Source organism: Macrobrachium rosenbergii, chromosome 48 (assembly GCF_040412425.1).
Source record: "Macrobrachium rosenbergii isolate ZJJX-2024 chromosome 48, ASM4041242v1, whole genome shotgun sequence".
In the NCBI taxonomy this organism is placed as follows: Eukaryota; Metazoa; Arthropoda; class Malacostraca; order Decapoda; family Palaemonidae; genus Macrobrachium; species Macrobrachium rosenbergii.
The window spans coordinates 11,017,236-11,089,324 of record NC_089788.1 but is presented as its reverse complement, the minus strand read 5'-3'; the positions used below and the strand labels follow the sequence as shown (position 1 = coordinate 11,089,324).

General features: G+C 37.2%; 1 protein-coding gene and 2 non-coding genes across 7 annotated transcripts; all 3 read left to right on the top strand.

Annotated features, from left to right (window-relative positions):
- The first annotated feature begins 13,677 nt into the window (after window positions 1–13,677).
- LOC136831254 (prostatic acid phosphatase-like) lies at window positions 13,678–60,243 on the top strand. Of its 5 annotated transcripts, none has more exons than XM_067091323.1 (9): window positions 13,678–13,860; window positions 24,411–24,509; window positions 26,899–27,138; window positions 27,517–27,702; window positions 30,612–30,732; window positions 30,984–31,189; window positions 34,838–35,027; window positions 45,955–46,107; window positions 53,953–60,243. In XM_067091323.1, exons 1-8 carry the CDS (start codon window positions 13,738–13,740, stop codon window positions 46,062–46,064), a joined length of 1,275 nt encoding a protein of 424 aa, XP_066947424.1. In that variant the 5' UTR covers window positions 13,678–13,737; the 3' UTR covers window positions 46,065–46,107; window positions 53,953–60,243. The 5 variants fall into 5 exon arrangements, 4 of the variants coding, with proteins under 4 accessions (XP_066947424.1, XP_066947425.1, XP_066947423.1 ...); XR_010850811.1 differs by lacking the exon at window positions 45,955–46,107 and adding an exon at window positions 47,139–47,331 and having other exon boundaries at window positions 13,679–13,860; XM_067091324.1 differs by lacking the exons at window positions 45,955–46,107; window positions 53,953–60,243 and adding an exon at window positions 35,568–35,602 and having other exon boundaries at window positions 13,679–13,860.
- On the top strand, window positions 38,505–38,610 carry LOC136831839 (U6 spliceosomal RNA). Its single transcript, XR_010850982.1, has one exon. It is a non-coding gene; the product is annotated as a U6 spliceosomal RNA (small nuclear RNA).
- LOC136831836 (5S ribosomal RNA) lies at window positions 40,110–40,227 on the top strand. Its single transcript, XR_010850979.1, has one exon. It is a non-coding gene; the product is annotated as a 5S ribosomal RNA (ribosomal RNA).
- Window positions 60,244–72,089: the final 11,846 nt, after the last annotated feature.

Here is a 72,089-nt window from a genome sequence, read left to right as displayed (position 1 = left end):
CCTAACAATTGATTCATGGTGCAACTGCGAGGTTTTCCTCCTGTTACACCTTTCAAACCTTTTACTGTCAATTTCTGTTTCAGCACTGAGTGATCTCATGGGTCCCAGTGCTTGACCTTTGGCCAAAATTCTATAGTCAATTCTATACATTCATATCAAATCTCAGGGTGACCTCTGGAGTCCGTTGAGTAGGCTATCTTGACCTTATCTCAATGATGACGTAATGAAAGGTCACGCTTTAGTTTATCTCCTAAGTTCGTTTTCAGTCGCCCCTGACTCGAATACCAGAGATTCCCTGACCTTTTATGACCTTTCAGTGGCTTGTCCCTGCCTTGCGCAAGCCTTTTGTGACTCGTAAAGATCAAGCTGACGTGAAGTGGCTTGTCACTAACTAGATATTATTATCATTGTTTTTGCCAGCCAGGCTGCAACCACAGTCTGAGAAGTAGGTTGCTGTTAACACTAGAACTCCTGTAAGGAAACCTCGTAGTGGGTAGTACCTTCAGTCCACCTCACGGGGTGCGCTATTGGCATTACTGAAGGTTCTTTGCAGCGTCCCTTCGGCCCCTAGCTGCAACTCTTTTCGTTCCTTTTACTGTACCTTCATTCATATTATCTTTCTTCCATCTTGCTGTCCATCCTCTTATAACAGTTATTTCATAGTGCAACAGCAAGGTTTTCCTCCTGTTGCAACTTTCAGGCTTACCTACTCTCAGTTTCCTTTCCAGCGCTGAATGACCTCATAGGTCCCAGTGCTTGGCCTTTGGCCTGAGCTTTATATTCAATTCAGTTCAATTCTATAGGGAAAGCAACTCAGCGCGGAAAAGGAATTAGAGAATAATTAACTATCTAAGGGAGATAAAGAAAAGACACTACAATAAAACTAATAACATAAAACAAGAAATGAGCAAGGATTATGTAAATATTAAGGGGAATAAGAAGAAAGAGCAATTGAAACAAAACAAATAACATGTCAAATGAGGAGAAAATAGCAAGAATTATGTAAGTAACCAATTTTCATGTCACCGGGTATGTTCTATGGCGTAGTACAGATAGCAGTGGTCCGCCATTTGATGCAGAGTTTAGCACTGTCTTAACATTTACGTATCTTAGGCATATACCGATTTTTTAGCTTTCTGTAATCTGTCAGCACTTTTTCTGTCCGCCCTTGGATCTTAAAAACCACTGAGGCTAGAGGGCTGCAAATTGGTACGTTGATCATCCATCCTCCAGTCATCAAACATACCAAATTGCAGCCCTCCAGCCGCAGTAGTTTTTATTTCACTTAAGGTTAAAGTTAGCCATAATGGAGCGTCTGGCAACGATATAGGACATCCCCTACAGGACCGTGGTTAAAGTTTCATGGGCCACGGCACATACAGCATTATACCGAGACCACCGAAAGATAGCTCTATTTTGGGTGGCCTTGATTATACGCTGTAGCGGCTGTACAGAAAACTCGATTGCGCCGAAGAAACTTCGGCGCATCTTTACTTGTTTAACTTATTCACAAAAATAACGAATTTTCCCAGCAAAGGAAAATGTCGATGCTTGGATACTAAATATTTCAGTATAATCTCAGTTCGACCGAATTATAAGATTCTGGGTTAGGGAACCGTGGGCGGTAACTTGATACAGTTTCTTCAGCTGACATCTCAATTAAAGGATTAGCTCGCAATATCAGAGAAACTGAGTAAGAGGCAGTGTGGAGGAAATCAGCAGAAATTCACCTACACATACACATGCACAGATACACAGACAGTGTGTCTATGAATTTATATATATATATATATATATATATATATATATATATATATATATATATATATATATATATATATATATATATATATATATATATATATGTATGTATGTATGTATGCATATATATACATAAATTTATATATATATATATATATATATATATATATATATATATATATATATATATATATATATATGGGTGTGTGTAAGGCTAAATACCAGAAGGAAAAATAACTAAAAAGTCATAGTCTCAACAGGTTTCTTCAACTTAGATATCTTTTAAAAACTATTATTTTTTATAGCACACAGTAAACAAAGTTTAGACAATTCATACTAACAAGAGAAAGCAGTACAGACGAACATACAAAAATTGAAACAACAGCTAACACCTGGAGAGGGTGGGCGGAGCCCATGTGACAGAGACTGAATGGACTATCTACAGGTCTTGTGCTTGAGGCCACCTGACCTGGACTATATCTTAATGAAAGACGTCAAAATAAACAGACTTATCGTTTTGTTGTTGCTGAGACCAGATCAACTCGTTCTTTGGAATCTGTAACGTTTACATATTTCTTCTGAGATTGATGGATCAAGTTTATTTATTCAGTGCGCATGCTTTGATATGGTCAGGAGCGTTCTTTAAAGGTGCTTTTTCCACTCTTATCGCTCTTAAAATGCCACATTAATAATACAGTTTTTAGGCAAATGGGGAATACCATTAAATTTATCACAGCAATATGTCGTAACAAATTTTTCGTGTTATACGTTTCTCTAATGTTGTTACCATAATAATTCTCTTTTACCGTTTTCAAAGCATCGTTCAAAAATAGGTTGTCTGAGTATGTAGCATTTGCCCCCGAACACATGAGCTGATCACGCTTAAAGCGGGATAGTGAGGATTGCAGTTGAGAAAATAGCTGCTTGTGCCTCAATCTTTTTTTTTATCCAATGCATACTCGCAAGTAAGTTTTCCTCATTTATAATAATCCTGAGAATATCTCACAGTTGGACATAATATACGTAGGACACTAAATTTTTAGGATTGATGATCATTAATAAATGTATATGCATCGTTTCAACACTTTTTTTTTCTGAACACACGCAGTTGTCTGTCGTCTGCTACAAAACTCATACTGGGGCAATGTGCCTAGCTAACGTAGATTCTAAACCTGACCAGAATAGGTGCAATCATCATACTTAATTTCCTTAGATGCCTCAGTGTTTGAAAGTATATAAATGTCGCTCGTAAAATGTCATATTTATATATCCACATGCTACAAACTCAGTACTCTGTTATCATGGTGGAGACGGACTGATTTCGATTCGACGGGAACAGTTGTGTACAACAGAGTCGAAATCAATTCTCGTTTCGCTTGAGGGCTGAATGTATCAGGTCTACTGCTAATCAAGTTTCACCCCAAAAATCCATAAGCTCAAATCCACAACAATTTGCAACATGGACCTTGATGTATGATAAACCTGCTTGAATATATCAAATAAATTTGCTATATTTTATACTGCTGGTCAGTTGTTCATTGAAGTCAAACAACGTTGGGTATGGTAAGTGCTTTGGTGGATGGCCACTAAAAATGCTAGACTCATTCGGCACAACAGCCCCCCCCCCCAACATCCACGGGCAGGGCGTGGGGCTAACAACCTCACTCGATAAGTATGCGCTCAAAATCTGATGGGCGACGCCTTCTAGTGCCACCTCCTGTAAGAACCAGATGTCGCAAATGTATGAAAAATCATTGTATAGCCAAGTATTTTGGAGAAACAGGCCTTATCTAAATACGAAGAACTACTCTTAACAGCCATTCGAGTGTAGATGGTTCATAATTTTATTTATACAATTAAACTTATTCGGGTAGAATAGGATATAGAATTTCTGGCAAAGACTAGCGCTGGACCTATGAGGTCATTTAGTGCTGAAATGGAAATTAACAGTAAAAAGATTTGGAAGGTGTGACAGGAGGGAGACCTTGCAATTGTACTATTAAAAAACCGTTAGCAGAGGGTGGAAAGTAAGATGGAAGAAAGAGAATGTGAACGAAGTTAGAGTAAAAGGAATGAAAGGGGTTTCCGCTAGAGGCCGAAGGGACACTGCAAAGAACCTTGAGTAATGCCTACAGTGCCCCGCGTGAGGTGCACTGACGGCACTACCCTCCTACGGGGACTTGAACCTCTTGATTTCTAAGCACTAGGGAGCTAGAGCGGGGCAGATCTTCTTCATTCGGAAGGGCGGGACGGCAGAGCAACTCTCTCGGGAGCACCGGCATAATTACCTCTTGTTTCAGGTGTGCTACTCTTGGTTGCCAACACTGACACCTGTGAGGGAAGAGAGAGGACGAGACGCCACTCGGAACTCCCTAAATATTCAAATGACTCAGAATTCAGGATGGCAAGTTTTCCTGCATGTGATGGTATTTTTTTATATACGGTAATTTTATGAAAAGATTATTGGAACGGACAAGCACTTCCTCGAAGATCTTATATACACTATTATTTTTGCTCTTATGTAATGAGCCTATTCACAGGATTTTAAAGTAATTGTTTGCTCAAAGATTTATGAAAATTTCGTTGAAAGAGTTAAACTGTAGCATGTTTTATTTTACTTTTAGATGCTACTAATTCTTGGTTAAATCCTATATTCTCTGGGCTACAAGAAACGCTGATCGTTAATGACTATCTGTTCAGAGGGATGGCAATTAAGTAACAGATCTCTCCCATGTTAACGAGAATAGAAAGGCTTTTTAGCAGGCTTCCACGAACGCTGGATTTACCGACCACACCTTATTCACTTCACCTGTTCGGGTTAATGAGGCAGACGTTGAAACAGATTTGGCATATTACTGTACATTTTAATGCAGTTACATCGCAATGGATATAAAGCAGGTGTGTATATTGTACTGATTATTCGTGGTTTAAATTATTTCAGTACTAAAGAGAAGCTTAACTGAATGTGAGGGATCCTTACTTCCAATGTAGCGATAGAAAATATTTGGTTGTGTGTTTTTTTATATTTACGTCATTATGGCAACTAGAATTTTTTTTTATTCGACTGTTTTCTTTGATACTGTAAGAGAGTTACCATTCCCAAGTTCTTTTTACGTCCGACGCATTTCACTGAAGCTACCGGACATCATAATTTCTCCATATTTCTTGCACTTGGATCTTACGGCTTTGTAGTGACAAGCGTTTCCGAAAAAGCGCGAAGAATTCGAGAAGTTAAGAGGGCATTGTGGCTATTACAATTAAATACGTATCAGGTAAAAAATGACCAGTAGATTCTACATGTCTATTAAAACTGGCGTCACAACACCTAGGTTATTGACACCGTCAGTAAAGGCAAGTTAACCCTTTGCTGTACATGTGTACGCGCTTAGCACACATCGTCAGCCCACCTAGATTACACTTGTAGCATTCACACAGGTTGGCAAATAGCAATCAGAGTTGCCCATCAATCACAGGTGAGGATTAAAGGGTGTAAAAGAAACAGAAAAGGGTTACTCATTTTAAGTTGAATCCTGCGTTTCTCGTTATGGAAATCTCCCACCTGTATGGCGTTTTTGCAGTCGATAATTAATATGGCGCAGTTCCCGATGAAATTACTCCTGTCTGTTAAGCTAACAGAATTATTTATCATCAGCGCGTGACTCACCAAGCCATAGAGTATTTCATCAGAGATGATTATCGCCGAATCCCACAAGGCTGAATAATATATTGATCACGTAACTCAAGTTGAAGTAATTTCTCCTGGGGCCAAATAATGATGATTATTTTTTTAGTTCATCGAAGCATAAAGATAGCAGTGTTCTTTGAATGTATATTATTCATATATAATATATTATTCATATATAACTCTTATTAAATACTGACTGTAGCGTCTGTTACTTTAAGAAAGCATTTCTCTAACTTCCTATATCTTTTCTCATGCACAAGGTTGAATCTTTAAGAACAAAAATCTCCTTCGTTTTAACGTGCTTTTTCCCATTTTTATACGGGGTAAACACGATGCCTTCTTTTTGAAGGACTTTGATAACAAGTAAAAAATGCAATCGAGTTTTCTGTACAGCATATAATCAAGGCCACCGAAAATAGATCTATCTTTCGGTGGTCTCGGTGTAACGCTATATGAGCCGCGGCCCATGAAACTCCCAGCCGGCCGTGGTGGCCTGTCCTATATCGTTGCCAGAAGCACGATTATGGCTAACTTTAACCTTAAATAAAATGAAAACAACTGATGCGAGAGGGCTGCAATTTGGTATGTTTGATGATTGGAGGGTGGATGATCAACGTACCAATTTGCAGCCCTCTAGCCTTAGTAGTTTTTAAGATGTGAGGGCGGACAGAAAAAGTGTGAAGAGAAAAAGTGCTGACAGAAGTGTGGACAGACAGACAAAGCCGGAACAATTGTTTTCTTTTACAGAAAACTAAAATGATTTCGCTGTTTCTCCACTTATTGTCTTCTCCCTATAGCTGTTTCATATGCATTGATAAATGTTTATGTATGGCTGTTTACACTCGGGAGTTGATTTAGTCATACGGCAATACACATATAAATGGTAAAGCATGTGAATGAGTTATTGCAGTAAATTATTTTGTAACATGAGGTAAATCATTAGTAGGACAAATGAGTGTCTTTGTCGAATGACCAGTTAGGGTCTAAACCTCACCTTAGGGGGAGAATTTCTCAATTTATTTTCTTCGGGATTCCACGACTTTCAGTGGAAAGCGTATCCGAACTAATAGAAAATGGAGAAGTTAAGAGGTCGTAGGTGTTGAAATACACGTAATTGGTGAATGTGACCGTTGGACTATAAATATGTATTTATCAAAGTTCGTCCGCGCTTATCTGTTCGGGGGTTCGTGGAGAATTGTTCTATAGTTATCCTTGTTTTATCTTGTTTGTGTGCGTGTGTGTGTGTGTGCGCGCGCATGTGTGCGTGTTTACGAGTGGCCTGACTTGCTCTGCTAAATAACTTTTACTTCCTTAAATTTAAAGTAAAGTGGGGCACAGGTTACTATTACATTGGTCTTCTGTAAAATTCTTTAACATTTCCTAGTCTCTTTTAAGCCTTATTTTGATTTATTGTCGCTGGTTTTGTTATCTTGTTATACTTCCTTGAAATTAATATAAAAAAAGACGCAGGTGACTAGGCTATATCTCGCCTTTTTAAAACTCGTGGGGTTGAGACGATATGAAAGATAAGATGAAGAGATAATTTCCGCTGATGATCTACTTTCACGGTGGTAGTTTAAACTATTTTATTTAAATCTGCCCAAAAACGCTGTGTTCAAGTGGTTTAGAGAGATAGGAAATCATTTTTCCTTTATCTGTCTGTTTCTCTCTCAAAAGAAAAAAAAAAAATCTTGCGTGGTCGTACTTTATATTCTACCGCTTGTCTAATCTGTCGTGATTTATCTCATTTCACAACTGCTTCTACGCATTTATGTCATTTTCTCAGTAATGAAAACGAATGAGGGAAAAACCAAATCTTGTATTCACAATAAAACACAATTTGATATTGTTTCATTGTTTCATTTGCACCCGAGTCAAAACAGTGTCTGTCGTCACCGACTATAAACAAAAAAGTTACGTACCGTCCTTCAAGATAAGATTGATTTTAAAGTCCAAACTCAGCAGCAATCAATCTAGTCAAATATATTTATCATTTAGATTAGGAATAAGCATGTTGATCTCTTTAGATGTGAGGACGGAGGGTTAGGCTCTGCAATAATACATATAAAAAATTCTTTAGAAGAAGAAGAAGAAGAAGAAGAAGTTACAGTAGTAGTAGTTGTTGTATATACCGGCTCAAGAATAAAATTCCTGGTTTCTGGTTCATGGTTCCACGTTGCCCTCTCAGCAACTCTTTGCCTGTGAGTACGCTTCTCTTGTAGGTGTAAAGTAGCTGCAGAGTTCGTAGTACTAGCGGTAGAAACATTCCTTTGTACCGGCTCAAGAATGAAATTCCTGGTTTCTAGTTCACGGTTCCAAGTCGCCCTCTCAAAAGCTCTTTGGCTGTGGGTTCGTGTAGGTAGAAAGGGCTGTAGTCTGCAGAGTTCGTAGTACTAGTGGCAGAGACACTCCCTTGTACAGTCTCAAGAATGAAATTCCCGGTTTCTGGTTCACGGTTCCACGTTGCTCTCTCAGAAGCTCTTTGACTGTGGGTGCACTTTCCGCGTAGGTGCAAAGCGCTGCAGTCTGCATTGTTCATCATCATCAGTTACCTCCTGCACAGACAGACGTCATCATCTGATTATACTTATCCCTTGTCTCTTACGACTGTCTTATGCATTGTGCCACATTTTTTTTTTCCAGTAACCCCAGCTGTATGGTGTTGCTTCTCATTTTCTTTTCAATTTTCTACAGCAAAACAAAATGATGCCGGGGAGCGTCAAAAACCTCTCTGCATAACACCGACGACCTATCTTCATTTCTACTTCTGTATTCTTTTTAACATCCAATGAACTGAATCTTGGCTTCATAGCCATGATAACTTCTTTCGTATTTAGTTCTTCATCGTACCTCCTTCTTCTATTTTCATTTACAATCTTAAACTTTGTCATTCCTCCTTGCTTTTCTTCTTTTGCTTTAAATCACTTAATATTTTAGTTTTGTCTCCTTGAGACCTTGCTGTCTATAATTTCTCGCCTTTTATACCTGAATTTCGTATTATTTGACGTTCTAAAAGACTTTTTCTCCCCTACATCATTCTTATTGCTTCCTTAATTTGATCTTCCACTCTCTCCCTAAAAAAATATTATTATGAGTTATCGCATTAAGAAAAAGCACCGTCTTCCTACCCTCAGTGTTATCTACTGACCATAATCTTGTCTTTTTAATTACCTTATGTCGTAGGCCTTTCAATTCTTTAATTCCTCTTTTTTTTATCATCTACTAAAGCCTCAGTATTTGCGAATATTGTGGGTACTACACCTTCTCATATATGCCTAAGCGTTATCTGTGTTTCCTTTAGCAAAACTTCTAAACTTCTTTATGTTGTCAGTACTTCCAGTTGAGGGCAGTTCCCTTCAGTAAAGTTCTTAAACTTCTTTATGAGGGCAGTTTCCTTCAGTAAAGCACCTACATTTCTTTACGATTTCAGTACTTGCTGTTTTAACCCTCCCTTCAGCTGTCTTATATATTTTTTTACTGCTTATTTCCTGCAACTGATACTGTAGCCCTTTGCGTCACGCAACGTTGGAGACGATGATGACGATGATTACTGATACTGCCAACTTCCGTGGATTGGTGCTAAAAGTATTTTTTCTATAAAACTCCCAACTATCGATTGCTCGTAGCTCCCCTTACCCCTTTGTTCTTGCTTCTGGGAAACCTTGTACCATGCACACATACCAAGACTTCTATTCTTATACTCCTTATCACTATCACCGTTTCCTGCTTATGGTATTAACTTTGTCTCTTACAGCTAAGGCGGTTTTCCCGCAATTTCTTTCTGTCTAGCTTCCTTTGTTTTCCAAATCGTGCTGTTAATCATCGTATAACGTTTCTCATTTAATCTGTAAATTAACAGGGCGTCCCTTCTTATTTTTTTTTTACTCATTCTTTAATACGTTTTCAGACATAACTTACCGAAACATTAGCATCCGTGTTCATACCATATGTAAATGGGAGGCCGAAGTACCTGCATTTAGCGACATAAGACGGTCTCTCGACAATTTTGCCTCTATCCTCCATACGGTGGCCGGCGATAAAGTCACAATTTTGGCTAGGAAAAAAAGCCACAGGGAAAAAAGGTCACATTAATTTATGCTGGCCGGTAATAAAGCCACAAGGGGAAAATTCACAATATTACTTGGGGGTCATTATCTTGATGATATTCACAGTCTTTTGTTTATGTTTATGCGGAAATCGCCAACGGGCTTGTACTAAACACGCCGCAAGGGCGGACACATACCGGGTTAAAACCCTTGGGGGTCACTATCTGGGAAAGGTTATTGTGACTTTTTTCTCTGACTTTTTTCCTGTGACTTTTTTTTTGTACCTGGATTCCTCCACACCCGAAGAGGCTAATCTTGTCAGTGATCTTGCCCTTAGTCTTTATTAATTGATATCATCCTTAAGCATTGTTAAATGATCTTGTGCCCTTAATCTTTATTAAATGATCTTGTGTCCTTAAGCTTTATTACACGATCTTGTCCTTAATCTTTATTAACTTATCTTGTCGTTAACCTTTATTACATGATCTTGCCCTTAATCTTTGTTAATTGATCTTGTCATTCCTTTATTACATGACCTTGTCCTTAAATTTTATTAAATGATCTTGTTCTTAATTGTTATTAAATGATTTTGTCCTTGATCTTTATTAGTTGATCTTGTAATTAACCTTATTACATGAGCTTGTCCTTAATCTTTATTAAATGATCTTGTCCTTAATCTTTATTAAATGATCTTGTCCTTAATCGTTATTAAATGATCTTGTCCTTAATCTTTATTAAATGATCTTGTCCTTAATCTTTATTAAATGACCTTGTCCTTAATCTTTATTAAATGATCTCGTCCTTAATCTTTATTAATTTAGCCTCTTTGAAAATCTTACCGACTTTGAAATGGATATAGAAGGAGTAGTTAGGGATAACCTTTGCAATGGCTCCTTATTTATTTTTATTTCTAATCATTGTCATAAAATATTAAAATTCTCGCTTTTTTTTAAGTCTCAGTAATTGTCATCCTTATCCAGCGCTTTCAGACAGAAAGACGTGCTTGTTCCTAATGGAGACATCCATGTGTACACATTGTAAGGTGCGATATTTTGTTGTAGAAATGTTTACAGTAGATAACGTGGCTTTGAGTAACTGATTTTCCATTACTACTACTACTACTACTACTACTACTACTACTACTACTACTACTACTACTACTACTACTACTACTACTAATAATAATAATAATAATAATAATAAAAATATACTTTATGCCGATTAAAACACATTTCTTACCGAAGCTTACACACTGACATTCAACCAAGAGCGCATTTTTCAAGATGAAATATCAGGTTCTGAAGAAAATGACATTTCCTTTTGACTTTTAGAAATTGATTGGAATTCGAATGACTCATAGGAGTGGTATCTATTATTTATTTTTTGTCTGCTTATTTATCTAGTTTGAAAACTGTGTACGTATTTGGAAATACCTTCTTGCCCTTTTTTTCAGACTCCTATAAGCTTTCCACCTTTCAGAGGCAGGTTTCTTACACAGTTCCAAATTCTCAATTTCTTATTGATGTTGACGCTTCAAATTACTCTGAGCTAGAGAAATATCTTCTTGCTTCTTTTTTCCCGACTCCTATAACCCAGTCTTCAAGAGGCATAGATCTCTCTCTCTCTCTCTCTCTCTCTCTCTCTCTCTCTCTCTCTCTCTCTCTCTCTCTCTCTCTCTCTCTCTTTCTCTCTCTCCTCGTTTCAGGCCTGATACAGAAAAGGCCATTAAGTTTCCCGTTCCACTGGACTTTGCTCTAAAGATATACATTATTGTTATTATTCAGAAGATGATACCTATTCATATGGAACAAGCCCACAGGGGCCATTGACTTGAAATTCAAGCTTCCATTGGGAAGGGCAGCGTTCTTACTTGATTTAAAAAAAAATAAATAAATAAAAAACTGGCATTTACACTCCTACCCACTGGGAACTCCATGGATCACTCTTAAGGAGATTTTCCCCCTATGCCCTAAGGTAGGCTATTAAAGAATTCTCTAAGGAGTGTCGGTGGCTAAAAATTTTCCCGGAAAATAATCACGCCCTTGCAGGCGTCATCTTTGGACCTTGGGTGTCATGAAGCGTTTGTAAAGTGAAAGCTAGATATTTTTATAGCTTGGCAACAAGTATGGGCACTATTATGTGGCGTGAGGTAATCAGAAACGAATCAGAGGTGAAGTGAGCGGAATCTATACATTTTTTCGATACTGACTGCTGAGATGAATTGTAAAAGACGAAGTGCTGCTTGTATATACCGGCAGATATCTATTCCTAAATGTGAGTGTTTTATAAAATAAAGGCATGGTTACGAAAGATTTTGTTAATTGAAGGGAGAATGATGTAGAACAATATAAGGACATAGCAGGTAATATGAAAGGCTTTGTATGAAATATGAATAAGAAAATGGGAATGTGAGAACCAAAATTTCACAGTGATATTAGGATATTAGTTTTAACTGCATGACGAAAATATTAGCCATCTAAACCAATCGGTTTATTCAGACTCTCAATAAGAGCATAGAAAAGGTAAGAAGTAGAGACAGAAAGAAGAAAACGTATGAAAACGGTTAACAAAGAGGAAAGACTGAAGAATAGTGTGTCGAGACCAGGTGGCTTGTGAATGAAGAGGCTGATGAAAAGCTTTAAGAACCACAAGATACTTTGAAGCATAAAAAAAAAACGAAATCTAATATACTTGAAATCAGCATTGTTAGAATGGAACCAGAATGAATTTTAGATATTCAATAAACAATATTGCTATTGCGAGAGAGAAAGCAGGCAAGAAAGGTTACATGGGTGCAATATGGCAAAGGGTTGCTGACGCATCCTTGAAAGTAAATGAAGAGGCTTTGAAGATATAACACCCTAATTCATAGTAGAATCCAGAGAAATAGTTTAACAGTAAATATTTCTTGATAGTTTCACAACTGGTTAGGCCTGCTCTCTTACTGTCATCTACTATACATACATATATATATATATATATATATATATATATATATATATATATATATATATATATATATATATATATATATATACATATACACATACATATATACTGTATATGTATAACTGAGTCACGAAAATATGGAACGTGATGAATATATAAATAAAGATAAAATCCACGAAGAAACGGAAACACTGGAGTGCTGCCAGCGTTTCCGTTTCCTTCAAATGGATTTTATCTTTATATATATATATATATATATATATATATATATATATATATATATATATATATATATATATATATGTATGTATATACTGTATATATATACATTACGTGCCAACACGTCAAATTGTCAACAAGAAGTGGAGACCATTTTAATTCTAGCCGCGTAGAGTTGAATCAAAAGGAGCGTGACCTTAGAAGTATTAGCAAATTACAGAGAAAGCAACCATTCTGAATTAAACACGCATGCAAGTCTCTCGAGGTTCGTAATGACGTTTGTTAGCTGCTTACATTGACCTCGACTGAAGGGGCCTTCCGGGTCTGGAAAGAAAAATAACGCAGTTTCATTTTGAGGATTTGAGCAACTTCAGTCGAGATTGTAGGTCGTGAAGAATGATTTTCATTAAATAGATTTGAATGTCTTTATTTAACACTTAAAAGTCTGCTGTTTGTGTGTAACCGAGGTTTTAGTTATAATATACGATGCTAATCTTGCATTGTATACTGTATTATTAAAAAAAGAGTGCATGAAATTATTTTTTTTTCTATGTATCGTCACCCTTTCATGTTAAACTGCTGACGTGTATTTCAAGCGAGAAAAATAAAATATTTTCAGGATTTCCACGGTTGATCTCTACATGGTCTCATTTGTTTCTAATTATCGTCAAGGCCACGATGAATACCTGTGGTAAATCAATAAAGCTAGGGTAGCAATGCATTACATTATCCTATTACAACTGTTTTTGTAAATGAGCTATGGTCGTTTCCTGAAAAAAACTAGTTTGGGACGACGGTGTACGATAATTACTTCTTGACGAAGGAAAACTTAAAAATAAAATAGTAATTGGGATACATTTTCTTGACTATTTTGTAAATGTTTTGAGGAGATTGTACAAAGAAGTAAAATTATAACGATAAGAAAATTCTTGCAAAGTTTTCTTAAAATTTCCTTGACACTGGACCTAATTGCGGTTGTCAAGCGTACGATAATCTCCACGAGCTCTCGAAGGCTTTGCAGTGTTTACATTTTGGTCTCAGCAGGTTTGGTATTCCCTCAAATGTCGGTTGACCAAGATGTTCCCGTCTCGTTCCTTCTGTATAGAGATTAACTTCTGCCTGTGTTTGTGTGTCATTGCGTTTATCCGTCCAGCAGCAGTTGGTGCCGAGTACAATGGAACTTTGGAATTAGTACAACTGGTGAGATAACGATTATGTAAGGAAAAGTCGTCCTGTAAAGTGTAGGACACCGCTTTCCTTGTCCTTCGCTCGGAAGAGGGACAGGTCTTGCAATATGGTCTATTAATAGTTCACTGTTAATTTAGTTAATTTGGCAGGTAATTGGTGCCAGTCCATATAGGCAAGGCATACTTAATTTGCTGATCAAAACTGGGCCAGTCCAACATTTCGCAGATAATGTCAACCGCAGGATAGCTGCAGCTTGCGATGATAGTCCAGGCTAGGCTATTCGTGGGTGTTAAATTTAATTAGTTTACTGCAAATTATTTATCACTTATGAAAAGTTTGTCTTACCCTAGGGTATGTTAGCCTGTTAGGTAAAACTTAATACTACTACCTTGCCACTCTGGTTTGATTAAGTACCAGCACCCAAGGGATGAACGTAAAAACATGGATAGAAGACTGTAAATATCATAAACATAAACAGAAGACATACACAACATCATAAATAAAAGGTGGTAAATATTCCAGTTGGTGACTGGCTGGAACTAGGCTGGGTATTATTTTACTAATGGACATTGCTTTCAACGTAAAATATAGGTTTTTCTGTTGTATTATGATGTGATTTGAATGAATTTGAGGTTTATTTCCATCACAAATGAATACATTTACCGGGGAAGGATAAGTATTCATTTGTGATGGAAATAAACCTCAAAATCATTCAAATCACATCGTAATACAACAGAAAAACTTATGTTTTATGTTGAAAGCAATTAATGTCCATAAGTAAAATAATACCCTAGGCTGCAGTAGTCGTCTTCAGATTTACCTGTTATTACTTTCAGAAGTTAGCCTATTAGCCTACTATCCAAAGATGTATGCTTAATTTTGTTACTTGGTCAAAAACTGCTAAAGGCCTTAAATAACAACAACACAACACCACGCTTCCTGTACGTTTTCTAAATGACACCAAATAAAAAATCAACTCTGAAAAAAAATGAGCCAGGAAGCTGTTCGTTCCGTTCTGCATTCAAGGATTATTGGGGAAAGGAGACAAGTTATACAATTACTGTGAATACAGAACTGACTTACAAAGTTCATGTTAACATAAAAACTTTAAGATAATTCTCAAGTTTGTTAACAAAAAGGAGTTAAAAATATAACATCTGGAATGTCAATATATTCGTTGAATGTAGCGAACTAAATGGTGGTGTGTTACAGTACAAATTTGGGTGATGTCATGACCATGTAGTACACGCAATTATGTGCGCACACATTCTCAGACATGTCAGAAAGATGCAAAATGATAACTGCCAGGGATCACTCAACTCTCATGCAGATGCAAGCATCTTTTTCATAAACACACCACAAAACTCCCCTCCAACTCTTCCTTTTAGCTTCTTCACTACTTAATACAGAAATGATAAAACCAGCATCACAGAATACAGAAATGATATCACCAGCATGACAGAAGCATCAAACAAAATAATGTAAGAAGGTCATTCTAGAGTAGATGTGGTTCCTTTACCCTTATTCTCATGCAATAAAGATGTACATATTTCTACAAAACTCATGAACATGGAGATACATTATGATTTCACAAGAATAACAAATACAAATAACATAGTTCTCGTGTGTTGGTCACCTGACAGAGGGAAGTTCACATTAAAAACCAAATCAGTAATTTTCAATGATACTAATAGCCGTACAGTAAGAAATATATCATATGGAAGTATGTTAATACACAAAATATTATGAAGAGATTGTTGTGTGGGTAATTTCCCACAATTGCAATGGTGGGATGGATTTATGGCTATCTGGGAATGCTGACGAGTAGTTATACAGTACACATTGCTTTGTTGTGCATGATGTCACTGGCTTGTGCAAGGGGCTAGGGTAAAACTGAAGACTAGCCTGCCGCAGCCTGGTTTCTGCCAGTTGCTGACCAGAATATTTTACTACTTTTTAATGTCTATATCTTTTGTTTGTGTTTATGATATTTACTACATTTTTTGTTTTTTTGTTTTTATGCTCATCCCAAGCAGCTGGTGTCTTTGTACTGATCCAGAGGGGGTGCCTGTAGTATGCTTTGCTCTCACTGGGGCTGAAAGCACCCTTCCTCCCCCTGCACATTAAAGTTTGGTGCTCAAGGCTAGGATAAGTTAATAAAAGATTGGGTTGGGATGCAGCCCTGTTGAAATATGTCTTTCATCTGTTTTTAAGCAAGCAGGAACCCATGAGTATAGTTGGTGCAAGCCTTCTTCACATATCCATATCTGCGTGATTTACACTGCTTAGGGTAAGGCTAAGTTGGCCTTCCCCTCCCCCAGGTCAAGATAAGATCCACTATCTTAGCACAGAAAAGGTTAGGATTGGATATATCCCTGCTGAAATATGGTTTTTTTGGTGCAATTTCTTGCTATTTTGTGAGATTTTTCTATCTTATTTTTTACTTGATACAACTGGAATGAAATATGTGGTAAAAGACTGTACTTTCACATTTTACTATTAGTGATGTGGGAATCCTAGGCCTTGGTTAGACCTATCCTTACCTGATGCCATTCACCTTTCCCAGGGCTCAGGACATTCATGGTTATGCCATAGCCTAGGGTAAGCAGTAGAGATGGTTGAGTTAGGTTTGGCTAGTCTAGAATTCCTAAGGTAAATAGGTAGCAACTGGTAGCCTAAGCAGCTTATCCTAGGTCTAGCTTAACCCAGTGTAGTTAGGCCTAGTCCAGACCTAAAAGTTTCTTAGTTTATAAGGAAGCTTACCATATTATAGGATATTTATCAAGCCATCTTATCATGAGCCATAGAATAGATCTTATGTTAGGATAGGTGTGTTATCATATCTTGTTAAAATTATAGGTTGACATACGTAGGTCTGTCTGTGTGCAACCAGTGTGGATCAGTGCATTTAGATTATGATCTGACTAGTCCTATTGCTGGGTCTTTGTTTAGGCTTGTATAGATTTTGCTATTTGCACTGGCAACCATTATACTTCTGCCATTTTTGAAACTGGGTCTTTGTTTCTTATAGCTTAGGCTACCAGAGCCATCTACAATATATTATGTTTGTTTGTCTAGGCCTATGGGTAGTTGTGTACTTATTGCATCTATAGTCTTCCCAGCATGCTTGGTCAAAGGAGGGTATTGGGAGGGTGAGAGAGCGATGCCAAATGTACTTTCCTCATTGTGCAAATAGGCAACTGAAGACTCCCTTTCAGTTCTTTAATAAAAAAGGCTTTATTTAAGAAACACATCTCATAACTGAGGGCAGTTTTATGTGATAATAATATTGTTAGAAATAGAATATGAAAATACTTTATTAATTTAGACAATGTGACATCACTTTCCTCACGTTCTGCCATATCTGCGCTTACCCTAAGGCGATGGTGAGGAAGAAACAGTTATAGTTTTGGGTCAGTAACCTTGGATTAACCCATTCCTTCAAAGGACCTCTAGGTCAACACGAGGAACAATGGATATTCCCCAAAACAAAGCATCAGCCGGGCGAGCCCTCAAACAAATGAATAAATTAATGAGCCCTTTATAATTCTTACCTTCATAATTCCTAAAGGTAGACCAGTGTAACTTCAAATAATAAAATAAGAAAGCATAGCAAAACTGAGAGAGAGAGAGAGAGAGAGAGAGAGAGAGAGAGAGAGAGAGAGAGAGAGAGAGAGAGAGAGAGACGTGAGATGCAAGAAAAAAAACCAGAGAAACGAAAGAAAAACTGTACTGACTAAAAGAAGCCAATAATTACTGGAAGTGATGTGAAAAAGCACAGCAGTCCAAAATTATGAATTGACATTTAAAGGTGGGAGAGAGTTACCTGGTGATAGCTAATATTTAAATTTCATTTAATTTATGATCATGTATCTTCATTTATGATAATAACGTTTCTAAAAGAAGAGTTAGCGTGAAACTCAGTTGTGTACAAGAGAAACAAAACCAGGAAATAACAAAGAATATTATAACAGGTCAAGGTCTTAGGAAGGAAAGGGTGTCCACAATCCACGAGTAACTTAGAAACGGAGATATGTCAATGCTGCAAAGCAATTGGAGGGCCCCCTTTTGACCAAGTACTCTAGGGAGACTATAGCTGGTTGGAATAGGAAAATTAACCTCATTATGTCTCAAGTGGGTCCCAAAACTTACTGCTTTGAGGTGCAGCAGCATTTTTGTTAGCATAGTGCTACTGCTAATTAGTATGTTACTATGAAGTTTAATACAGCAAAAGTCAAAATGACTAGCTGAAATTAGCTAAAGAAATTTTATGGATGACACCCATTGCGAGCATGAGAATCTCAGATGCAAATGACGTCAGATATTCATAGCTTTGTATTACTATACTAGGTTGATGAACATAGTACTGTTGTTTGTGCCTGGTTGCAGGAATAGCCACAGTTCTGAAGTCAGACCGGGAGCCTGTGTAATTTTTGAGGAACTTGTAGGATTTGATGTTATCAAACTACAGTAGAGCCCTGGTCGTCGACGCTAATCTGTTCCAGAAGAAGCGTCGAGATTCGATTTAGTCGAATTCTGAATCAGTTTCTCCCATAAGAAATAACTGAAATGTATTAATCCATTCCTGACTACCAGTCATTTTCCCAACCTTGCCTTTTTATACAAAACATTACACAAATTACAATTAAATAAGTTCAGAGCTGAATAAATTACCGTATCAGAAGCACTTTTTACATTTTTAAATGCATACTGTATCAAAAAAATTGGCCTATGACCAATGCGGCCGTATTACCGATGGTAGACCGAGCGCCATAGGCTAGGCTAGGTAGCCTATAGGCACCACCAGAATGTACTGTAACGGGTACACACGAAAACTGTTGTTAATGATGATAACATTGAATACCATGCCTGATTATTACAGTAAATTAATAATACAGTATTTATAAGCCAAATTACTGTATGTCTGTTATCATAAAATTAAGAAAAATTTCCTAAATTACGTCGGCACTCGGCAGCTTGTGGCATGAACAGATTTAAACAAACCACAGCGCCACCCTGGTGGTGTATCGTGGTACTAAGTATATAAACGTTGTTTACGTTCAGTATTTATGGTAAATTTCATACAGTCTACTGGAATAGTGTAAAATCACTGTAAAGCATCTTTATCAGTAAATATTATGATACCCTAACACATTGGGACCCATGATTGGATGAAAATTCAGTGCAGAAAGCCAAAAAAATGATGATATACCTGTACAAGTGTGTACTTCTCCAAACAACAGCAGCGGCAGTGTATGTGGGCTTTAAATGCTTTAAAATATGCGTGGGAAGAACGCCATCAACAGCCCCAACTAGCGGCAGCCGCCCGAAACTCTTTTTTCTACAAATATCATATGATTCATCGGGTCGGATTCCAGTTTGTTGTTCAAGCTCCGACGCAAAATTTACTCAACATTTTGCGTCGAAATCCGATTATGTCAAGTTCTAGTATGGTCGAGGACTGGGGTTTTACTGTACATTTTTTTATTATGTGTGAACATTCACAGTGCAATCGTAATTACAGTTACCCATTTACTGTTTTACAGTATTTTATGAATGTTTGATTTTTGTGTTGGAGGGACCTAAAAGAAAATATTTGCCCTTAGAAATTCCAGTCCTTCATAGAGACCTGTGTGCTTGGTCCATAGAACATGTACCATATCCATAGCCTATAAGATTAACATTATAAAATTAAAATTGAAGAACCACATGGTCCCCTTACCTGCTGAAAAGTAATGGAGAATACTTTCTTGTAACACTGTCACTTCAAGCCTGTGTAGAGTGGAATTTTTGAAGTAGATAAACATACTATACAGCCATAACTGTCTCTATCCTAGCAGAAGCAGGCCAACTGCCTCTAAAATATTACAGAGATCTAATTACTTTAAGAAGAGGTTTATCCCTTCAAGCAGGCACATCTGTATCAAATAAATTTCTCAATCAAAATACAAATAATAACCCAAATCAAAACTCATTTACTAAAAAAACTAATCGTCTATTGAATTTACGTAACATGATACCCAAATTTACCCAAGAAATAAATCGGATCACACCATGAACACTAAAAAGGGCAAAAATATGCACATATTTATCATATCTTTCAAAGAAATATATGTTCAACACAGAAATGTACCATCAACATAACATGGAACATAAGACAGAAGGGTAATCCCTTCATAATCTATACAGATGGATCCAAACATGAAGCTGGAGTGGGCTCATCAGCCTATTCAAGTGATGAAACTATCTAAATGGGGCTTCCTCTAATATCATCAGTATTTACAGCTGAATTAACAGCCATACAATTGGCTCTCCAGATTATATCAAAAAAGGAATTCCTTCAGCACTCGTATTGAGCGACTCAAGAAGTGCAATTGAAGCAATAGGATCATTTAAATCAAATAATCACCTTGTTCAAAATATCCAACGGGAAATTCATCAGTTAATTACAAACAAATTTGTTAGATCCAGCCCATGTAGGCATTGAGGGTAATGAGAAAGCAGATAAAGCTGCTAAATTGGCTTGCACAATCCCCCCAACTACTATAAAAGCTCCCATATCAGACTGGTTAGCATCAGTTAAACTTTTAATTTATAGGGATTGGCAAAATGATTGGACAAATATACCCCCTCAAAACAAACTAAAACAAATTAAGAACGAAGTTAAAAAGTGGCATTCTTCTACCGAAAAGCAAAGAATTAATGAAGTAATTTTAACAAGACTCAGAATAGGACATTTCAGACTCACACATGGTCACCTGATGTCAACTCCACACACAAATCCAATAACTTGTGAAAGATGTAACAGCCCAATAACAATCAAACATATCTTGATTGACTGTCCCAGATGGCAACATGAAAGAAGTACTTAAAATTTACAAAATAAATCAATAAAGGATATTCTAGCTGAAGGTAATAACTTTTCAATTAATAATACCATTCTCTTCTTAAACAAAATTAAATTGATAAAATATAATCTCCCCCTTTTTTTTCCCTCCCTTTCTTTACCTTTTTTTTTTTTCCCTCGATTTTTTAAAATTTTATTTTGATTTTTTTCCCCTTTTTTATTATTTATTTATTTAATTACTTAATTTTTTATGTATTCTTTCCCCCCTTCTTTTTCCAGCCCGAGAAGAACCCTAAAAGAGTTCAGAGGTCTGATTAAACAAATCATTTATAACTAACTAACAGATCCAGAAATACACACAATAAATATAATTTGAATACATGTAACAGTTACACAAGATTTTTTAAAAATACACGTATACAGTATAGGCTAATAGTGTTAATTTCATTAAAAACTTGCATTTGCTGATTAACTGGTTTGCGTCACATTTTTTTGGAAAATACTTGCAAAACTGCATATCTTTATAGTGATTTTTAAAGTGCCTTAGTGTGAGTTTTGGTCATGGGAGGTTTAAGTTGTTCTCATAATAATTCTCTTTGGTGAGTGCTGTCCTGGTTGTTGAAGCTTGGTAGCAAGTTAGCTGACTAGGAGCAGATGAATGAGGATTAGGGACCCTCCCACTCGGTAAGTAGTTCTGTTTCCTTGCAGCTGTCTTGCTGCGTTTGTGTACTTGATTATCTTTCTCGTCTTGGCTGTTGTTTGAGCTTACTTGAGCATTTCCTTGTTTGAGTTTTTGGTTTGTTTGCGGATTGTGCTCATTGTGCTTATGTTAGATTGCTGATACTTATGTGTCCTTCCTTAGAGAGTGACCAGCAAATGTCCTGGGCGCAAATAAATGTGTGCTAGTGTATGCCGCCAGTGACGATCAACCCTCATTTTGTATTAATGATTTTAGGAGGTCAGGAGTGCATGCCACCTTGCAACAGCATCAAGCGTGTCTTTTCAATTCCTGTACATGGAAGAGACAAATTGAGGAGAAGGTGAGGTGGTGTATTCCAAACGCACTGCCAGTATCAGATGTGCTTGTCCTCGGTGTACTCAGGCACATATGTTCAGTGTCAGTGTGAATTATAGAATGGTCTTTCCCTCCGAACCGTGCTCAGGCTCCATAATTGATGTCAAATCTGATGTTGTATTGGAACATGGTTTACAGCCAGGTATTAACGTTAGCCCACACCCTACATTAGGAACAGCTGTTGAAATCATCATCTTTATAAACTTTGATTTCTGTTAGCTCTTCACTTGTAAGGGTTAGACACATGAAATGAGTTCTTTCCACACTTGTGTGTCATGTGTGCTTTTTGCTTGAGCTTTGGTAAGTTTGAGGTCTTCATTTAGTCATTTATTTCCTCTTCCATGATTTTTTTTATCTTGACAGATATGTCCTTCTACTTTCTTATCTACTACCTTTTTTGACAAAATGTTCATCTTTCTCACCACATGTCCAAGCCACCCAATCTAAGATCTCAGATTATTTTTTTCTCTTTCCTCTTGATACCACAGCTCCAGTAATATCATGTCTTGGTTCAAATAGAATGAAATCCAAGGACTTGTAAATTTTTAAACATATAATGATTAACTTGCATTGGTGGAGATAATTCATTAGATTACAGGTAACAAATCATGGGATTGAGGGTGGTGAATGAGACCACAGTAGGATAGTGTAGCTTAAGTTTGAGAGTCCTTGCCAGATGTCTAGGATTATGTGGAATTGAAGGGCTAAGGTCACTGGATGGAATGGGTGTGATGGTAAATTAAAAACTAAACCGTCCTTTGTTTTGTATCTGCAGTATTTAAGGTTTTCAGATTTGTGTGGGAGGTTAATTATTTCTTAGTGTAGTGAGCTTGTCACGTAGGGAAGGTTTTGTAAGTTTTGTATTTTTGTAAAACTTAGTCATTTAAAATGACTGTAGTTCATATGGTGGGAAAACCTTATTTCTGAGCATAAGTCGGTGAATGGTTTAATTATGGTCATCCATAATGTCTGTAGGATATTGATTTTGGATCTGTTTATACAGTGGACCCCCGCCTGCTCGTGGTTCTGGATTCGTGGCTTCACCTATTTGCGGATTTCTCTGTGGAACTGTGAGGTTCAAGAAATGTCAGAAGTGAAAGACTGATCCTTTATTATTCTCGACAGGTGTTTATAATACAGAAAGTGGACGGAAAGGTAGCGGGTGACCTGAGGGCCCCCGCTGCGTCCGTACAGAGGTTGTGTTTGTTAACGCATAAAAAGACATATAGAATTCGGTACAGAACATATAAAAGGCGGTATATAAATCAGCGGACAGGCCATACAATGATTCATACAATGAGATACATAAAGGATCTGAAATATCAACAAGTAACATATATGACGTGATTAATGTACGTATGAAGAATGAAACGCAAGAAAGGAGAGGCGATTTGACGCCCTTACAGAACATATACAGTATGCACATTATTCGCCTATTCGCGGTATTTTTCATAGAGAAATATTCACAAATTACTGCATTTTCATGTCATTTTTGTGACTGAATGCACTTTTTGTGATAAAACTATTAAAATATTCAGGTATAAGCATTTTTAGAGGGTTTTTTGGTGTTTTGAACCATTAAAATAGGCCGTTATAAGCCTCTTTAGAGGGGTTTTAAATATTCGCAGATTTGAGCTATTTGCAAGGATTAGTGGTACGCATCCCCTGCAAATACCGGGGGCCGACTGTAAAGTCCTTCCAGTATCCAGGCAGACTGCCTACAATAGTCTGCAAATATTCTGTGTTTTTACCATGTTAGTTATTCATTGACTTTGGACTTTTGATACCATTCAAGTCAGGATAACGAACATACTTTTGGGGATTGATGACCAAAAAATGAGCCAAAATGCAATAATATTTTTATTATATCTTGATTTTTAAAAATTATTTTATTTGGGTATTTGCTGGTAGAATAATGTTGTTATAGTATTTTGCCATATCAACTGATTGGAATTTTATTATGAAGATTTATTTTAATCTTTTAAGGTTATAAGAAAATATTTTGTTGAAATTTGAAACTCTTATCTGTCAGTAGTTTGCTTCTGGTGGAGAAAGTGTCAATATTTTCTTAACAGTAGGCACCCTATTATCACTGGAACACTGCAGTAAAATACAAGTACAGTAATCCATACTAACTTGCAATGGCCATGATGAGGAGGAGGAATTTCTGTTACTCCCTACAACCCGGATTGACCAACAGCCTAGCACCATTTCAATGGTTGCTTCCATATTGTGGAGGAAATGTTAGAAACAATGTTGTGGGTCATAAAACACTTTTGGTGGTAGTCTGAGAACACCTTAGGACATACATACCTTCATGTGTTTAAATCCATCCCTGTTAAAGACTGCTTTGCTTCTCTGTGACAAGCAGTAACTCGGATATCCAGTTCATTGTAAAACTTACTGCAGATTTCTCAAGCTTATGATTGCCAAGTCAGTCATGAACATGTAAAGATTATTTAAATGAGCTTCACAGTTTGCTGTCAGTGTCACTGACAGTGATGAGAAAACCATTTCATTGATGGTATCAGTCAGTTTCATTTGTTTATTGCTTTAAAATTTCTCTTTTTCTTTGTATATTGCAGTTAATCTGGCAAGAATTATTCTTTTGCAACAGTTTAAAGTGGAAATCTTTTCCAGATGTACCGTCATGGAGATCGTGCTCCAATTGAATTATACCCAAATGATCCTCATCAAGATCCATCAATATGGCCTGATGGCTTAGCCCAGCTAACAAAGGTAAGTCCTGTACCCTACTGTTAATATGTATTATGGTATGTCTTTTGCTTTGATTTTTGTTCTCTAGTTAAGTGTCTTAACTTTTAATTTTATTATTACAGTAGTTTATAATAGGGAGCTTAAAGTTCACAACTAACAATAAAATTGAGAAAATGCATTACAGACTTATAGTTATTCCTTTGGAATTAAGCACCATCTACCTCAGCTTTGCTTACTGCTCCAGGTTCAGCAGATTCCTTTGAGTGCCAGAAGATGATGTGGCCTTCTCTGGGCATTCCTAAAGATCCCCCTTCCTCTGTTTTTTTGGCAGCTTGGCCTTAGTGAAGGAGTTTGCTACTGTTCTTGCTAAGGAGGTCATTCCTGTTGTAGCTTCTCTTTCAGTGGTACTCAGGATCTTTATCGTCCTGCCTTGACCTCATCCTCTGCTATTTTGGGACATTAAGACACTGGATGGGATTAAGGTGAAGCATTGTAAGAATGCATCTTCTTCATCCTTCTCATTGAGCTCATCCTCCTCCTCTGCCCCTTCTTCCTCTTGTAGGAAGCGATTGTTTCAGAACATCTTTCTCAAGGAGGTCAGGTGGTCTTTGTGTTTGTATGTCCTTAGTCTGAAGGTTGACAATGATGCTCTCTGACCCTGGGTGAGACATCCACCCTAGGGGGGTTAGAGCTTGCTTTAGCCTTGTCTGATCGTAAGGAAGTTTCTGGGTTGGTTAACACAATTCATAGCATGTTCACTGTTCAGGGGTCAACCTCGGTTTGTGGTTTGGTGGTTGGTGCGAGTAGGTTCAGCCATTCCTTACTTCAGTCATCATGGCAGGCTGATGCATCTGGTGTGTCTCCTCTGGAGGAGGATCCAACTTGTGTTGCATGGGATCTGATGGGATTGGGGGTTCTTCTCTTTAAAAACACTAACAGTACAAGCTCGGGCAGTACTTTATAGAGATTACTGGACTCATTCGTGAGTGCTGTGATCTTTGTGGAACAACCGCTGCATTGTCATTGTACTTGATCATGTCAGTTGAGTGAACCTGCTCACTCCAGAGGTGAAGTGGTCGTTTTGACTTCTTTGATTTCCTGTTACTCATAGTGTTTTGGAACATGTTGACAGTCTGATCTGCAGGTCAGAAATTGCCCCAGCATGTGTTTGAACCGGCCACTGTGCAGTTGAGTAACACAGCAGAACTTCCTTTCTTAGAGGCTGGGCTCAAAAGGTGCAACCACCTCTGCTCTCCCTTTAAACTAGGGGATCTGTGAAGGCATTATACCGGTACCCTGTACGGTGTACCATTTTTTATGGGAAGCTGCATGAGTTATTATCCTTCAACTTATTCGCCTGGCTAGGAATGTGTTATATCCTGTTGGAGATTCAACTTTGCCTGTCAATTGTTGAGACTAATATCTCATTTCAGAAGCAAATCTCCTACATGGAAGGTGATTGTTTTTATTCCCGTACAAACAAATATGAAATTTTAAAAGTATTTTGCATTTTTCTTTTGATTATAATCCCACATCAACCACCCCTCCTGCCATCAATTAACCACCCTATTACCATGTTTCAGTGTCTGTTTCCAGCCTGCTTTGGGAATACTGTACTCCTAAGCAAAAGGCTATAGTTTGTATACTTGGAAAAAATACAAATTATTTAAAAAAGTTTTGTATCTTGATTGTTTGAATAAATACACCTTGGTTGTATGTGTGGCTCTCCACTAGTTCCCCTGCCATATTATTAGCCTTATTATTATTATTGTTCTTCAGATGGCATCCATATAGCTTAGCCTTATGTTTGTGAGTTTGAATTAGAAATTTATGATAGTGCAAATGTCAAAGCATTTTTCAGAAAGTAATTCACTTCGTACATTGTGGATCTTTTGATGATTGAAGTTAGTCATTGCTGGTTCTGGTCACAGTTTATATGGGTGCCTGTTATTTAATACTGTAGAAGGTATGGTTTGCATTTCAAAGCTATGGAAACTTGCAACAGACTTGGGAGTCTGGTTGTGAGCTGCCATGGGTCACAATTTGTCCTAAGAGGCTAGCAAGGAAATTTAATTTTTTATTAGAATCATGAACATAAACTGTATACTGTACAGTGGTCCCAAATTTCATCGTGTCAAGAAGCAAAGAATCATCAAGTTCACCAGTTCCTTATCTTTGTGTAGGATTGATTTCCTTAAGTTACTGTCTTTTGATATTTACGTAATGCAATCTTTCTTCTGTTGATCAACTCTCTCTCTCTCTCTCTCTCACACACGAGAAATGTGATGTGCAACAATATATTCTATAAAATTCTCAAGCAACTTGCATCAAATTGTGTTCTAGCAATGTGTGCATTGCAAAATTTGACATCATAATTAATACAGATATGTGAATTTGTGCAATGTTTCAGAAAGGGAAAGCGATGCAGTACGCATTAGGGAAATGGCTTCGCAAGAGGTATGACGGTTTTGTAAGCAAGAAGTGGGATCCAGAGGAGATTTATGTCCGAAGTACTGATGTTGATCGGACACTGATGTCGGCTGCTTGTAACCTGGCAGCGTTCTATTTTCCTAATGATCCTGACCGTTTTAATGGAAAGTTAGCTTGGATGCCAACTCCAATTCATACTGCACCTTTGTCAAATGACGATGTAAGCACTGTGTTTGTGTGTGGGGGGGTCAACTTTTTACATAAAAATAAATGAGTAAATGGTGTTTGTCAGGGTGAGTTATATCCTAAAATTAGTAGATCGAGATTTTGTGCTAGTTTGTTGAATACTGTACTGTATTTACTAAGTAGAAGAGCACTGTTATAGTTTGGTGGCCCATTGCAGATGATGTTTGGGTTTTGTTGTTCTTGCTTGATATGACAAATTTTTCTTTTGTATTTATATTTGGTATTCTACTAAAGTCACAGTCAAGGGTTAATAGTAGTGTTTCTCTCTCTCTCTCTCTCTCTCTCTCTCTCTCTCTCTCTCTCTCTCTCTCTCTCTCTCTCTCTCTCTCATTCATAATATTTTGTTTTGCAGTTGCTTTCTGTTGACCAGAGTTGCCCGAGGATTCAAGAAGAACTTGGATTGCAGGAAAACTTACCAATAGTGAAGAATGTCACGGATGATAGCCAAAAGTTATTTGAATATCTTTCCGAAAAATCTGGCAATAATATTACAACTATATTAGATGTTGACTACCTGTATGACACACTTCGTATTGAGGTAAATATCCTTTTACCTTAAGTTTTTGTTTGGCAGATTACATTACAGCACATAATGTTGTTGCACCCCTGTAAAGTAATTCTTTACCGTCACTTCTAATATCTTTGTTGTTTAAGGAACAATGTGGAGTTTGGGCTGTCATTAAAATTCAGAAAATGAATTTGATAAAACTGAAGTGGGACAGGCATAAAAGATGTGTAAAAATTGGATTAAGAGATAGACAATGAAAGTAGTAACTGGATCAGTAGGAAGGTTGGAAGAGTAAACAAGACAGTGAGTGTCAGGATAATTAAATGAAAGTGTTAGTCAAAAGAAAATGTTTAAAGTTTCCCTAGGATAAAAGAGATGATCTTGTAGGAGTAGATGGCGCTGAATAATCCTGATGGGTTCTGGCGCTTGGTCCTCAAGACCTAAATTTCATAATCAATCAGTGTAGGAGTAGATATAAGAGTTAATAAGGTATTCAAGGGCAAAGTGAGGGGAAAAAGTAGATAAGAGTAAATACTTTTGGAGAGGAAAAGGTGGTCTTCAAGGAAGTAATTGCAGAAGAAAAGATTGATGGATGATGATAAAATGGATTTTGGAATAAAAAGTGCTGTAGTAGAAATGCTGTATAGAGAGAATTCAGTCCTGTGTTTCTGCAATGTATACAGTTGTAAGATATATTGAATCTTGAGGATAAAAGAGTGGCAAATCTGAATGCTGCAAGACTTAAAGTGTTAACTGTAGATTGGAAACAGGAAGGCAATGAAGAGGAAGAATGGAAAGGCTTCATGAGATAATGGATTGCAAGTGAGATGTTGTGCTATGGCAAGTGTAATTGATTATCAGACCAGGGTGTTGAAGTTGTTTGGATGAAGGGAAGGTTTCAAAGGAATATGAGTGGAATATTTTAGAGTAATTTTGAGAATTTTTTATAATTTTTTTTTTCTTATACCATGTGCAGTTGCACATCTTCTGCTTTCCATTGATGTGTTTTCGTAAACTGGCCAACCTTAAAGTTTGCCCATTCTGGGGGTGTGCATGATATATAATTAGCCCGTCCCTTAAGGGTCAAGAGGACAGGACAGCTGCAGTATGGATGTGAAAGTGTGATAAAGGCAAATCTAGACTAGGAAAACCTTTTGAAAAAATGGATGAGAGGAATGATTGTTTATTTGCTTAATGGTTAAGATGATATAGATAGGTAACTAGAACAAGCATTGATAGGTTAAGGTGTATCTGTGGATCCACACTTTATTGTAAATCAGTTGTGTAGGAAATATGAGTGGAAAGGGAAACATTTGCTTGTGTTTTACATAAGCCTAGAGAAGGCTTTTGATGTACTTGTTGGAGATGAACTGTAAAGGATGCTGAGAAAGTGGTGGTGAAGAGAATGATATTTGAGAGCAGCAAAATGTTAGAATATGCAGAAGAGGGAATGACAGGTTTAGTGTAAAGTGGAACTAACTGAAACAAAGATGTGGTATATCTCCATGGCCTTACAAATTATGAATGGATAGTTGGAAGTTGAAGTAAAATTGGGAGATTTAGGTGCAAAGTTTTGGCAAAAGGAAATTGGTCATGAATGGAGTATGCATTGGAGATGATAGTGTTGATGGGAAAGAGCAATGAGAAACTGCCGGCAAGTGAAAGCATTTGAAACTGCATGTGAGAGGTGGAAATTAGAACTGAATGTGGGCAAGAATAAGATATATGTGGGAACTGTGAACCAGGAACGTTAAGCCATAAATGTTCAAGTAGACAGTGGAAGAAGGGAAGTAGTTGATTTATAGATATTTTTGATAGATGATAGTAGGATGAGCGAAGAGGCAAGTCACAGAATAGATGGTAGTAGGATGAGAAAGAGGCAAGTCACAGAATAGGTAAAACTGGATGTATGCAGCATGTGTGAAAAAGAAGTTTCTATGAATGACCAAGTTAGAATGATGAAAGGGCTGTCGAGACTACTCTCCTGTATGGAAATAGTGTGGCTGTAGAGCATGAGTGAAGAAAAATTTTGAAGCTGTTGAAAAATACCATGAAGTCTTTGCGATGTAAGAAGGAATGGAAGGTGAGAAATGTGGATATAGAAGTCATAAAAAGTTCAGCTTAGGTGAATGATTGCAGTATTATGCCTTGAGTTGGTTTGGTCTTGTTTAAAGAATGGAAGTTCATAGGTTGATGATGAGGATGAATAATTTGAAGACGTCTGGATGGAAAGCAAAACTCAGGAATGTTGGATAGGTGGTATGGTAAAAGTATTTGAATGGAAAGGCCTTGATATCCAAGATATCTTTTTGTGTGTGTTTGTGTATGTGCTGGCATGATAGTGGTGAATGGCACAGTTTGTATGGAGTTTAACATGCTGCCAGTGAACCTAATGTATATAGGAAATTTGTCCTTGATTATTTGGAGTGTGAATTTGGCAGTAACTGTTGTCTTTTTCAGTAGTTCTTGAGCCAGTCCTGATTAGGAAACAGATTAGTCTTGAGAAAAATGTATAACACTCCTTTTTTTCAGGTTTTTTATTAGTAGAATTTTGTTTCCTTTATTTCAGTATCGTAAGTGAGATTATATAGGTATGGTATGAAATTTGCTCAAGAGTTTACTAAATATTGGAGTTAGAATTATTTTTCTGACATACAACTGTTTATATACATATTTTTTCGTTGTCTTTTGTTTGTTTCTAATCCCGTTTTGCTTTCTCATGTGGACGTCTTTTTCCTTAGAAGCTTGCTTTGCAAGTTAATTGCCCATAGGCTTGTTTCATATCAATATTTGCTAATTCTTAATGCTTTCATGAAAATTAGTGATGATGATATCAGAATGCCATTGCTTCATATTTTGTTTCTAAAATATTTTTTCTTCAATATTGTGCCCTAATTCTTTATTTTAACAGTGTCATGACCTTTTTTGTGATTTTACAGGCTCTCTACAATTTATCACTTCCTGAATGGACCAGTGGTGTTATGGAGCACATGAAACTTTTGTCAGATTTTAGCTTTGAGATTGTAGCCCTGTCAGAAGAACTAAAACGACTTAGAGCTGGTGTGTAGCAAGTAATTTATTGCTAAAGTTGCTAAGGTTCATTGTTTTTAATGATGCTTGCATATTAATTTTATAGTAGGTTTACTTATGTCCAATTATGAAAGATTTCTAGAATTTTGACAGATTTTCTGGGCCTTTTTGGTTCAATATCAAATTAAATGTATTTGCTAGCTTTGCTAAACTAAGCACTTGAGGTAATATGAGTGTTATGAAAATTTCCAATGATTTAATTTGCCTAACATTTGTTCTAGGTCCAATAATAAAGGAACTTGGAAATCACATGAGGGAAAAAGCAGATGGTAAATTAGAGAAGCAGAAAATGTATGTTTACTCTGCTCATGATACTACTTTGGCAACTCTTATGTTAGGGCTTGGAGTTTTTAACAACATAGCGCCACCTTACGCAGCCACAGTGCTTATTGAGCTTCATAAAGATGATGGTGATCATTTTGTTCAGGTATGTGACCAAAGGGGGATTAGTGGGAGTGGAATTTTTGTAAAACCAATTCATGTTGTGCTCGGTAACTTCAAATTTTATAAGTATTTATTTTTAACTTGAGAATGTTAATCTTAGAAATCTGGAAGTCAGAGAGATAAGAAAAGGATTTTGGGTTTTATAACATGATGTAGTAAAATTATTTTGAGTTAAGAAAGGCTATTTATTCCACTACAAACCTATTGCATAGGTGCTCAAATTGTTTGACAGCAAAATGGTCCCAGGCAAATTCCTTGTACCTGTAGGCAAGTACTGCATCAACATGGCAGAGCCATTGGGTCTTGCCCATTAAACTGCCCTTGTTCATTATATGTCACTCTGTTTATACATTCCCAAGCCTTATCTTCATTGTCATTTTCTACATTTTTAATGGTGAGGTTCAGCTGTTTTTGACTGTCAGGTGGTAGTGGCAGTGAATATGGAAGTAACTATCCTTTTTCATGAAGAAAAGAATGTCTGGTAATTTTTTGTTAAATTAATTTTCTTCAAGAATGGCATCTTATATGTGGAAGGTGGGAGATGCTTGGAGATATCCAAAACCAAGAGATTGACTTCTTTCCTTGCTTTTGTCTTCAATACATATATGTCATCATTATTCTTGCATATATAGTAAATAAGATTGCCTATGAGCAGTGAAGGCTGTTATGTAAGAATTTAGCAGTTTTCAGCCAGGTAGGAGAATATATCAAAGAACTCTTGATTCACAGTTAGCAGGTGTGCTTGCCTCTAAGAATTGCTTGGTAATGACAGTAGTGTCTTTTGACCTCTAATGACTAGTATCTCCTCATCCTTCTAGGGGTGAACACTGAGAGGTATCAAGCAGTGGGGCATCACTGTAAGATTGATGCTGGATAAGGTGCAAGAAAGAAAGTGAAGTATGGCCCCAAGGTTAACCATTTTTGTAGTCAATAAGATGGCTGGAGGATGGTGCCACATCATCAGTCAAGGCCAGCTTTCATTCAGGATAGAATCTCTAACCTAGTTTCTTTCAGAAGTAAAATATTCCAGCATCTGTTATCCTCAGGATACATGTTTTCATGTTGCTACTCACCAGAGTCTTGGAGGTACTTTTGCTTCATCTTGGTGGGAAGTTGTTACGTCGTAGAGTGCTCTGATTAGGTTTGTTTTCCCTTCCCCAAGTCCTGGTACCAGCAGTGCTGTACACACAGAATTCAAAGGCAGCGGGTCCTGAGAAGAATGGATTATGACTCTCATGGGTTCTGAGAAGAGTGAATTCTGATACTATTGAGCCCAGAGGTACTGACACTTGCAAAGATTTTTCTTCAATTATTTCACTCTAGTGTGTCCAACAGATAAGTTTCAAAGATTTTATTCTTGATTCAGGTATTTCATTATAGTCAAAATTTCGTTGCTAATTTGTGGAAAGCCTTGATAGGCTACTTAGTCTCCTCATGGAATTAGTCTTGAGCAGCCAGTTCCAGATTTCCCAGATATTACAGCTATTAGGTCTCGTACAACTACCGCTTATTAAGACAGCCACTTTGTTTCCAGCTCAGATGTCATAAGGAGATAGCTTTTGGTGTCACAAAACGCTGAACGTAAGAGTAGTACTACCTTTGATACCTCATGCTCCTTTGAATAGAAGAAAGTTGAGTTGAAGTTATACCAAGATTCACACCAAGAAAAATCTGTGGTCATGGATAATTTAAGATGAAGGAAATGAGTTCTCTCTTCACAGTGGTCAGTACATCCAAACATTTCTCTAGATGTTCCAACTGTGGGACAATTCATGATGTACCTTTTAGTCTCAGTGCCTACCTGCAAATTATTGCTTAAGCCCCATGGATATGGCTGCCTAGAATTTGGGCACTTGTACATCCTTGGGACAACTGGGAATTTTACACTTTCCTTCATTTTATGATAATCAGGGTTTGTGTTTTTAATTGTTCATAGAAGCCAGGGATATTTTTGGGACTGCTTAGCTCCTTTGTTAAGGCTGGAATGGTTTTAGGACATCCCCAGGGAGTTCCCAGCTGGAAAAAATTTTAGTATCAATCAAACTATAAAACATGTTTCTTATAATATGGAGACCCTATATCTAGTGCTTAGAGGTCATCCAACAACTCTAAATGCTGAAGGTTTTGCAGAGGAAATAGCCAGACCTATAGTTTTGCTATGTAGAAAGTAAACACTTTCCTCTTGATGTACTAATGAAATTCTTTGCGTGGCTGGTGCAGTTGGAGATGCTTTAATCCAGGCAGTACTACTGTTCCTCTGACATAGGCCACCTCCTTTACCTTCAGCTGAAGGATGTGGTGTTCTTGAAAATCTCACTAAGTAATATGATCTACTGGAACTAGCTTCATTACCTGTTCTCTGAAGACAGTCTTTCTTGTGACATCACACTTGCACAGCAAGTCTGTGACGTGCATACTTAGTCAAGCAAGTCAGTCACTTTGTAGGCTGAAGTACTGTAGGCCTCCACCTTAGCTATGAACTTGCTCAAGGTAACCCAGAAGTCAGGAAGCAGGCAGGTGTGCTGTGGCCTTCACTGTTTCATTAGTCAGTCTTTTTCCAAACACTAAGAAACTCCCTAGTCAGGGCTTATGTCTTTACTTTCAGAGTCAAATTCCAGGGAATTTATGTTGAGATTTTTTCTGGCTGTGGAACAAGTCTGTGATCAAGTAGCTAGATACAAGATTTTGAAGTAGTTCAGTCATGGTGAATAATGTGATGAATGGTTAAGTTATCTGTTTAAGGCTATTCTCCATAGATAAGATCTTTATCTTCTAATTTGCATGTAACTTATATGGCATTGCACTGTACTGATGAGTTTGTGGAGATGCCAGTGGTAGTCTTTTCTGCTGTTGCTCTGTAACAGTCTTTATGGCTTGCTATGAACGTTTGATATTTTTTACAATTATCTTATAAGTTACTTTAATACTCATGGTTGTCTGTTAGTCACAGCTCCTTTACATGTTGAATATCGAGTAGTAGGACATACGCATAAATCATCCCAAGTTCTAAGCGGATCCTACTGTTCCCAGTAAATAGTCCGGGGATTTGACAATTTGATTTCACCTCACTTAAACTGAGATTCAGACACTATTAAGTATTTGGTTAACTGTGAAACAAATGTAATTTTTTGTTAATGTTTTTTTCATAGAAACCCATTGACTTGTACAAATTTCTTCTCTTCCCTTCCCTTGTCACTGTGAAAGGTTTAAAAACCAGTGAGGCTGATTTGACAGCCAAGATCCGAGGGACCTGCCTTGCTTGCACAGTACTCAGTATTCGCATACCATATGTAGTAGTTGTTCTTTGAGAAACTTTTGTCAGGGAAAATTTGAGAACAAATGAAATGGGCACTACAAGTAATTGATTTGTATAAAAAAAAGGCATTTGTTTGCAAAAAGTACACAAATCCAAACATATTGTTGCTTTTATTTGTGTATGTTGAGAAGTTGAACAATTTTTGATTAAAATTTTGATAGGATCAACATCTGGCTTTTACATTCTTACATCATCTCTTTAACATTCAGAGCATGTGTTCACATGATAATTTCTGGTATTTAAGAGCTTTGATAGTTCTTAAAAATGTTTGGTACAGTAGTCTTATAAAGATTTTGCAATATTGAATCTTGACAGATGTTCTTCCGCAATGACACCAAAATAGTGGACCCACCTTTTGCTCTTACGTTACCTGGATGTGAAACTAAGTGTCCTCTAGATAAGTGGTTGGAAATTACAAGTAAAGTTGTACCAGATGACTGGGTGGAAGAATGCAAGAGCCATGATGGGCCCTATGATTTTCACATAAACGCTGCTACTGTAGCAGGTGAGTGTTTATTTTCTTGGAAACCAGCAGAATTTCCTTTTCTTTGTAGATTTACTACTTTGATGCATTTGTTTATTCTTGTGAAGAGGATTTGAGATTTTAATGTAGGTTTTAGTGTTCATTTTTCTGTGGTTCTTCTTGAGTCAATTAATTTGTATGGTCTCTTCCAAGATAGTGTGCTTATTCAGTGGACAACTGTTAATACTCTTCAGTCCTTTGTTGCATAAAATTATACTTACAGTTTTGATATGTGTGTATATGGTAGTGTGAAGTCTAATGAACAGGGATTATTGTTTCACATCTATATAATAGAGGTTATGCTAGTATATTTGTCATCTTAACTTCTGAAATGTTTGCAAATGTGCCTCTGGGTTAGAGATACTGGCTCCACAACTTTTCCTAATATTTGTCTGCAGTTAGGTAACAATCATGAAAAATTTTAACTGTACTGTGGGATGCATGGCCATACTAGCTAATGAAAGTTTATTGTTTTTCACTTGATCTCCATTCTTCGGCTTGCGTCCACAACTGTGACATCAGAATCCAGTGATTCGTTATAAGGGTTTGGGTGTGGTAATTTTTCTCCTCCATTTACCTAATTTTACACGAGAGCCATATTACAAAATAGTTCGTTCTTTGATTTTTAACTGTCTAGCTTTATGATAAAAATCCTTCATTAGATAACTGTCAGATTTCTACTCATTTAATTTTTGAAAAGCAAAATATAATAATTTACCCCTTGTATGTATATACCTCATCCATAGTTCTCAAATGCACTGTTAAAGGTTTTCTTTTCCTGAATTGCAACCTATAGTCTTGGAGTGTCATTTTGCCTATTATTTAATTTGAATATAGAAATACTGTATATCATGGTTTACAGGGCATTATTTAAATGGATGGTTGATATTTTTGAAATTGAGGCCTAAGTATAAGGAAAACCCTTTGAATGAGTTTAGGCCATACTTGTTGGAGAGGCTACCTTGTAAGGATAGTACAGTATTTATTCCCAAAGCTTATATGTTGTAGACTTGGATGAAGTTATTATTTATTTATTATTTTTTAGTGAAGTATTGATGATAATCGTATGGTCAGAATTAGTGAAATTTTACACTAGAAAACTGCTGATAAAAAGAAGGCATGTACTCCCTTTGTTCACTAAATGTAGGTTAGGAGCAAAGTTGAGTCCTTCCTCAGGGACTTAATATTTCAGGGATGAGAGAAAGATCATAGCTCATTAAATGTACAATCTGAATGCATTTGCAAAATGAATATGTGTCTGCTCAGTCATTACATGTGAATAACTGTTATGTATTTATTTTTTTAAGTCCTTCTGGAATAAGTGCTTATATGATTGCTGTGACTAGATTTAAGCAAGAAAACCTTGTTCCAATCAGTGTTTCAATGAAATCTAGATACGGTGTACATACTGTACACGGGTCATGCCATCTTAAGTACATTTGTTCCTGTGTTTCGTGATATACAGAGCTGAACATTGTTTGCATAGTGTTTTTCAACCATTTTCTTTTTTAAGTTTTGTTTGTGAATTTTTCTAAATGTTGCAATCCGCATGACCCATTCATCAACTTTTTAAGTTTTGTACTGTGATCAGGTGTTGATAATATCTTAAGTACTAAGCTATTAGAAAAAATAAATATTTCCAATACATGCAAATCTCAGAGGTTTAGGCCAACCAGTTTAGTTGGGAACTGATGACTGCTTTGCAGGAATGGTAACTATAGATTTGTTCATGAGACTTACCTGCCAGATATATATATAGCTGTATTCTCCAAAGGTCCGACAGAATTTCAAATTTCGCGGCACACGCAGTGGCCGGTCAGGTGGTTAGTACCCATTCCCGCCGCTGGGAGGCAGGTATCAGGAACCATTCCCATTTTCTATTCAGATTTTCTCTGTCGCCGGACTGTCAACACCTGTTGTCAGTTCCTCCGCCATTTGGATTTCGAAATTTGTTGTCACTTAAGTATTTTGGTTGTTTTTTGGTATTCGACTGGATCTGTGACTTGGCATACGCTCTTTGTGGACCGTTTTTGATTTTGCTTTTGACTTTTCTTATAATTAAGATGTCTTACCTCTAGCTATCGAGTCTGTAGCTTGGGTGAATGTAAGGTGAGGCTATCGAAGACTTTGATAGTTCCTCACTCTTTATGTATGATATGTAAGGGTGTTCAATGCTCTATGATAATCGGTAATGAATGTGTGGGATTGTCTGAGGGTGAGTGGAAGAAATATGAAGCCTATATGCTTAAATTGGAGCGTGATAGGCTGAGGAAATCTTCCTCCTAGAGTGCATCCTTAGATGGACAGTCAGGGTTTTCTCCTACTAGTAACCCTGTAGTATATTTTAGTACTAACCCTGTAGTTTGTTGCTGCAGAAGGTAATTCCCTGGCTCTCGTGTGGAGTCAATGCGTGCTCTTGAAACTAAAGTGAATGCAATTCAAACGCATAGTGTTAGTGCTAGTGCCCCTAGTGTTGTGGAGGGGGCGTCAGATCGGCCCTATAATGCCTCTAGGCCTGGACCTCTGTCGAACTCCCAGGACCAGGGAGGGGGCATGTCGAAAGCCGCATGAGGGTTACGGGGCTTCCCACCGATCTGGCGTCCCTTCGGCAGGTCCTGATGACGCTACCCAGGCTGCCAGGGATCGTGCTCAGGCACGCATCCTGAAGGATTGCTTCTCGTCCTCCGACACGTCCTCCCGCCTCGGGGTTGGAGCTCTCGGTTGGACTCTCGCCCTCTTAAGAGAAGCTTAGAGGAGAGGGGCGGCTTCACGTCCTCTTCCTCTGAACGTTTGTACTCTTCCCCGAAAGTTGCGTGGATATTCCTCTGCAGAAGAGAATAAAGTGTTTTTCGAATGATCACGCTACTCGACCCCCCTGTCGCGCTAAGGCAAGGGCTAGAGCTTCTTCCCCTGTGGAAGGAAGTATACGTCTCTCGCCCCTTTCCTTCTCTCAGGTTCAGCCCTTCTCCCGAGAGAGTGGCTTCTCCAACGCGTAAGATTTTGTTGGGTTTGCAACAACAGCTGGATGCTCTCATGAACCTTTCAAGAGTCGAATCTGCCTGTTAAGAGGTACAGATTTTCACCTTCGTCTCCTGCTTCGGGAACGATACAGAGCGTCTGTCGTCTAGAGAGAGTGTTTAGTGGCTTCCTATTCGTCTTCCCCGAGTTGAGGTGTTGGCCTTTTCTCTTGTCTCGCGCCAGGAGCGCGTCTTGCTCTTCGTGCGCTTCTCACGCTTCACGCGCCCTCACCTTGGCGCTCGGCGCGCGCCTAGCCATGACGCGCGCGCCACGCTGTAACTCTCTTCTAGTACTTGCCACGAAGCCTCTCGCGCGTCACGCCATGACGCTCCGCGCTCGCTTCGCCGTATAGCTTCAAGTCTTGTGTTGACGCCGCTCCAGTTGTTCATCATGTCGCACAACTACCCGCTTCAACATCTGATGTCCTTCTTAATTTAGCCAGTACTTGCTTCGGCAGTACATATACTAAAATTGGAACGATACAGAGAAGATTAGCATGGCTCCTGCGCAAGGATGACACGCTAATCGTGAAGCGTTCCACATTTTTTATGTTTACTATACGTACTCTAGTTGACGTCTTCTTCGTTCGCGGGAGTTCCCGCTTACGTATCGGGCGAATCGAACTACTTTCACCACTCACTCAAGACCCGCCAGCTGCGGAAGAACATCCTCTTTCGTCACAGCCTTTGTATGAAGAGAAACTTCTTTCGTCTTCTTCTTCCTCTGATTATCAGACTCTGGCTTTTTTCTTAAGGATCTGTTTCCTGAGACTTTTCAACCTTCGGCTCCTCTCTCTCCACCTTCGCAGTTGTCTTTGTCTTAAGGGGCGTTTGTGAAAAAATCGAAATCAATTTTTCTGGGATATTTTATATATGGCATCATACATATCCTGACTATCTTCTCAGAAAGTTTTATTTAAAAGTTCGCCACAGTTAGGAGTTATAAACAAAACAGTAACCCTATCATAGTCAAATTACATTTTTAGTATAATGTAATGATATTGTCAGTATATCGGTGGTAATTTCCTTTTAGCTATGAAATAATATCTAATGCGATCTATGGCAACCCTGTGGACATAGTACGCATCAGCGAAAGACAGGAATGCCGCAGGGCAGTCAGTGGCAGTCAGTCAGTAGCAGCTCAGAGCTTGACTAAGTAAAACGTCGCGCTGCCCAACCTGAGCCGTGTTTTGACACTCGCTTCTTTAGCTTCATTTAGCGAAGTTATATTACTTTGCAGGTCTATTTTTGGCTTTTCATTATGTCATAAAACATCAAACTGTGTAACGGCAAGCAAATAAATACACAGAGAAGCAAAAAATATCGTTTTTCTCAAAACTAAAGTTATCGACATTCAAACTGCATCTCCTTCATAACGATTGCACCGATCTCAATGATACAAAAAGTAAACGAAAGCTAAATATTTGCCTAACAAAGGGGCTTCCATGGGAAGCAACACGAGACCCGCACCACGAGAGAGAGTTTTTTCCCGAAGGAATGTCACTTCCAAGAGAGGTAGCAAGTGACTCCTTTCATCTCCAGACTCCCTTTGCAACCAGGCTTCATTTTGCACAAGCCTGGAAAGAGTGAGGGGCAGACGTTTGGTCCCTCCTACTGTTAGAGAGAGGTTACTTGATTCCCTTCCTGTCTCCTCCTCCTTTGTTTTTTGTTTCCCAACTGCCTTCCTGTCAAACAGAAAATTGTTTGACCTGCTCGAACAGATGTTCGAGCGGAGAGCAGTGGAACAGGTCTTGGACTCGGTGTTCCCCGGGATTTTACTACAGATTGTTTCTAGTCCCAAAACTTTCAGTAGGCTGGAGACCCGTCTTGGACGTCAACAGGTCGAACAACTTGGTCCTGAAGGAAAAGTTCAAGATGGAGACCTCGCAGTCAATACTAGGAGCCCTTCATCCCGGGGATTGGATGGTATCTTTGGATCTCCAAGATACTTATCTTCACGCCCCAATTCATCCACGTTCGATGAAGTATCTCAGGTTGTCTTGGGGGACTAGACGTACCAGTTCAGGGCTCTCTGCTTTGGACTCTGCACAACGGCCATACCACGTTGAAAACACCGCTTCTCGTCCGATCAGCGAAGTTAAGCAACGTTGGGTCTGGTCAGTACTTGGATGGTGACCGCCTGGGAACACCAGATGCTGTTGGCGTCACATTTTGCTCCGAGGGTGTTTACACGTCTCATGAAAAAAGTTGCGATGCAGTTGCACCTGTCGCACGTCAGGATCTCACTCTACTTGGACGACTGGTTGATTCGAGCGTCGTCGAAGCGAAGGTATCTGGAGGACCTTCAGTTGACTCTGCAACTCGTGAAGTCCCTGGGACTTCTGGTCTGTGGAGAAGTCGCAGCTGATCCCCTCACTGTCCATTGTGTCTGGGAATTCAGATCTATTCAGCGGCTTTTATAGCGTCTCCGTCGCAAGAACGGCAACTTCTATGTACGTAAAAGTCTCGGCCTTCTTGGAAAAGGAAACATGCTAGGTGAAGGAAGGAATGAGTCTGCTGGGGACCATTTCCTCGCTGGAGAAGTTTGTTTTCTGGGGAGTCTGCATCTCAGGCCTCTTCAGTTCTTTTTGTTGGAGAACTGGCAAAGCAAGGAAGACTTGAAAGAGGAATTGAGAATTCTTCCTTATATAAAGAGGATCTGTGGTGGTGGCTCGATCCAACGAAATTGCAGAAAGGGATCTCCCTCAAGCTTCTGAACCCCAACCTTGTGTTGTTTTTCTGACGGGTCGTCAACAGGTTGGGGGGCAACACTAGAGGGAGAGGAAGTGTTAGGACCCCGGAGAGAGGAACAGGTGTCCTGGCACATCGACTTCAAAGATTTGGCGGCTATCTTTTAGCTCGCCAATTCTTCGAGGTCCAAGTTTGCAATCGTGTAGTTCTAGCAAACTCGGACAATACTACTTGTTCCCTGTTCAGCCTTGCAAGAGAGATTATTCTTTGAGCCTATGCTCGCAACATTTCGATTCTCACAAGTTTTGTTGCAGGGGTCGAAAATGTTCGAGCAGACCTGCTCTGTTGGCGCCATCAACTCCTGCCGAAGGAATGGACCCTTCATCAGGAGGTTTGCCAAGATTTTTGGAAATTTTGGGGTCGCCATCTTGTGGATATTTTCACGACCTCAAGAACAGCGAGGCTCCCTCTATAAAGCTCATCTGTACTCGACCCTGGGGCAGTTGCGATAGTTGCTCTTCCCTGGGATTGGACGGGAATAGATGTTTACGCCTTTTTCCCCGTTCTAAATTCTGGGAGAAGTCATACGCAAGTTCGCGGCCTCACAAGGGACGAGGATGACTCTCATCCCCACGTTTTGGCCTTGAACCACTGGTTCTCGGAGTTTCTCTTCTGGTTGGTAGGCGTTCCCGAGGACCCTTCCTATGAGAGCAGACCTGCTCATACAAACCCACTTCACGAGATATCTTTGAATCTCCCGCTCTGAACCTGACTGCTTTCAGACTATCGAAACTTGGTCAGAGCGAAGGGGTTTTTTCTGGCCAGGTGGCACGGGCCATCGCTAGAGCCAGAAGTTCTTCATCTAAAGGATATATCTAGCGAAGTGAGCAACCTTCAAAGGTTGGTGTAGAAAGAAGGGCTTTTCCTCTTCCTCTATCACTGTGAGCCAGGTTGCGGATTTTCTCCTTTACTTAAGAGAAAAACTCGATATAGCAGTTCCGACTATCAAGTGTTATCGGAGCATGCTTTCGATTGTATTCAGACACAGAGGATTAGCTTTGTCTGACAATAAGGACCTCCACGATCTTACGAGCTTTTCAAGACGTCCAAGGTTCCTCAGCTAATTCCCCCTGCTTGGAACTTGGACGTAATGCTCAAGTTTTTGATGTTTAGTCCTTTTGAGCCTCTCCACTCTGCATCTCTTAAGGATGTTACTCGAAAACGGCATTCCTCGCGGCGAAGAGAGTGAGCGAAGTTCGAGGCCGTCATGTGGGCTTCAAGGAACACAATGCTGTCTATTCTTTAAGCCCTAAGTTCTTGGCTAAGAATGATAGGTCTTCTAACCCTTGGCCTAGACACTTTGAAATTAAAGGTTTAGCAAACCTTATTGGACAGGAACCTGAGGGAGTTCTATGTCCAGTTAGAGCTCTCAAGTACTACCTTAAAAGAACACAGGACACTCGTGGTCCCTTGGATGTTTTATGGTGTTCTGTGAGGCAACCAGTTAAACCTATGTCGAAGAATGCACTGGCATTCTTCATTAGGGACGTCATTAAGGACGCACACTCTAGTTGTGACGACTCCAACTTCAAGTTGTTGAGAGTTAACGCTCACGAGGTGAGGGCAGTTGCTACCTCCATGGCGTTCAAGAAAAATATGGTACTCAGTGACAATTTTAGTGCCACATTTTGGCGAAGTCAATTCGGTGTTTGCCTCACACTCTTGGCAAGATGTTTAGGTAGCATACGAAAATTGCTTTTCGCTGGGACCATACATTGCTGCTTCAGCAACCTTGGGGACAGGGGTAACTCTGATCCTATCCCCTTTTAATTGTGTTTTTGTGGTTGTTGGGTCGACTACTGGAGGCAGTCTTCCCAATCCTTTGCAAACTAACGCTTTAGGTGTTGGTTAGGTGGTTAGTAATGCTCTTTTGTCCTCTTTGTATGGTCTATGATCTAGTCACATTGTGGTCACGCCCCGTTGACAGATCATCTAGAAGTCGCCAGCTATATAGGTCACTACCTCGCTGGGGTCTCTAGTAAAGCAGAAGCAGACTAGAGTGACAGTAACCACTCAGTCAGCTACGCTATCAGATAAGGAACCAAAATATTTTTACCAATACTTGGTTTTTCCTAATTCTTGGCTGTCTCTACCCCCTCCAAAGGTGGTATTCAGCTATATATATATCTGGCAGGTAAGTCTCATGAACAAAATGATATTTTAATGATAAAATAAAGTTTGTTCATACTTACCTGGCAGATATATATATTCATATTGCCCTCCCTCCTCCCCTCAGGAGACAGTGGCGTTAGAAAATCTGAATAGAAAATGGGAATGGTTCTGATACCCGCCTCCCAGCGGCGGGAATGGGTACTAACCACCTGACCGGCCACTGCGTGTGCCGCTGAAATTTGAAATTCTGTCGGACCTTCGGAGAATACAGCTATATATATATCTGCCAGGTAAGTATGAACAAACTTTATTTTATCATTAAAATATCATATTTATAGATAATTTATCCAAAGTAGGATTTGTAAATTGCTTTGGAGGACTAGTAACTGTAGAATTTATAGATAATTCATCCTTAATAGGATCTGTAAATTACTTTTGAGGAATGGGAGCTATAGAATTTATACTTAACTCATCCTTAATGGGATTTGTAAATTACTTTGCATGGTGCTATAGGTCTAAACACTTATAATTTTGGGGGGTTATTTACCTTTGACCTTAGTCTTGTATCTCTTAGAGATTAACATAATAAGGTAATATTGACTTGTGAATAAGATATTGCAAATGTTATTGCTTGGAAAAAAGTGGAAATCATGGTGTTTCAGTCTTGAGTCATGCATGAAAACCTTAAAAAGATTACAAAGTTTAGGGTTGGGAAAGCTTTCTGATTTTGAATGGGCTGAAATTGATTTATCTGCCTGCAACTGAAATTTTGTAAAATAAAGAGAATTTTTCTTTTTCTGTCCTAGCTTCAGGAAAAGTTCTACCTTCTTTTAAATACTTATTTTTATTTTGGTCAGTACTATATTACATTTTTCATTTTCACCAGTATTACATTTCTCATTTTCACCCGCCCCTTTTTATGATCTTTATATGAAAAATATTTGTTGGTTAAAGTTGAAGAGTGAATGGATAGTGGATAGATCTTTAGTTGTATGCTGAATGTCACTTCTGCTGAGAGGTTGGTGAAGGATTTAGACAATAATGTATTAGAATTCATATACTTGAGTTGACCTCATATCTCTATGTGAACTGCATATGATGACTGCATATAGATGAGTCATTGGCCTCTGTTTCTGTCTGTGGAAGGTGCTTCCTGAGAGATTTAGGTATTTTGTATTTCAAAATATTGATGAACCCCTTAACCACTCTTAAATAGATATCTTTTAAAGTCCTTGAAAAAGAATTCATTACTGGAAGATAAGAGTGTTGCAAGGGTTGTATGACCTGCTGCTAAAAAGAAACACATTCATGAGATTGAGAAATTGCAATATAAACTCAACAGTATCCAGGCAGCCATTCTTTTTAATGAAATAATAATGATAATAATATGTAAAGATTAAAAGAAGGTGCAAGAGCTGAATACTGAAAATGGCCAGTTGGTGAATATTAAGTTCTTTCAGTAATGTACAGTCAACAGTGGCATAAGATGCCTATGGTGGTTTGTGATGTGATGCGTTAGGAGCAAGGAACGAGATTCTTCTTATTCTTATTTCTAAGCAAAATATATGTTGGAATGCAGATACTGTTTCTTTGAAGGGGTTATTGAAAAAGATTTTTTTTATAATTTGCTTTATTGGAAGGTTGGGGAATATTTTAAGTATAGGTACAGGCCGTCCCCAGTTAACGGCGGGCTCGGTTAACAGCGATCTGGTATTATGGGGCTTGTCTAGTGACGAAAATCGACAATTTTCGGCGCCAAAAATCGCCAATTTCCACTTATCGGCGCCGATAATTGGGTATTGGTGCCGATACATACCTAACAGAGGTGCCGATAACCGAAAATCGGCGCTTTTCGGTGCCAATAACCCCCAAAAATTGCCGAAAAAGCGCCGAAAATCACCGATTTTCGGTTATCATCACACCCTCAGAAATGGAACCCCGCAGATAACCGGGGACTGCCTGTACAGTGTAAAGTACTCAGAGAATTATTTAGGTATGTTTGAGGAAGCTGATGTTTTCCACCACTAAGCTCTATAGTGTGCTTGACCTTAATCCACTGGTGCCTGCAATTTAATAAGTAAACCAGCTTAAATTAATAGTCAGTGAGTTGACTGGCATTTATTAAAATATCACCTAAGTGGCCTTTAGGTGAGGGCTGGGTCTCATGTAAACAGGAACAACCTATCAGTTTTGTATCAGTTTAATCAAATCTTCATAATGAGTATTTGAGGTTTTGTTATACTGTTCACTGTACTTTGGTATTTTTCTTCTTAATGTAGGACAAATAAAGTTTCATAATTTTTGTTTGCTTTAATATTAATACCATTTTTATTTTTTCAAACTTGTCCAGCATCCATAACATATCATAGAAGTCATTTGCCTTGATGTGTCTCAGCTGCTTGGTTATGATTTGGATGCTTGAAAGTTTTCAAGTCCAATCCCTCTGTGTTCTGTTCATGATAGATTCTATACAGGTAAAGAAGGTTATTGAATGTGTATTTGAATATATTTAGCTCCAAGCAAGGGATAAGTTGGACCATTGTATGTTGACACTGCTCTATTGAAAGAACTTAATATTCATGCCCTGGCTAATGTCTGTTGTTTATCTCCCAACATTTTTATTATCACCTCTTATGTCTTCCTTGAATGTTAATTATTATTATTATTACTATATTATTATTATTATTACTATTATTATTATTTATTTATTATTGTTTTGGTCTATCGCAGTTACCCTATTCGACTGAGTGGTTTTTATAGTGTGGGGATCGGGGTTGCATCCTGCCTCCTTAGGAGTCTATCACTTTTCTCACTATGTGCACTGTTTCTAGTAGCACACTCTTCTGCATGAGTCCTGGAGCTATTTCGGCATCTAGTTTTTCCAGATTCCTTTTCAGGGAGCTTGGGACCATGCCTAGTGTTCCTATGATTATGGGTACAATTTCCACTGGTGTATTCCATATCCTTCTTATTTTGGTTGTCAGGTCTTGATAATTATCAATTTTTTCTTTCTTTCTCATCTACTCTAGTGTCCTGTGGTATTGTGACATCAATGAGTGATACTTTCTTCTTGATTTTGTCAATCAACGTCACGTCTGGTCTTTTGGCACGTATCACCCTATCTCTTCTGATACCATAGTCCCAGAGGATCTTTGCCTGATTGTGTTCTATCACTCCCTCAGGTTGGTATTCGTACGACTTATTACTATAAGCTAGCTGGTGTTTCTTGCGCAGGCTCCAGTGGAGGGCTTTTGCTACTGAGTCATGCCTCTTTTTGTACTGGTTCTGTGCAATTGCCGGATATTCACTTGCTATGTGGTTTATGGTCTCATCTTTCTTATTACACTTCATGCATATGGGTGAGGTGTTATTTCCATCTATTATTCTTTGGACATATCTGGTTCTTAGGGCCTGATCTTGTGCTGCTCTTAGCATTCCTTCTGTTTCCTTGAGTTCTTCCCTCTGTAGCCATTGCCGTGTTTCATCGCTGGCCAGTTCTCTTGTCTGTCTCATGTACTGTCCATGCATTGCTTTGTTTTGCAATTCCTCTGTTCTGTTTTTCATTCTCCTGTCTGTATATTTCTAGGTCTTCATCTTCTTTTATCAGTCCTTCTTCCCATGCACTCCTTAGCCACTCATCTTCGCTGGTTTTCAGATATTGCCCCAGTGCTCTGCTCTCGATGTTGACGCAGTCCTCTATGCTTAGTACCCCTCTCCCCCCTTCCTTTTGTGTTCTGTATGGTCTGTCTGTATTTGCTCTTGAATGTAGTGCTTTGTGTATTGTCATGTGTTTTCTAGTTTTCTTGTCTATGTTGTGGAGTTCAGCCTTTGTCCACTCCACTACTCCTGTGCTGTATCTGATTACTGTACTGGTACTGCCCATGTGTTTATGGCTTTCGTCATGTTTCCACCATTGAGTTTTGACTCTGAGTATCGTCTTAAGTCTCTGCATGTATTGTTTCCTGATTGTGTACTTCGTCTCTTGGTGTTTCATATCCTCTCCCATTATTCCCAGATATTTGTATCCTGTCTCATCTATGTGTTTGATGCTATTGCTGTCTGGTAGCTTTATCCCTTCAGTCCTTGTTACTTTGCCTTTTTGTATGTTGACCAAGGTGCATTTTTCTGTTATAAACTCCATCCTGATATCCCCGGATTCAATCCTTACAGTCTGGATTAGGGTATTTATTTCCTTGATGCTCTTACCATACAGCTTGATGTCGTCCATGAACATCGGATGGTTAATAATTCTGTTGCCTCCTTTCGTGAGTTGGTACCCAGCATCCATCTTCTGCTGTACTTTTGTTATGGGAACCATGGCTGCTGCGAAGAATAGTGGGGACAGTGAGTCACCTTGAAAGATCCCTCTCCTGATGTTAACCTCTGCTAATCTTATCCCAGAGCTTGTAAGTACTGTATTCCAGTTGCGCATTGTATTTTTAAGGAAGCTGACAGTGTTTTCCTCTGCCTCACATATTCTTAGGCATTCTATTAGCTACGTGTGCAGTATCATGTCAAAAGCTTTCTTGTAGTCAATCCATGCCATGCTTAGGTTGGTTCTCCTTCTCTTACTATTCTTCATTACCATTTTGTCTATTATGAGCTGGTCTTTTGTGCCCCTACACTTGCCTTTGCAGCCTTTCTGTTGGTGAAGGATGGTGTTTGTATCCACTAGGTAGTTGTATAGCCTTTCACTGATGATACCTGTTAGTAACTTCCACATTATTGGTAGGCAGGGGATGGGCCTGTAGTTACTTGCTATATTTCCCTTGTTCTTGTCTTTCGGTACTAAGGATGTTCTCCCTGTGGTCATCCATTTGGGCGCATGGTGGTTTGTGATACAATGTTGGAGTTGTTCTGCTGTTCGTGGGTATAGGGCCTTGAAGTTTTTGACCCAGTATCCATGGGCTTCATCGGGACCTGGGGCTTTCCAGTTGGGCATTTTCTTTAGTTGGTGTCTGACTGTGTCTATCGTGATCTCGGTGATCTTTGTTTTATTCTCCCTATTTCTTCTGCCTTGATTTCCTGGAGCCATGTTGCATGTTCGTTGTGTGATACCGGATTGCTCCATATGTTTTCTCAGAGTCTCTTACTTGGTTCAGCTTCAGGAATATCCTGGTGGTTGTCTTCCCCTCTTAGTTGGCTGTATAGTCTTCTGGTTGGTTCCAAAGAGTTTGTTCTGTTGGTATCCTTTATTCCTGTTCATGTACTGTTGGATCTTATGTGCTTTGGCTTTAAGCCTCTGTTTTATATCTTCTGATGTGTTGTTTAGTCCCTTCTCCTGTACTTTGTATTTCTCATTCAGTTCCTCTCTTGTTTTTTTGCTTCTTAGCCTCTTTTCTGCCATCTCTTTCAGTTAACTCCAGTCACATGTCATCGTGATTAGTTTTTCCACGTGCCTTTTCCAAGGCAGTTGCTGTTCTGGTTTCTGTTGGGTTGGTTGTGATGGTGGTGGTGGTGTTTGTATCCCCATGAGTTCTACTACTAGTCTTGCTCCTGCCTATGCCAGGTTATTTGTTTCTGTGATACTGGTGGTGTGGATTAGTCTCATTGTTTCATTAACTTCACTTGTATTTTCCCTTAGTTTCTTTGTGTTGTAGGCTTTCATGAAGGGGATCTTTGTTCTTTCTGTATCTGGCTTCATCCATTGCCTGATCCTTTCCATCCATTCCTACCTCTCTGTTGCATCTTCAGTGTTTCCTTGCATGTCATTGTTTGGTAGCTCATCATTCCTGTCATTTTCTATGTCGTCGTCTCTTAGTTCGTCTTCTAGCCCTTCACTGCTGGGTGTTATTTCTCTTTCTAGTTCCTCCCTTTCTGTTGTGGAGAGCCAGCTCTTTTTCTTTGTTCCTTACTTGGTCTGCCAGCCTCTGTTCTGTTTGAGGGGTGTCATTTCTCTCATTCCAGATGTTGACCAGTCTTCTGTCTGGTTGCTTCTGATGTAACATCTCCATATTTCCTTATTTTCTTCTCTTGTCCATTTCTTCTTCTGGTTTGCCTCTGTAGCTCCAGTCTCTGGTTGCTGGTTACTGTTGTGGTGGTCAGTTGCTGGATGACGACCTCCAAGTACCTAACCGTCCTCCCCGTCGATTGGGTTGTATACCTGGCTGCCGGACGAAGCTCCTCTGTTGCCAGAGGTTCCATTTATGTCGTCGTTTATCCTTTCATTTCTTTCCATCATTGCTGAGTTTTGCTATTTAACCCACAGCTGAGCCCAACCCCATCAAGAATAGGTACTCATTTACAGGAAATTATGGTAAATATCCTTTCCCAAGGAATCAGTGCAGAGGACAGCGGTCACCCATCCAATGACTGACCAGCCCTAATGTTGCTTAACCAGTCCATCGATGAGCTGAGCCACTCTACCACGGTGCTCTTTTTTATTATTATTATTATTATTATTATTATTATTATTATTATTATTATTATTATTATTATTATTATTATTATTATTATTATTATTATTATTTATTATTATTCAGAGAGGGATGTGAGAAGAGTAGGATGCTAATAGGCAAATGGTAAGGACAAAGGGGAGGATTTGGAAGGACCAGTCAGAATCTCATCACAGCATGGCAGAGGAAGTTTTGAATTATAGAATGAAGGAGATGTGGAGGGTCAAGTTATTTGATATGAAACTAATAATGGAATGTGGAAGACAGTGCTTTGAAAATCTTTTACTTGAACAATACTTGTATTTGAGAATAGGCAATCACACATGCAAATCATTGTTAATCAAACGCATTAAAACAATACCTCACATGAACTTTTTTAAGGTGATTTTGTGTCATTTTCTGAGCATGTGGTCTGAAACTCTGTACGACAGAATAGGGAATAATTGTTAATTGAAGGTATAAAAACAAAGTGAATATTTTTTTAAAGTGATTGCAGCATGCTACTTTGTTTCATTGTGCTAGCTGGCAATCCGAAATTTTAAGATCTAAGATTTGTGGTTAAAAGCAGTGCAGTTGCCTCAGCCTACCACCTCCACTCCTTATGTGTTTGAAGCATTGCTATTTAATCCATCACATACCAACGGAGTGGAATTTTGGTGTTCCTGACCGGAAGTAAAATTTCTCCAGTTTTCACAACTCTCCTGAGGCCTGACTATGCTTCGGTCATCATATTCAGCTAAATTTACTGTACATTAACTATATGGTTTGGTATTTTGATTGACACATATACTTAATACATTGTTGTTTATATTTTACCATCTCCAAGGTAAGATTTGTTCTGTATGTTATTATTTTTTAATTAGCTTGTGTGAATGTATAGTTATGAGAGCATTCTCTCTCTCTCTCTCTCTCTCTCTCTCTCTCTCCTTGGTACATTTTTATTGACATAAATTTAATGCCAAGCATTATTGTACCAACATTGTACTTGGTACAGTGTTCCTTGTTGGCGGGTGGGTTCCTTTCTCAGCTAGCACTATGCTGGCCGTGAGTTCGAATCTCCGACTGGCCAGTGAAGAATAAGAGGAATTTATTTTTGGTGATAGAAATTTATTTCTCGATATATTGTGGTTTGGATTCCACAATAAGCTGTAGGTCCCGTTGCTAGGTAACCAATTGGTTCATAGCCACGTAAAATATATCTAATCCTTCGGGCCAGCCCTAGGAGAGCTGGTAATCAGCTCAGTGGTCTGGTTAAACTAAAGTATGCTTAATTTTTGTACTTGGTACGGTAATGTGGTGTTCCATACATGAGCATCACTTTACAAAACACTGCAAATACTGTGGTCCCCCCCTGTGTTTGTGTGTGTGTGTGTGTGTATGTACACGTGTGCATCGCATTAAGGTAATCTCTGTACTTATTTAGTGCAGTGCAGTATTGTACTTAAAACTATAATGTATTGTTACATCAGTATTTTTTCAGTGCATATATGTGTTTAATTGCATGTACACTCATTGCTTAAAAGTTAACTATATACTTTCTGTTTGTTTGTTCTCTTTCTCTCTGTATTATTCTTCATAATATAAAATTCTAACAAAGATAAAAAGACAAGTGAACATCAAATTCTTCATTAAAAATTGACAGGATTAGGAAAAGGAAACCAAATGCACAGTAAATGTGTATATGCATGCATACTTGTGCATTTACATGTGCTCATACACTTACTGAAAAATATATGTGACACTACAGTATGATATTAGGTATAGTTCCCTTCTGCAATGAATGTTCATAAAAGCAATGTACAGAGAGAGAGAGAGAGAGAGGGAGAGAGAGAGAATGAATGTTAAACAGGTTTTCATTGTCTTTTTTTATATTGCATGAATTTTGTGTATTTTACACATCTTGTATGCATACCCAGTTAGGTAGAGAACTACTGCAGTCAGCTTTGTTAGGCCATACTGTACAGTACTTGGTTTTTAGAAGCAATTTATTTTGCAGATATTTCTCTGAAATTGAATGATAAGTAAATTAATATTTTAAACTGAGTGAAAATTACAAAATGGGGTCAGGGTAGGCTATTGATTACTGTACTTTGTAAGGTATGGCTGTATGGCTTTATACTATAAGCAAAGTGAATTGCTCCTGGAGACCGTATTGTGTAGGCCCTGTGCCAGACTTCATTTCTTAATGGATTTCGTCACCTACTGAGAGGGCCAGGTGACCCCTACCCCCAACTAACCGCTACATTGAAGTGCTATTGTATATCAATATAACAGGTATTTTCACTTGCCCTTAACCAATCCTCAGTTTAAGGGAACATTATTAGCTGGCAGAAGTAAAATTGCATTATGTTGAAAGGGTTTACTTAAACATCTTGTTATAACAAGAATGTTGTAATCATACTTGTTCATGTGGTACTTTAAATGGTAACACAATTGCAAAATATTATAAGTTTTAATCTATTCTATTTTCATTTTCTTCTGTTTGGGATATCATGTTCATGCCATGTTTTTACAGTGTAACTGTTATAGAATTTTATTTTGTTTTTCTGATACCTAATATTCTGATGTTTAGTTTTCCTGTATATGAGATTAAACAGTATTGCTGCATAAGCCTACATCCAGTACTGTAAGAATTTTAAAATGCTCCACCATCTGTAACTCCATCCATTTGCACACACTGAGACACTTTTGACTCAGAAAATTTTGACAAAACATGGCTGGGCAATCTACACACTTATTTGTTACTTGGTAACCTGTTCAGGTTTTCAGATTGCTGGTATGTCATCTTCAGAAAAGCTTATTAAGTATTGAAATCAGTGAACTTTAAAAAAAATACAAAGTTATTCTAAAATAAAAAAAATTAGTGTAACTGAAAAAGCTACAATAATCAGTATGCTATGCTGTACTAGCCAAAGCCATCCACCCAGTGCATTAAGACATTCCAACACACAGTGCACCAGCAAAACCCAAGCCATCAACTCATGAAAGTGTTGCAATCTTATTTTTCTTCTCCAGAATATTTGGGTATGCCTTTGAGGTTGGAGTGTCTTCAGTACTGGGAAATATGGCATGTTTTGTAATTTACTTTTAGAAAGGTAAAGGCTGAATTTTTAAAAGCAACCAGTGTTGAGATGTGAAATTCCTCATATCAAAAGGTATGACACACTTGTGGCTTATCTTTGGGTTGGTCACTCGTTTAACATTGGTAATTTGATGAATAGTCCATATGATCCAATCCCAATATGCACAGACTTTACGATGACACTGACAGTTAAAAATGTTCTCGTGTCTATATCCAAGATGTGATCAACAACGAAGTCAAGCTTTGGAAAAAAATAGTTTTGTTGGATTGTTCATTTTCAGTTACTCATAAGATTTTTAAGGAGCTGTAATTTACACTTTCAACATTATCATTAATAAAGACAAAGCCTTTTGACCAGCCTCAGTGGTCTGGTTAAATTAGTTAATAATAGATGATAACAACAAACCCATTTAGCCATCCCAGTGAGAATATTTTTCGACTGGCTTTGCTAAACAAACGAGAATGATAATCCAACTTTTGTATTTAACAGGTAAAACTAATCCCATATGCAATTTACTGCTTTTGTCAGTGATATATTTGTTAGATCATACTCTGAGCTAGCACACCTTGAAGATGGCCATGTAACTTGAAGCCCTTGATGCACATTTTATTTTTTGTGATAAGCTGATGACCTGACATCAAGTATAATGGACATTGAATGCTGTATTGTCAGTGAGGGTCTCTTCAGTAATGCTTAGATGCCAGTCTGTAGTATAAGCTCTTGCAGAAGATGGTTATTTTTGTTAAGATACTGGGGACATCAGCATTTGAGACTAGGTGGAAAATGGTTTACATTCTGGAGGTAGTAGGTTGGAATTGTTTCATCTGAATTTCCTCTCGTCCACTTGGTAAAATGAACTAGACAGGTACAAAAGCAAGGACGTTACAGCTCCATACCCTACTTATTAGTTGGAGAGTAGTATGCTTTGTTATTCAGTATGTAGCAGTGCTGTCTCACTAATGATTGTAAGCATCAGATCAGAGGACCACTTTAGGTCTCAGATTTTATTTTTAGGTCATTGAATATAATCAATCCATCCTTAAAAATTAGCTCAAATGCTGCTTGGGCTACAGTTGAATGCCCACGTAATGTTTTTATGTACTGTTGATCGCTTTGGGAAAATATATAATTTTTCATGGTAGTTACCCTGTATACAAAAAATTTTATTGGTTCAAAGTTCAGAATTTGAGATTAATGATGCTAGTTCTTTAATGCATAAATATTTTAAAAGATCTCAGTTTTAGCATTAAAATGCAAATGAATGCATACAGTAGAGTTATTGTTCTAATTATTGTATAATTACTTCAGTCATTTGGGAGAAGTGTGTTAGATAAACATGGGAAGTACTGTATTCAGTATTCTTGTAAGGTTTTGCTAAGTCAGGTTATATCTGTATAGTGTTTTGCATAGCATTTGAAAGCAAACAAATGTGAACTACAGAAAAGTAATTAAACAAAAAGGTACCATTTGGAAATTTGTTACCCCAGAGAACTTTGTTTTAAGGACCAAGCATCATTTGCTAATGTCTAATGGTACCTCTTCTCTACAGTGTTGGCTGTTGCCCTCATCTTCGCATCGCTGTTCTTAGGATTGTGCATATACAACGTCATCCAGTGGAGACAACGAACAAACTTCCATTACCAGGCAATTCCTGCTCACTCGCCATGATATTTTATGAGGCCTTCGTATATTTTTAGATACCTAGTAAATAAAATTAGACATGTGATTTTAAAGTTTGTACACAGGAAAGAATTATATTTTTAAGTAACTTTTTTTAAAAGGAGAATTCTAATCTAGTTTTCAGGCTTTTATAAGACTTAATTTTATATTGTAAGGTATTTGTACCAAATGTTATGCTGATCAGAGTTTTATTGCTTGAAGGTTTTTGTCCTTGGCTTGATGCCAGGTTTAGTGTGTTTTCTTAGTGACCCAGGAGGTCATTAGTTTTATTTTTAGCCTTAAGTCTACCAATGGTGAGTTGTGTAAGGTGTTGAAATGTTTGGAAGGGGGAACTTGTGTTGTTGATAAGCAAAAATCTACTGAAAATTCTGTTCACATTGGGGAGAGCTGTAATTCCACTATTGTCGTTGCAGTGATATTAAATGAGAAAGTGAGTTCATCATGGAATTATTTGTGATGGCAATGATGATGACTATATTGTATAAACTGATTTTGACTTCAAATTTGGTATTTGAATGAAAATGAATGGTGTTTTGAGTAAATTAAAGTTGAATGTTTTGTGTGCTGAAGAGATTGGTATTTAGAACAGGTATATTACTCAGTTCTTGCCATGCTCATTATAATTTTGGTACTTTAATTGGGTAGTTTCAACGTTTTGTGTAAATGCCATTTTGTTTTTCATTTGTGGTCAGCCATGCACTTAAAATATTATATTTTTAAATGAATTTTTAATGAGTAAAAACTGTTTGGCACATGTCTTGGTTGGTTGCTGGGTAATATTGTTTTTAAGATAATTCAAAATTTTTATCCTAGTGTAAATTGAGAGACAGTTGGTTCTTTGATCAGATCAGCTCATAAGGTTTTTAAAGATATGGCGAGAATAGAAATTACTTTACGGTAAAAGTATGAAATGTTTTAAGTATTTTGAGTTTGTGTAGTTGAATTAGTGATTTTATGATCTCCCTAAAATTGGTATATTTAGTATCAGAGTACTTCTTATACGTAAAAAATATAGGTAATTTTATAACTGTTATTTCCATTTAGTTTCACCCACTGGAGTTCTTTATGTATTTGTTTCCAGGGAGGATTTGAAAGTTTGTGTGAGGGCTGTCTTTAAGACATTAAATACAGTCAGAGGGACTTGAAGGAATGTAAAGCTCATATTTAGGAAGATTGTACATTTCCAAGTTTTGGCTGAATGCTTATGTAGGAATGCTTTCTGTTATTCCAAGATTGCATCTGCTGCAAATAGTATCATTACTATCTGTATAAAGATCATAGTTAAAAACTATGAAAGAAAATAATAATTTTTGTGATATTTAGAAATAACTATGGTGGTAATGATTTTACTTTAATTTAACCAAATTGCTGACCTATATGTTAGAGATTATTGAGCTGGTTGGGTTAAAGAAATTGTTAGTCTTTATAAAGTTTCTATGAAGCTGTGAAGTACTAGATGAAATCTAATTAATCTTCTCGTCTATAATAACAAACACTTCAAATCAGCCGTATGAGGGTTAGGACATTTAGATCAGTAGTCTGGTTAAGCTATTTTTTTTTTGTAACTTAACAGAGCTGGCTAGGAAGGGAAGTCTTGAAATTAGGTAGTACTAACCTGTTCAGTGACAATTAAATGTGTGACAATTCGATCTTTATTGAGTAACGGATAAAATCAGGGTTTGATTGTACCATGTTAGAATTAGTTTTATACATGAAAAGTTTGCTGAAACCAGGGTCAATTTGAAGTGAGGTTTTGTCTAGAATCATGGACTAGTATTTTATATTTCATTTCTCTGATATTTTATTGCTCTGCACAGTTACAATCCATTCAGGATGTAAATGTTTTAATAAATTTGTAATAATATAATGCCAAATTCCTCTGGTGATAGGATTTTTTCAATGAGACCAACTTGTACTTTTTTTGAGGTACGCTTCAATTCAACACATTAGTAAAAAGATTCGTTGTAGAAGTCTGTCTGTGTGTTTGTAATATATATCCAGTAGTAAGTAGCTTAGCACAATAAAAAAACATAGATATTGGACAGATGGATAATTTTAACTTGTATATGGTTGTGTTTAATGGTCTACAGTTTCACGTAAAGGGTAACAGTAACTTACATGGCATCATGAAGTATATCAACTTGCCATTGGTTGTCATTCTTATTGCTCATCTTGGATCCGGGGTCAGTTATGATCACAGTTCCTAACATTATTATCCATGGAGATGTTGTTTATGTACAGGTAAATGAATACTAAGATACGATGTCATACAGCTAAGCTCAGAATGATTAAATATATATTAAAATGTGTTTGTTGGTTGTGCCTTCTGACTACTCTGGAATTTTATTAGCTAATTTTTTTTCTGTATTCATTTCCATATCCATCTTCAATAATTTTTATTTTTGAAAGTTCCCACCACCACCATTACAGAGTAGATGTAAATTGACCATCAGCAATATTTGCAAGTCATTTTCAAGTAGTTCTGTCTCCTTATTGACACTGTTCAGCTTGGATTGAGTAGTTTTGTTTAGGACATGAATTGTCTGTGGGCTCTTATGCTGTATGTGGATTTTTTATGGTGGGCTTGAAACTGAAGGTTTGTAAGGCTCGGAGAACAGTGATATCCACACATTGGTTTGTCTTTTTGACTTGCAACTTCTACTATTTTTGGTATTTTGGTTTGTGATTGTAAGTGGTGCCTGAGTTTTGGCAATAATTCTTTTCACTCAAGTAATCTTAGTTTCTGGAATGGCAAAGCACTTTTTTCAATGAGCAGAGTTCATCCAATAAAATTATCACTGCTACATTTGACCTTCTAAGAAAAATAATTTAGTAAAAATTGTCCCTTTACCTACTTCCTTTAAATTACTCTTCAAAAAGTATATTTCAGTAGGAAAGCAGGATTAAAGTAATTTATTCATTGTACTGGTGCATTTGTTCTTGTGAAAATAATAGGAACTGGAATCATACTTGGTATTACAGTGGTAACAACAACAACACTTCAGAAATTGCCATTATTTGAGGCAGTACGTTTGGAGTTCTGTGCAATGGGATTCAAGTGATACTTGACAGAACCCTTGATGCGTAAGTCTTTTCTATATTCTGCTAAAGGAATGCATAGTTAATTTTAAGGTTTACAAAATATACCAAAGAATATTTTGCATCATTGTTGCAAAGGTAAACCATCATAATCAAGATCTTAAGTTGACTCTGGAGGGATCAAACATGTCGTTTTTTGAATCTCGTGGGGTAGCATTCCTGTGGTACATTATCTCCATTTCATATGTTAACTGCTCTAGTGTTAAGATTTTCTGCTGTCACCAGTTTCTTTGTTACCATGAAACCCTGTTAATATATGGAAGTTGTCATGGTTATATGTGGCAATTTTCTTAGTTTTTTCCACAATTTTTCCATATTGTTTATTGGCAGGGTCGTGAATCAGAGCTGTCATGTCGTTTAATTTGTGGTAGTTGTTCCTTTCTGCAATCTCCGTGTATTTATATATTTTGAGATTATTGTTTAGGTTATGAAATTCTTTCGTTATTTTTAGTCACTAGGTTATCCTCAGTAGCTTTATAGAATAAGGGGAGAGGCTGTCAGACTTTACTGATGAACAAAGATTACCAGATATAACTTTTATTTATATTTTTTAGCAGATATTCAAGAATTTGAATAACTTTTTAAACTTTGTGGCTGAATAGAATATAGATTTTATTTGTGAAAAAGAATGGATCTTTATTTTCTTTGGTATTTACAGGTCCGAAATAAAATCTTTGGTTTTTCCTGCAAAGCAGGAACCATTCCTAAAGCAATTGCTAAATGGAGGAAAATATGCGGAAAAATTTTATTCCATGGTATAATTGAACACTTATTAGGAAATTACAGTAAATCCATGGATATTGCTGTATATGTGTTCAAGGATAATGATTGGTAAGTTTGCTCTTAAACAGAAATCAGTAAACTGTCAACTGGGGTTCTGTTCCGATGGCGTGATAAGCGAAAATCGCCGATAACCGAAAATCACCGATTTTTGGTTAACTGCATCTCTGTTAGGTATGTATCGGCGCCAATACACAATTATCGGTGCCGAAAATTGCCGATATTCGTCGCTAGACAAGAGCTGAAAAACCAGATCACCAATAACCGGGGACTGCATGGTACAGGTATCTCGTAATTGAAAGCGCTAAGATTGAAGGCTGTACATGCAACTACACATTACTTTTGAAATCTAAAAGTTAAAGGATGTTGGTTTCATTATCTATGATTGCCTTCAGGATGTTAAACTGACTGAGGTAGTGTGGGTTGTATTTATTCTTAGCCATGTTACTAGTTCACCCTCCCTTCTTTTGTAGCATTTGGGCATTGTGTGTTCAGGTAGTTATTATGAGTAATATGGTTGTAATTTTTTTATTTTGAAAATTTCTGCAAATAATGGAATTGTTTTGTTTTGTGGTTTTTGCTGAATATTGGATTCTGCAAGTATTGATGAATACTTACCCATGTGTGTAGGAGAGTTTGTAACACCTAAAGCCGAGTGAGGTTGGATTCATTGTGTTTATGCACAAAGACTTAAACTGAGCTGCAAGCTGTACCCCATTTGGTTTGCTAAATTATTGTCAGTTTCGTCCTTGAGCGTAGTTTCAGTTAGCTGTTTAATGAGCTTGCATGTTCATTCTTATAGTGCCAAATGCGGGATGTGAAAAGTAATGTAATAGGAAAAAATGAGGGAATGATTGTTATTATTATTACTGTCACTGATTAGATAAGATGAAAATATGGTTTGCTGTATGCATACATGGGTGTTGTTTAGTATTGGTTGTGAGGTAAAAAGTTGCAGAAGCAAAAGACGTACTGTTAGTAAAGTCTGTATGTTAGTAGTTTTCAATGGACCTTTTGAGTGATCCAGCTGCTTTTGTGTTATATTCCTGGTTTTCCTGTATCGTTTTACAGTATTCCCATATTTCCATATTTTGTGAAGTTATAATTCTTAAAAAAAATATATTCATTAAGTTGCTTTCATGACTTCAGGATTTTGTGTGGCAATTTTAGTGATGGAAATGGTCATATATAAGGTTCATACATTTTAGAATTGTTGGGTGTTATTTTTCTGAGAAGTGACACTGTTATAATGTGTTCTGTAATATTTGAATACTTATTTGCTCATTGTGGGAAAGGAGAGTTAATCATTGCTCATTTTGGTATAGCTTTATTACATGGTTATTTAGTATGTAAAATTGGTTATTGGTTTTTTTTTGGCATTGAAAATCCCATTGAGGCATTAAGTTGTACACTGTGTCATTTTCATGGATGTGAAGTGCAAATCAGCAAGCCAGTGATTTGACTTAATCAGTATTATATTTTTTAAAGTCTTTTGGCTTTATGAGAACATTAAAAAGATTTCCAAGGGTGTGTTGCTTCGAAGATTTTGATGTATGGTTTATGAGTCAAGTGGTGACATTAGATAAGTTGTATTGATTAGTAATAATTAATGAAAATTGTGTAATTGTTTTATATCTTGAGCATGCTAACATAATTTCTTTAAAGATATTTGCTTGTTGATATGTGCTTGATGTCTCATACTGTAGAATTTTTGTTAAACAGAAATGTATTGAAGAATTATATTTTATTTGTCATTTAAACAGTACACTGGTGTTTGTAGCTTTTTTAAAAGGATGTCATGATATCCAACAGGGGTGAATTTAAGCCAGAATTGATGTCAAGTAAAAAAATAGCAAAATCCTATTGTATCCTGTGCCATGGTTGCACCAGTTTAAAAACTGAAGGCCAAAGAAGGAAGGTTTTTTCAATAACTAATATTGAAAGTAAAAATATTTGCAATTGCGAAACTTGGATGTAAATGTGTGTCAATTTCTATTACAATAGTTCTCATGGCACATTGGATAGTAAGTTAATTTCTTGTGATGTGGTTTGCATGTTTAACTTAGTTTTCAGTGATAAAGTTCTTCAGTTACTTTTTCAGTATACAAAAGTGTGAATCGGAAGAATATAGTACCTGTTTTTGTAGTCAGAAAATTTTAAGTTCATTGATGACGTTTTTAAAACTAGAACTACTTAAGTCGGTTCGCTCAATTCTTAATATTCTTTAAAATAGTGTAATTCATAATTTCTTCCATAAACAGTAAAGACTGCCAGAATGGAATTTCTTTCATTATCCCAGTAGCTAGTTTGTTTTACTGCTGTAATTTTGAAAGCTTGAAAAGCTTTTAATGGTTCATTGTGTTTATGGGGATTTATACGTAAACAATATAGCTGTACATTATGTATGTATAGTTTGTCTTGTTTAGCCACAGTGAGTGTGCAGTGTTTTGTAAGGACTGAGTAGTATTTTTCATTTGCAGTTGGCATTTGTTTGTATGCATTTGAAGGACAGATGTGTATAAAGCGCTGAATTCTAAGGGTGTTTAGGTTTGAATGTTTGAGTGCATAGAAAAGGGTCTTATACAGTACATCTTTAGGGGTTATTTATGGGAAAGTGTAAAGGATCAGTGATATTTAGCATTTTATTATTGAGGTTTGTTATTTTTACATGATAACTTGGCTGTATAAATCAGCTCACCAAGGTTACTGTAGTGAGTTAAGTGAAGTTGTAATGCAATACATATAACCAATACCAGTTTTAGAAGATTCTTGGTTGTAGTGGTGGAATATTGTTCTCTATGCTAGTACTGTACACTTCAGTATTTCAGCTTCAAAGAAAATCACATCTTATAAAAATACTGTTGAAATCTTTAACATTATAATTATACATTTATCCCATATGTGCATACTGTACTGTATTATTTTTGATGGATTGTTAGATCCCCTTTTTCAGCTGGGAATATCTTGAAACAAATTAAGTGTATTAAGGTATATATTTTGAAGATTGTAAACATGAAAACAATATACTGTATATCTAGCATCATTATTAAAAGGAATTTACTGCTATCTTTGTTGGATGTTGAGTTTATGTGAAACGAACAACATCCAACAAGGACAGGAGTAAATTCCCTTTAATAATGATACTAGATATATATTGTAACCTGCAAGTAGATTATGGTACAGTGCTGAAACTTATTACAGAAATAGTATGGAGGTAGTCCATGGGTTACTTCAGGTGTTCCATTCCTGTGCCACAATGTAAGCTGAAAAATGGCGTAACCCGAGACTTCGTCGAAAATCGTAAGGAAAACTTGCTTTAAATTCTTTGGTGGCCTTGAAAATGACGTAACCTGCATTTTGAGTGAGCTTTTCTTAAAAAAATCTCCAAATTTTGACCATTCTACCATTTTGGAGCCATATTATAGTTCCAGTCTTCCGTCAGACTGGCAACATAAACCTGGAACGTGCTGTAACCTGATAAATAATTTTTGATGAATACAGTATATTTGAATAGCAACATAACCTTGGAACGACGTAAGCTGGGTCCAACAACTCGGGGACTGCCTGTAATGCTAGATGAATGTCAGAGTGTCGTAAGAAACTTTCTTAAGGGTATTACTAGCTGTAGCATAGGTAAACCGTAACAAAGAAAATTTATGCATTTAACATTTGCCCTTACAAAGATGATTTAATATAAACATGGTAGTAAAGCAATCTTACCTAAAATAAAAAAATAATAGGAAAAAGGCTTAGACACAACAGTGAATATATGCAGGACAAGTTACCATGTACATTTAGCTTAATGTGGTTATCGAGTTGAACTACATAAGATATGCTTAAATTTCATGCGTAAATACAGCACTTAGTTGTGACTGGCTTTATTACATACTTGTTTTGAACACAAAACTGTTTTAAGTAACATATGAATTTGGAATATCATAAAGCTCAGCAAAGAAAATAATAAATATTACAGAATCATGGAATTGAGCTACGTGGAAGTACCAGTAAGCTAATCTTTGTAAGCTGCTTAGTAACACGAATAGTACACAGCCTAGTAAAGGTTAGCATACATTGTTTCATCAAAGCGAGTCATTCAGTATGCCATTTTTAATGGTGTACTGTGCTTGTAATTTATTAGAAATGTTATTTTCTTTTATAAGGGCAAACCCTTTGTGCCAACCAAATGGAAGTCAACACCAGTAATTTGAACCCAATGGTCTGGTTTAACTTCTTTTTTTTTTTTTTTTTATTTCTGCATCTATAACATCAAAGTCCTCCTAAAGCACACACAGGTATGGATGCTGTGTGGATCAAACAAGATGTGGATGTCCTGACTGGTTGACATTAAAGAACTGGATGGTAATGAGAATATTAGTATTCATGGACGCTTGGAATGATTGAAAACCTTTGATGTGACAATAGAAGCGATGTCTGGCATATACATGAAGACTGTACCCACAGGCTTTTCAGTCAATTTCAGGGTCTTCCATCTTGTTGTATAGTATCTGGATGCAAGAGAATCTGTTTAAAATTGGTACTCCACAGCCATTGTTTGATGTTGTACTTTCAATTAAGTAAAGTCATACTTGGTAGATGAAAGTTTGACAGCCATGCATGTTAGTGGAAAGTGTGTCATTCTGTAGGCTGGAACCACTTTGGAATATGCTCTTCATAGACGCTAGTATACAGCAGCTGGGAAACTATTTTTGGAAAATAAGTAACCCCTTTCCATTTAACTGAAATTGTCAGACATTTGATATGCTATTAGATTTTTAGTAGAATCAATAGGTATTTGTTTTACATAATGTAGTGAACTTTAAGGATCAGGCTAGCACCATTTTATGATATACAGGCATAGGGATTCACGTGAGGTAAGAGAAAACTCTGTAAAAATTACGCCCTGGTTGCAGAGCATTGACCTGAGAGTATTTTCAAGAGTGGTCCAATGGTAACACTATATGTAATGAGCAATTGGAAAGGTCAGGTCACTGAAATGTATGAAGAGTTATGATTAGGGACACTTGGTGAACCAGGTGACATGTTTTGCGTGTGTGTTTTATTTTTACCATTCATATAATGGGGTTATTTTTGTTATTGGGATTTTTTTTTTTTTTTTTTGCAGAGCTGTTGATGCTGGTTTGAGAGGATTTGTGAGCTGCTTAATGGACACATGCTAAGGTTAGCGGGATTGCACATTTTTATTTAATTAGCTCAAGCTTTCAAGAAATGCTACTAAATATCTTAGATTGGATTATACTTTGAGGAGGTTAAATAGTTTCAGCTTAAGGCCAATTCAAATTTGGCATGAATATTGGGTTACTCAGATTTTAGGGAAATTTTTCACTTTACACATTTGTGGTAGGATTTTGTTTTTTACAGTGGAGTCCAGAAACACAGGGTGATAGTAAATGAATTTGTTAGTGGGTAAGGGGTAATTCTTTCTAGACTAGTGGGGCTGTCCTAAAGGAAGTGAAAATAAAAGGATGGGGACAAGATGTAATCATGAATTAATTTGAGATAGTCAAGTCCCAATTCTAGACTCAAAGGACTTCCTTGAAGGGTTCAGCTAGTGTAGGTCTTTGTCCAGCAGTGGTTTGGCTATGCCCTCTCTGACACCTTCCAAAATAAGTACTGTATTCCCAATAGACTTTCAGGATCTCATCCAAAAATATAGTTTAATTCAGTGGTAAAAAAGGTGGACTGTTTTAACAATAAATCAGTAATTGAAAACACTAAAACCATCAGTAAGGTGGTTTTGTTTGAGATCTGAATGAAGAGCAAACATAAACTGGACTGAAATTCACATAGGCCATACACATTTTACACTTTTTACTGCAGAAATGTGAGGTCTAATGCAGAAATGTGAGGTCCACTGTTAAAGTGAAACACTGAACTAGAATGGGCCAGCCCTGTGCGTTAAGTTTATGGTGTCGTTCGGTATGAGGTAGATGAGATGTTATGCATACTCATCTTTATTTTTATGCTTAGAATTTAGAATCTGGGTGAATTAGTGCTCAATGAACAGAATATATCTTGACGAGTAGGCTACAAAACTGGATTCATTAGAAGGTGCCGTATGAAATTCATAATTTCATCTGAATGATTTTGCTTTCATTGTGTATCTGTACTGAGTCCCATTGCAGTTCCACAGAACATCATTCATGCATATTTTTTTTAAAACAAAGTCATCACTTTCAAGTAGATTTGCAACTGAGCAGAGTACATACTGTATTGCAGTGCAAATGTAACCTCGATGGTTTTTCATAAAATGTTTCCCTTTTTAACATCCTACAAAGTGGCTGAACGAGTTAGGAGTGAAGTTTGTGTGAATAAACTTACTGTATTTTGAATGACTGTAGGTGAATGTCACAGAATAGCAACGTAAATGGAAACTTGCTATCAGGTAAGTGATATTGTGTGAAATTAAACAACAATTACTAGTCTAGACCATTTAGAAGAAATGTTAGTTGAAGATTGTAGCCTATCGTGAATTTCCCGAATCAGATTACAGTATAATACAATAAACGCTGAATACCTCTGAAGATCATACTAGATTCATGAGAAATACAGCAAATGCGTGAATCAAAATAATTTGATTGTTCCTGCTTAACTTCAGATCTATTATAATTCAGTGGGATGGGTGCTGACGGTAGACTAGAATTCGTGTACTAGTAGTATTAGAACAGTCACCATTGACTTCAGATCTCCGTGATAACTAAATCAAATGATAAAAAAAATGTATCGATCCTTACAAAGATAACGAAACTGGAGTAGGTAACTTTGATGATGGAATTTGGCAAGCTTAAATTGTAATCCATAGTTCTCCGTAATACATTCATTACCTGAAGAAGCAAGACCACTGCCGAACTGCAAAGATTTGGTTCTTAGTTTTCAAGACTAACTTTTTAGTTATTTTACGCAGGAGGTAGTACTTGTTTCTACAACACATTTGCCCTGTATTATCAGACAGCCTATAGCTTTGGTGGAAGACGGGTCAACAGATCTTGATGACAGTGATCATCACCCCGTAATGTAACATGCTTAAGAATTCTGTCAAATCGGTTGGGTATACTTTTCAGAAGCCTCACTTTGTAGAAAAGATCGATTTGTCAAATGAATTATCAGCCTAGGAGCTTTCTCTTAATAAATGAAGGGTATGGTAGCATGATATGGGCTAACTAGCAACACTGAAAATTACCCTTGTTTTCATATTACAGCTGTATTGATTTGATAACAATAAAAGGAAACTTTCCAATGCAATAAGGTCAGGATAGTTTCTGGTAAACTGAAAAGTTTTCAAATAATTTTTAATACAAAGTTATAATTGTTTTTTTTTTTTTATTCTTTTTAACCTAGGGTTGAACGTCATTGGTAATTGTTGTTACTACCATAAAGTTTTGCATTTTAAAATATGATTAAGTTTATTTATTTAAATAAAAAAAATGATAGCGATCCAACTTGAACTGAAAACAAAAGCGTTTGTCGAGGCTATATAGTGATAATCGTGACGTCACACGTTTCTTTTGACAGACGTGGTTAAGTGACACCTCGGTTTCTAATTAACGTTGCAAACGTTGAATTGTTTTCTGTGGAGTTCGTGCGTGATTTCGTTTTGCTTGTTTCAGAAGACATGCATTGTGTTTTGCATGTAATATTGTGTACTTTAAAAGAAGTTAAGGTAGTACATAATTTCGTAAGCTCAGATCAAAGGGGCGTAGTCTAGGCCTAGCTAAACTTAAACCTGCAGTTTAATGGAAAATGTGACTGACTGAGTTATTTATTATCACCACACATGTAAGTATAGTACGTTATTTTTGCCAGCAATAACATAGTTTATTCGTTAGAAATTTAATCTATGGACAGGGATTCATAGGTTATGTCAAAGAGAAGTTTAAGGTGTAGGCCTAGGGAAAATGGCTGGGCAATGCTGGAATGGGGCAATTGAAGATAACGCTACCCAAACTGGTGGCCTGGGAATGTTTATGAAATTACACCGGAATCACCAATGCCCGCTGAAGGTCTGTATGGTAATTTCGAAAGGTTATGATGTAATTATGGAGAATTTACATTCTTCTCCGTCTCCTATTGCCAATGGTAATGGGGAACCATTGTGGGAACCTTGGATTTAGGTGAGGGATAACTAACAACAGGTCCTCATACAGAAGAGTACGTTTATTAATAGAATTTTTTGACTGCACAATATAGAAGAGGATGTATAATAATGCAGTACAGTTAAGAGGATTTCAGCAATTTACCAAGATACTTTGAGAAATTTATTGAGATACTTTGAGAAATTACCGAGATAACTCGAGAAATTTACCTAGATAAGTTGAGAAATTTACCGAGATAATTTGAGAGATGGGCTATACCAAGATAATTGAGAATTATACCCAGATAATTTGAGAAGTAATCCGAGATAATTTGAGAAATTTAATGAGATAACTCGAGAGATTTACTGAGACAATTTGAGAAGTTTCCCATCCTCTATGTTTTTATGTTCATCCCTGAGGGGCTGGTACTATGTAGAATTACCCTAACATTAGTATGATAAACAAAACATGCAGAGCAGTTTAACCTTCGTGACCCATTAAAACCTAACCTAGGGTAATGAAACCTATCTGCCCACCCACCCTAGGACCCCTGCCCTTCCCACCTAACCTAAAGCTATTGTTGTCCACAGAGATTCCCCAGTATTGTTTGAAATAGGGTTGGGGGCCGAGTTGTTGTAATGGGGTAATTAAGTATTTGTGTCCTATTTGAATGTCAAAGTTATCTAACTCACATAAAAAACTATCAGAAATGAATACTAACAGAAAAATCGTAGTTCATATTAATGATTATAAAATAATAGTAATTGTAAAATATTAATGATTATAAAATTACTCACTTAATGATATTTGACAATAAATTTGTTATTTCCAAATTTGGGATAGAATGAGATAGTATAGCCTTAATTGGTAAAACTTTTCACACACATTCTCACTCAGTGTTTAAGTAAATGAGTTGTTGAACTGAGAAAAAACCTTTGGAAACACTGTTACACCACAATGTGATGTAACAAGCACAGGACCAAATAATGACATAGTTAAATTTGAAAGAAATGTTTCACGTAAGTAGGCATGATGTACAGATGAGAAGGTGCTTAAAGTAAGGCTATATTTGAAAAGATCTCCCCTCCCCCCACCCAGTATTTTGGTTATTAATTATATGTGCAAAATTAGATACAGATAAAGTCTTTAACTGGGCTAAAATAGTTGACTGGGTGCAGTTGTTGTAGAAAACCCATTGTTATAATAAACCAGTACAGTACAATGTTTAGTCTAAGGGTAGGTGAGCCAATTTCCAGGGTAAATTTGAGAAAAATGGCTTAGGCAGGGGTATATAATCCTAGCACCTTTGATACTTGGTATCTGATGCAAGGTAAAGTGCCTAGGGGACTGGCACTAAAGGAAAAATTGGAGAACTTTGGGGTACTATTTTATTTTCATTCAGAGCAGGAACACACAAATTTACACCGTTTCTACTTGTATTGCATTTAAAAGTAAGGGACCTGATTACTCTGTGTGATTTATATAATGTATGCCAAAATTTTGTTTAAGTACTGTATATTGATGTTAAGTATTACAGCCGTCTGTCTTATTTCGTAATTACAACATTTACCATTACCCAATGATGAATGTTTCATTTAGCTAAGATTAATAGGGGTCGCCATGATGAGTGTGGATGAAGGTTAGATTATGACGTTTCCCTGGCCTGGTATAATGCTGTATCTTAGATTTGTTTCCCTGTTGGGTTGCTCCTAGGTATGGCTAGGTTAGGTTGTATCCCTTTCAAGTAGCATTTAATTTTTTCCTTTTAGTGATAACAAACAGGAAGTATACAGTATATATTTTACCCGTTGTATCTTTAGCCCTTTCTGTGCACAAGTATTTCAACGTTGATTGTAGGTTATTCTTTTTTTTTTATCCATATTTTATTTGAGTTGTGGGAAGGGAAAAGCACGAAAACAGGTGATTTGTTTCGAAGGTGAATTGACAAGCAGACTGACCACAAGACAAACTGGGAAAAATTTGTGTCCTTTCTTTTGATAGAAGTTGGTTTTGTCAGTCTTTTACATACTTAACTGCAGTGCGGGCTAGAGGGTAAATTTGTTCTGCAATCTTAGCAGGGACTGTGTTAGGCTACAATATGTTATGCAGCATTTATGTTAAGCACCTTTGAAATTTGATTGAAGAATTATTTGTATCATTACAAATATACATGACTTTAAATTACCTTAAGAAATTTTGAGTACTGTATCAGGCTCATAAGCAATGTGTGTGCCTTATTATTGTTAAATTCACCAAAGAAATTGTGAGTATCGGGCTCCTAAGCAATGTGTGTGCCTTATTATTGTTAAATTCACCAGTCACTAATTTTACCATTTCTCATGTTTTATTAAAAGCTGGGTTTTTGGGGGTCTTAACACACTTAGGAGTGCACATTCAATGTAAATATGGTACAGTACTGTATTGTATTGATAAAGGAAAACAATAAAATGAGAATACATAATACAGAAATTGAAATAAAAGATCAGAGCTAATTTATTGGTGTAAAACTTTGCAGGCAGCCCAAGCTTTTTCTTTGGTGCCATTTCATTTATATGAAGTATTTTATACTTACAATCATAGTTCCAAAACAAAAAATTCCTTCTTCATGTGACGGTACTCTAAGCATACTGAGCAAGTTTAAATTCTCTGTGGCCTAAAGAAAGGAATATCAGCATCTGCAGTGAACCAAGTACAGTACTTTATATGAATGAATCTGCAGTTTATTTCATGAAGATTGAGAAACTCATAAGGGATGCTGTGCATCAGTACACAAATTACTGTGCTGCTAGATTCTTGCAATATTTTCTGGAGAAAGCCTCACTGAGGTTTAAGTAACTTCCATTTAAAGTATTTAAGTTAGATTTAATTATGATATTAAAGAAAGCCAAGAGGTTTTATGATAACCTGTATTTTTTAGATGTGGTGGAGGGAAGCAGCTCATATATAGCCTACATGAATTCAGATCAGAAGGCTTTGTTTGCTTGCTTCATGAGGTATTTCTAGCAAAACATGAATATGAATTCGAGAATGCGCATGTGTATTGTGCATACAATGTTCTGTTTGAGGTTCTTATACTAATTCAGGTGCACAGAGACATGGAGTCACATATTGCTTGGGATTTTTTTTTATGTTGAGCACGTCACTTGAACTCTGTTAAGAGGTGGGTAGAAGTGCAGCAGTTCATGAAGAACAGGGAGCAGAATTTGGTCAACACATGCAATGCTGCTCATTCACATGGAAAAAGTAACTAGTTAGTGTCTGAAAGATAACTTCCAAGCAATAAGAAGGCATGGAGATGATCAAGTTTTTTAGTTCCTGTGTGCTTGTTAAGACGGCTTCCATCCACCTTGATGCCAGTGGTAGACAGTTAGCCTATGTGAATCCCAATGTATTTGCTCAAATAGCCAGAATTAGAGACGGAAACCATGCGAGAGGATTTGCTGGATCAACTGAATTCTCATATAGCATGTTGAAACAGTCCATATCCAGAAGACTTGTTAACCTACTGGATTCCCAAGTGTGTTTGCAAAAACATAGTCTGCATCCAGAAAAAGCCTGGGCTGAAGGTTATCTTACTTGCTTTCTTAATATGAAAACGGTGACTTGGGAATATGATTAGATCTTGCTATTTCATCTTGCTGGAATCTGTCAGTGAAGTTATCAGTAACAGCCGTGTTGGTTGTTACTGGTAACTAGAAGTGTTAATCTGCTTAATGCGTGAATAAACTCGAGGACTAGCGTTGACCTGATACTATTGCTCATACGAGGTTTGTGTGTACGTAGAGCCCGAGCTATACCCATTATTACGAATGAAAACAAGTCACAGCACATAGTAGAACGTATAAGATGCATATATCTGCACTATGCTGTCTGTGGCGATGTTCCGAAATCTCCTTCGGGTGTGATTTTTGCTGCAGTATCGAGCCAAAAACATGAGCATCTCATTAGTATTGTCGGGAATTAAGGTCATTCACTTTGACAGGGATGATTCCCTCTCTGGCGGGCCCTTGTATGTCGTCAAAATAAGGTGCTTCTTTTATTTTATAATTGTCTTTTAGTCTTATCTCGTCAGTATCGTATAGCTCCTGCAGAATAGGAGAGTCATTAGTTCTTTGTTAAATTTGCTTTCTTCTTGTATGAGCTTCACTTCAGGCGGTATTTTGTTGTATAGTCTTGGTGAGTATCTTCGTTTTGGTATTTTCTAATAAATGCAGTGTTTCTAATATGATAGTTACAGGTTTTTGTAATATGCAATATATGGTTCTTCATCGACAATTTATTATCAGTAAATATTCGTAAGTTCCTCACTGCTGCTGCGATATTTATTGTTGACGAACCAATTGTTTTTCTTTTGAAGTGTTCATATTTTTTAGTGCACTGTCAGATCCAGTGTTGCAGCCCCAGAAATGTGATATATTTCGAGACTACAGAAGTGCCATATAACTTCAAAACATTGCCCTAAGTATTTTCTTGTATAACAGCTTGGGTGGTCATTCAGTAAGTTACTGGATATGAGGCCGGAATAAATGTTGAATTTAATTTTGCGCTCCTTGTAGGATATGTATGTATGTATGTATGTATGTATGTATGTATGTATGTATGTATGTATGTATGTATGTAGGCCCATGTACTGTATATTCGGCTGTACCCTACTGGAGTCATCTACTTCCGATGGAAAAAGGAGTATGATGAAAAAACACTATAATTGGGCATAACAATCGCCTACAACACAGTGCGACGCAATGATCGTGAATGAAGTGCGGATTTGATAAAGCAAAGTGCTTGTCTAGTTATTTGATTAAAATATAATCACCAGTGAGTGAGAGGCTAGCATCACTGAAACCGGCAGACTGAAAGGAATAATGAACGTTCTGGTAAAAAATTGTCATAGTATTTATAGTTAGATTGCGGCATTCTCCATTTCGAGTAGGCCACAATGAAGTAATTTTGCCCTATCTGTGAATTGGTCATACTCATCTGCATGGTGGATTTTTTTTTTTATTTATGAATATCTGAAAGTACCTAGTCCTTGGATTGCTTTTTGTGACTCCTAATACCAACTAACACCAGCTGCAGTTTGCAGACAAATACACTGAGGATATTTGTGTGTGTGATAAATGCAGCGTTGGTAATGGACGACAGCTCTCTCCATCTCTGTCACTCATTAGTTCCTTGTTTCTTAAATATAATTTGCTGCGAGTTAGTTGTATAGCTGTTGACCTTGCTGGTAGTTTACTAAAAAAAACTGCCTCATATTTTTTTTTAATATTGAAGTAATTAAGCAGTAACGAGTTTTTTCTTTATTTAAACTACTTTCACTTGCTGATAAACATCACTTCATTAGTCTTTACTTTGGTTACCGTTAATATGAGGTGGATTGCCATTCCGGTCAATCTTCTTTTATTATGACCGAAAGAAATTAGGGATTTTCATCATGACATACTTTGTCACATATGATGAGCTTGAACAGGAAATAAAATATGGTTCCACGTTATGTTACGAGAACCAAATGCTAATGAATGATGTGTTTTGTCCATACTCGGAATATAACGCCCTCTCCCCCTTTCCCCCCTCTCAGGATTTCTAAAAAATAAGTTAATTTCTTGTTAGAAAAAAATCGTACCTGTTGAAAATATTGTGTTCGCTATAAAATAAGTCAGCTCTTTCAAACTGCCTAAATTTGAACCACAACAAAAGGGAAGGCTTCTTGCTGTTAAAATATATAAGCCCAACAGTTCTCCTCTACGTATGCTCTCTTAGTCGATTAGTTTTATTGATGGATGATGATATTTTAAGTATCATAACCAGGTGGACATTTGATAAATGTGAATTTTTCAAGCAGTAGGAAGTCACTGTGCAATCCTATGGTGGAGCTGTTACAGGGTAGTTATCAAAAGAAATGTTCCTACGGAGCCAAGAAAGTATTTCATATAGAACGAATGTTCAAATTGTAACAATTGAACATAATTTTTAAAATTTATGGTTACATTTTAATGTTTTTTTTATGTAAGTTGCAGAATTTTATTCCTGTTGATAA

What these genes read in the sequence shown, in the direction of transcription:
- LOC136831254 (XM_067091322.1), top strand. Translation starts at nt 13,738, where the DNA reads ATGTTCCCGTCTCGTTCCTTCTGTATAGAGATTAACTTCTGCCTGTGT. An exon ending in ACTAAAACGACTTAGAGCTG is followed by an intron (nt 30,733 to 30,983) that starts GTGTGTAGCAAG and finishes CATTTGTTCTAG; the next exon opens with GTCCAATAATAAAGGAACTT. An exon ending in ATGGTGATCATTTTGTTCAG is followed by an intron (nt 31,190 to 34,837) that starts GTATGTGACCAA and finishes GAATCTTGACAG; the next exon opens with ATGTTCTTCCGCAATGACAC.